The sequence below is a fragment of the Oncorhynchus nerka genome, linkage group LG4, assembly GCF_034236695.1.
Source record: "Oncorhynchus nerka isolate Pitt River linkage group LG4, Oner_Uvic_2.0, whole genome shotgun sequence".
In the NCBI taxonomy this organism is placed as follows: Eukaryota; Metazoa; Chordata; class Actinopteri; order Salmoniformes; family Salmonidae; genus Oncorhynchus; species Oncorhynchus nerka.
This window is the reverse complement of record NC_088399.1, coordinates 62,000,434-62,068,959: the sequence shown is the minus strand read 5'-3', so window position 1 is coordinate 62,068,959 and position 68,526 is coordinate 62,000,434. Positions and strand designations below refer to the sequence as shown.

The following is a 68,526-nucleotide window of genomic DNA, read 5'->3' as shown; positions in this document are numbered from 1 at the left end:
CCGTTCCTCATCGTTGGGACATTGTCAGGTTTTGTGCTTTAGACGTAGAGTAAGAAATGGCAACACCGACACCATAGCCGTGATATACCACGGGCCTATCTGCAACGGATAGACACTGGCTGGCTGCACTGTGGACATGGAAACAGTGACAGAAAAGGCACCGTTAAAACACCAGTTCGGTGAGTCGCCGAGGCAAGAAGCTTGAGTCAGTTATCATTGCAGCCCTCATTTATTTATGACCTGCCGAACTACACAACAGCCGGAAAAAAAACAGAAAAGGAGCATTTCTTTGTTTTGAAAGTTAATTGGAACATTGGACATATCGTCTCCCAGATATATGCTTGTGATAAACGAGAGGGTCGCCTTCTTTGGTCACTGCGCTCTGATACTGAGAACGATAGCCTTTAGGCCTACCTTTAGCCTAGCATATTGTAAGCGATCTGAATAGGCCAGGCGTATTCAACTCTTACCCTAAGAGGTCTGGAGCCTGCTGGTTTTCTGTTATACCTTATAATTAATTGCACACACACCTGGTGTCCCAGGTCTATATCAGTCCCTGATTAGTGGGGAACCCACAAAAAAGTGCGGAACTGGCTTCGAGGTCCAAAGTTGATTTTGAAGGGACTAGGCTATGCAGCAGTCCTAGCTAGGCTAATCAAGACAAGGACGATAGAACACTTGGAATGAAGATATGGCTCAGAAGTTTTAGAGTGGCCTTCAAACAGGGTCTGGGTGTGTCGAAGGCGAGGTTCGGATCACATGATTCTGTCACGTACATTCAGGCGGTCGTCTTTGGATGCAACCTCGCGGCAGGCCTCCCGCCTCCAGCTCACTACTTTAACGTTAAGTTGGATCGAAGGCTTTAGTCCATTTTTTTTCCCAGCCAGGAAAGTTGAGCAAGTTTCAAGGTGGCTCCCCCGGGCGTAGCCAAACCAACCAACACTTTGACCACCGTCGCCATTGAGGAAAGCCAGGGCCACTTGGCTTGTCTCTAAAGAAGATGAAGCTAAAATGGCCTCAGTTCCCCCTCTTAGCAGAACAGGCGATTTTAGTCCAAGGCTGCCAGCGTAACTGATAATGTCACACAGCCAGCAACCATTCGTTCATACACGAACGACTCAATGGAACACCTCAGACTGAGTGCAATTCTCAGGGATGAAGAATAACTTTTCTAAAGGAGCTCGATATGAAAGGAGCATCAGGCATCAAATGGAAGAAAACAGACAAACAGGAAGGAACTACCTGGACTTGTCCATAAAGAAAAAGGTTTTCTGTTGCTTGAAAACGTTTTCTCGTTGTGTGCCCGAATGAACACAACCCACCCTTAACTGGAAGTTGGAAGCACAGAGCTGAATCCCAAGGTGACGCTACAGGTGCAGCCCTTCTCCTCCACCTCCTCTGTCTCCTACTCAGTGGACCTGCACTTCTGAGTGTCACATTAGTCTGATGATTTAATGGGACACGTCCCCACAAGTCCAGAGTTACTCAAGAGCTGAAACAACGGCCTGAAAGAAGCTTCCCCTGAGCAACTTGGGCCTGTCATTGTCAGATTTGTTTCTCTCCATAAAGGAATCCCTCAGAGATTGCTTTGCGGAAGTCATTCGGAGGCCATGATATCAGCCGACGACAAAGTAACACGTGTTTTCAACATCCTTCCAGGATTAACTGGATGAAATGGTGCATTTTGGATTAGGACGGAGTTCCACAATCGGTTTCACTGAAAACGACCTGAATTAGACTGTATGGCCCTGGTACACATTGTGTGTGTGTGGAAACGTATGACACATGAAACTAGGTCCATTATAATCCAATTGCAAATCCCACCCTCCTTCGTGCTCACAGGTCCAGTCCAGAACAACTGACAAAAGAAAACGTGTATGGTACAGTGTCGTCAACTGAACAATGGGTTTTCAGGCAGACAGTCTCGAGATCCCATGCCGTCAAGCACTTGAGAACCCCAAACATGGAGGGTGTCCCTTCAAGGCTATATATTACATAATGATCCTTGAAAAAAAAAACGTGTTTCAACTTGCTCTAGGATAGAATTAAAAGGCCTGCAATATTGGTTTTCAAAAGAATCAGAATATATGCATGGACCGGTTAAGGATGCAAATATGACTTAAACATGCCACCAGCCAATAGATAAGCTATTTACTCAATATACACCCAACAGTGCACGTGGGATAGTTTGCCGAAGCAATTCTGATAAGATCAGAGCAAATCACCTTCTGCACAGTTCAGAATTGCAATTCAACGAGCTGTCTTCCAATAAATTCACACAAAGTCGGGAGCACAGCTGACAGATGGGTGCGTACAGAAAGCTCAAGGATTGATTCAACATCTGAAAGCTGCCTTGGGCAAATACCAAGAGATGTGTCATGAACAAAAAAAGAAGGCTACAACGTGTTCTCCGTGGACAAGAAAACGATCGAAAAGGACAAATGCGCATAAACCGGTTTCAAACGAAGGCAATGTGTATCACTAACGGCGACTGGTAATGTACCCAAATTAAAAACGCCGATTTGAGGGAGATAAGAAAAGGTCCACATTTCTTTCATCACTAATGTAAGTTATGTGTGGTGACTCAGAACGTGTGTGTGTTTGAGTGTGAACAAATGCCCGTGCCAGTGTGTGTATGTACAGTAGGTTATGCCTGTGCAGTGTTCGTCTGGAAATCAGTCAGAGCACTTGGAGTATGCAAGCGCATCAATGACAGAGGGGTCAAAGCCTCGCTCACCGGTCCGGTTGTTGCCTATCCATCAAACTAGCTGCCAATATGAACACATTTAGCCTCGAGAAACACCACGCCACTATTCCGGTCCCCCGTGCATAACATTCAGCACATTTTTGAAGGGCAAATCTTGGAACACTTCTTAAAGGAAACCTAAACATATCACCCTCACAGCAAGGAGTAAAATACTCACTGTTTTTCAGGAGCCCGAGACTCTCTTCTCCCCTCGTCTCTCCATCCACAATACATCCATTCCTCTCCTGGCCATATCCTGCGGGTTATCTCCCGATGTGTAGCCTATGTATTCAAATGTTGCACCTATACACAGTATCGACCTTTTCTTTACTCAGCGAGTCTACATGTTGCTGACTACATCTCTCTCCCTCCCTCTTTCCCCTCTCACCAGTTATTTTGTTAAAATTCAGTATATACGCCTCGTCACCTAGCAACCTCCCTCTTCATCACTCCGGCGACACGTGTTGAATGCTAAACTTGTCGTTGTGGATTTTTTTTGTTACGATGGAGTGGATGGATACACACTCTCAGTGGTGTATCAGTATGCTGTCAAGATATTTATTAGAACTCTCCCTCCCTGTCTCCCTCCCTCCCTTCCCTCTCTCTTTTCCCCTCCCTTCCCTCTCTCTTTTCCCCTCCCCTTAAACCCATAACCCATCTGTAAACCTATATATATTCCTCCTCCTTGCTCCCTTACCCGCATCTCTTCTCTCTCTCTCCAAGCAAAAAAGAAGTCAGTTTATAGATACCTTTATAAAACATTTTTTTTTTTTTAAAACAACACTAAAGAGAATTCAAGCTTTGCACTTTGCGGTTATGTGTGCCTTAGGGGAATACATGATCATTGCTATTGTTTGCTATAATATTGCTATCATTGCTATAATATTCAACTCTGGGCTGAACTTTTTCCACTGTAAGGGAATTTTGGGACTTGAAACTGTTACACACGGATAAATAACTTATTCATGCACATGTTAGAGACACACCTTTGAAGGATAATGTGTTTTTCAATGACTGTAATCCTGTCTGCGTTGATCTGGTCATTATTTGATGTCACAACATTAGGCTTTTGCAATTGTTCTACTTCTGTAAATAGGTGCTATAATTAGCCCTTACGGGGAATAACAGAGGAAAATCCTGTTTTGATATTTTCTGCTGAGCACCAGCCATTTTGTCCTCTATGCTGGACATAAAATGTTTGACTGTAGCAGAGAAGAAGAGAAGACATGCGCCTCTCTACCATGCACGTCCCTTTTATCTTGATGTAATCATTAAGGGAAATGGTGTGTGTGTGTGTGTGTGTGTGTGTGTGTGTGTTGGGGCGCGCGCGTGCGTGAGCCTCTGCCTTCTGTGTCTATGTCTCCAGTTATGTTTCAAGTGAATCCACATTCCCTGTGAAACCACTGGTGTTTTTTCTAGAGGCTTGTTTTCCTGCGTAAATATAGAGCTGCCACGCCGCCGATCGGTTCTGTGAAACATTAAAAAGAGTGCCTAATTAACGGGAAAAGTAGACACTCGTCTTGGTTGGTCACCCTGTTGTTTTGTAATTGGAAGACCAGGGCACTGACCTCTTCGTCGTGAGGTCAGAGCGAGAGTAATAGGAGGAATATTGTGGTGAGGGATAGGGAACCTGAAGGAGCCTTTCATGAATCTATTACAAATCGTGGAACAGCTGAAACAAGCTGCCAAAGGTAAAACAGTACTAAGTGGCTATAAAACCACATGGCTGTTACCCTACAAGCTCTATCATTTCTGTGCAGTCACTGCTTCTGATTGTGTTATTAAATACCTCAAGGAGATCCGAAAGCTGACCAAATCCTCCTAAGCTAACCAATCTATTCATCTTAGAGAATAATTACAGGCAAATTGTATTGGAAAGCCGCCATGAAGAATTCACTGCACTTCTGCACACGTTTGAAGGCGGTGCCTCAGTACTGGAATGGCACAATTAAAGCAGCATATTCATTCTTTGTTAATAATTTAGTTTAAAAGCAAGCGATATTCTCAGAGAAATATGACGGCATACTTTTAATTTAGTCTACGATAAAAATGTAATGTCAGAATTCTCCCTTTCTCTGTTCTGACTGGGAATACAATGGAGTTAATTGCCTTGAGTTTTTCTATTTAAAAAAACACAAGCAATTGACACGTTCATTTTTTTCCCCTCACGGCAGAAAAGGAAAGTTGAGGCAAAAGGCATGAATGAAATGGTAGCTTGGCTGAATACAGTGAAGTGACAATACCATTTTCTATTTAACAAGGCTATAACTCAAAGTTTGTCAGATGCTTTCCGAGCTCAATAGTGGTCTGATGTCAAGACGAGTCGTCAATCCCAAGTAAATAGAGACGATGAAAATAGAGATCGAGGCGCATATAGCTGAATATGGATATAAAGCTGGAGCAGATGGCACCGGGCCGTTAACCCACTGTGGAGCTCTGAAAACATCTGGCAAACCTTGATTTTGGAGCGAACTATCACTTTAAGTCTTGTGACACTCCTTGTTCCTGAAAATAGACCAATTTTAAGCAACAACAACAAAAAAGTCACCTGAAAAACAAATCAAAATCTAATCAAAATGTATTAATAGTGCATTTTCACCAAACATGTCTCTCTCACCACCAAATATCATGTAGATCCAGATCTGCAACTTGGCCAGGTGAAGGAAGCCTCGAAGCTAATTTGACAGGAGACATTGCCAGATCATTGGGAGGATGATTTGTGAACTCCCAGCCTTGGTGAGAGGGAACCTAATAGAGGCGCCCAGACAGCGACATCCACGGCATGTCAGTATCTCTGCAGACGATGGAGACGTGCAATACACTGAACACGTATAGCCTTGATAGGAGCATTCACTGATGACATGTATGTTACTAATGACACAATTAAGCAACAAAAAAAAGAGCAAGATCCCTCCTTCACTCACTCATTCCCTGGCTCATTAACTCGCTCACTGTTCCTATAACAAGCTTTACATTCCGTCCACGGTGAGCTCTGTTGTAAGTGTGCATCTCTTCAGTATAATAAGACCAATGAAGATGTGTGTTTATGTTGCATAACCTTAACCCTACCCACCCATTACTCGTTAATTGTTTTATTTTGTTTACTTCTAGCGTTTGGGGTCCCTGCCTGGTGTGTCAGGTGGGTGGTTGCCCCTTTGGGACAATTCCATTGAATCCATTGCACCAGGCAAGCTCAAACAAGCACAGCTAAAGTATTTCAAAGAAAATGTACACTATTTGAACCCAGGTCTGCTATGTTGACAACTGTAGCGAGATTGCAAGAAGTCCGAGAGTAGTATGTCCAATGACATTCAATTTATTACCTAGAGTTGAACACTTTGAAGTTTAGGGGGAATGGGGAAAATAACAAATCAATTGACAGTCTATCTATCAGCAGGCATTCCAGCCTATAACCACAGCCCAGCAGAGCTGTGAGAAATAGTCTCTCATTAAGAGCTCTATGGAGGCGCTGTCCAAGCTAAAATGACTTTAAGGCTTTAGTGGGTTTTCTCTGTCCATGATGCTGAAATATTTCTAATGTGGCATCACATTTTATGAGTCATTATTGCTCAAGTGTGTTGCTACAAAGTGCATCGTTAATATACATATGAGGACTGGTCCAAGGTGCTGAAACTGTGTTTTAGCACTGGTTTAGCATTGGCTATGCACCGCTTGCTACGCACATTTACAATGCATCATTACTAAAGTTCAATGTAAACCCGTGAGTGTTTCATATAACACAACAGTCTTACAAGCTTGTTAAAATATACTGAATATCTCATATTGGAATAACACATCAGCATTCACCTTGAGACGGTCACTATATATATATAATTTATTTATCAGCTTTAGTGCAACATTGGTTTTTGGCCAACAAAACGGATATTAACGATTAGCTTAACTTTGCAAAAGCTTTAGGAATCTCAGCCTGTCTGCTTTCTGCAGATCACTTTTATACATTCCCTCTCCGTGATTAGGTCACATTATTTTCATTCATCCGGAATTGCTTCTTACCACAACCAATCATTGAAATGCCATTTTTCAGACCTCCCAATCGCAGAATCTCAACATCTCCCTGATAAGGGAGCCTGCAATTTCTTCGGTTCCCGATCTGAAATAGAAATTTCACCAAAAGTCAAATCAGTGTCTCCATCCCTTGAATGTATGTTGAAATAAAAAATAATTCAATATGCATTTACCGTATCAATTCTGTAGCCCTGTTTTTGTTTTTTTCAAGTGCAGGCAGACAGACGGACAGATGGACAGACAGGTAAAAAAGAGGTAGACAGGTCAAAAGAAAGTCAGCCAGTCAGAGAGACAAACAGGTTGAGAGATAGACCGATTGACACCCAGCAACTCTGTAAATACAGCCGATAACCTTTGACCCCCCCCCCCCACACTCAGTTGGCGAAGGGGTCCTAATGTGGCGTGAAACTGTAATCCTCTCCAGTTTTATAGTCTCGGTGAGTCTAATCTTTGTGCCACAAACCCACGACAACCTCCTTTTTATTTGCATGGTTGACTCTATCGTTGGACATCGTTTATCTCCTGGCGGGTTTTCTGCTCATTAATCATAATGAACATCATGTTCGATTGGAACCAATAGAGGATACCTCTGTGCACCTGTGAACCGGAGTACATCTCCATCTATTCCCCAGACCCATATAAATGGCCGTAAATGTAGAGAAGTCAAAGAAAAGAAAAGTCTAATCAGACATCTGGTCAAAACTATCCCAGAGTTCTTTGTCATGAGTCAGAGGACTTTTCCATTTGCCACCAGAGATATTGGACTGTGGCCTGAAATGACCTACAGTCAATGTACCGAACTATGTATGTAGTGTGTTTAGCCTATGGGTGCGTTAGTAGTTTGGGTTAGATTAGCTACTCCCAAACCTGGTCGTGAGATGCCCTGTACATTGCTGGTTTTTACTCACACTAGGCTGGAGGACTCTCATAGGATGACTGTGAGATCATTATCAAGATCCAATGTGAAAATCAGTATCACATCCTGAATGTACACTGAGTATACATAACATAAGACTTCCCAGGTGAATCCAAGAAAAAATATGATCCCTTATTGATGTCACTTGTTAAATCCACTTCAATCTGTGACAATGTGCGTCTAGGTGGCAGGTGTAGGAGTCAGACGCAGGAGAGAAGGGATGTCTGAGAAGCGTGTTTTAATAAGAAAGTCCACCAACACAGGAATGGCATAATCAAAGGGTACAACGCCCTCGACCACAGAGAAGCCGTGCAAACGCACGGAGGAACAGACAAAGTTCCGACACTCATATATTTCAGAACCCGTGAAAACAAATAACGGGGGAACCGAACCGAGCACCTCACAACAAAAGACTAATCCCGTAACAAACTTAGGCAGGCAACAGGTTACCATTATACACACAGAAATTAACGCAAATGAAACCAGATGTGAAAAATAATTTTTTATGAATTTATTTGCAAATTATGGTGGAAAATAAGTATTTGGTCACCTACAAACAAGCAAGATTTCTGGCTCTACTATACTTTTTTGGCCCACTGTCAATACTTTTGTACCGGTTTCCTCCAACATCTTCACAAGGTCCTTTGCTGTTGTTCTGGGATTGATTTGCACTTTTCGCACAAAAGTACGTTTATCTCTAGTCGACAGAACGTGTCTCCTTCCTGAGCGGTATGACGGCTGCGTGATCCCACGATGTTTATACTTGCGTTCTATTGTTTGTACAGATGAACGTGGTACCTTCAGATGTTTGGACATTTCTCCCAAGGATGAACCAGACTTGTGGAGGCCATTTTTTTCTGAGGTCTTGGCTGGTTTCTTTTGATTTTCCCATGATGTCAAGCAAAGAGGCACTGAATTTGAAGGTAGGCCTTGAAACACATCCACAGGTACACCTCCAATTGACAAATGATGTCAATTAGCCTATCAGAAGCTTCTAAAGCCATAACATAACTTTCTGGAATTTTCCAAGCTGTTTAAAGGCACAGTCAACTTAGTGTATGTAATCTTCTGACCCACTGGAATTGTGATAGAGTGAATTATAAGTGAAATAATCTGTCTGTAAACAATTGCTGGAATAATTACTTGTGTCATGCACACAGTAGATGTCCTAACCGACTTGCCAAAACTATATTCTGTCAACAAGTAACTTGTGGAGTGGTTGAAAAACGAGTTTTAATGACTCCAACCTAAGTGTATGTGAACTAGTTTTAATGACTCCAACCTAAGTGTATGTGAACTTCCGACTTCAACTGTATGCGCCTTTGAACGGGGTGGGGGTCGTAGGTGCCAGGTTCACCGGTTTGTGTCAAGAACTGCAAGGCTGCTGGGTTTCTCACGCTCCACAGTTTCCCGTGTGTATCACGAAACCACCGCAAAGGACATCCAGCTTACTTGAAACAACTGTGGGAAGCGTTGGAGTCAACATGAGCCACCTTGTAGAGTCCATGTCCCGACCAGATGAAGGCTGTCCTGAGGGCAAAAGGCAGTTCAACTCCATATGAGGCAGGTGTTCCTAATGTTTTGTATACGCAGTGTATGCTTGCTTCATTGACAGATCAAAGTTAGGATGAATACCAGTGTGCACAGGGGGCTCCCAGAACGTAACTCAGGAGAGACTGAGTGGCAGGGTAGCCTAGTGGTTAGAGCGTTGGACTAGTAACCGGAAGGTTGCAAGTTCAAATCCCTGAGCTGACAAGGTACAGTTAACCCACTGTTCCTAGGCCGTCATATACAAATAAGAATGTGTTCTTAACTGACTTGCCTAGTAAAATAAAGGTAAAATAAAAGATCACGTAGAACCTTAATTGTATCTGTTCCCTGTCTCCTGAATAACATGGTTTTGTGACTAGTGTCATGGTTCCATGAGACTACATTTCTAGGACTATGATGATTTCGGTTTGCTATTGGGAATTTCTCTGCATGTTTGTCGACTTTGCGGTAAAATGATGGGATTCTGTGTTCAAGGACACTCTTTGGTAGGGTCTCAACTCCGGTATAGGTGACCTGCTGTTGTGTTGAATTATATTTCAATCAGACCACTTATTTTCTCACTGGATGGATGAGGATGGGAGGATTTGGCTTCTATAGAACTATTAGAGCTAATATGTCGTAACAAAGTTTTGTGAACCTCAAACTTGATATTTTACTGAGGTCAAAATATTGGGGTCACTGGTCAGCGTATGGAGAGGAAAATCAAAATGGTTCCACATAAACAGCACAATAATGATCTTCAACAATGATTCATTCAACTAATAGTCTTGTCACAGACACAAACCCCAATGAGCAAATTCACAATTTTATTTATTTTACCTTTATTTAACCAGGCAAGTCAGTCTATATACTTTCGGCCCGTCATTGGACACTGTGCTATCTAACCTCCAAACGAGCTTCAATGCCATACAGCACTCCTTCCGTGGCCTCCAACTGCTCTTAAACGCGAGTAAAACCAAATGCATGCTTTTCAACCGATCGCTGCCTGCACCCGCATGCCCGACTAGCATCACCACCCTGGATGGTTCCGACCTTGAATATGTGGACATCTATAAGTACCTAGGTGTCTGGCTAGACTGCAAACTCTCCTTCCAGACTCACATCAAACATCTCCAATCGAAAATCAAATCAAGAGTCGGCTTTCTATTCCGCAACAAAGCCTCCTTCACTCACGCCGCCAAGCTTACCCTAGTAAAACTGACTATCCTACCGATCCTCAATTTCGGCGATGTCATCTACAAAATGGCTTCCAACACTCTACTCAGCAAACTGGATGCAGTCTATCATAGTGCCATCCGTTTTGTCACCAAAGCACCTTATACCACCCACCACTGCGACTTGTATGCTCTAGTCGGCTGGCCCTCGCTACATATTCGTCGCCAGACCCACTGGCTCCAGGTCATCTACAAGTCCATGCTAGGTAAAGCTCCGCCTTATCTCAGTTCACTGGTCACGATGGCAACACCCATCCGTAGCACACGCTCCAGCAGGTGTATCTCACTGATCATCCCTAAAGCCAACACCTCATTTGGCCGCCTTTCGTTCCAGTACTCTGCTGCCTGTGACTGGAACGAACTGCAAAAATCGCTGAAGTTGGAGACTTTTATCTCCCTCACCAACTTCAAACATCAGCTATCCGAGCAGCTAACCGATCGCTGCAGCTGTACATAGTCTATTGGTAAATAGCCCACCCATTTTCACCTACCTCATTCCCATACTGTTTTTATACTGTTTTTTTATTTTATTTATTTATTTACTTTTCTGCTCTTTTGCACACCAATATCTCTACCTGTACATGACCATCTGATCATTTATCACCCCAGTGTTAATCTGCAAAATTGTATTATTCGCCTACCTCCTCATGCCTTTTGCACACATTGTATATAGACTGCCCATTTTTTTTTCTACTGTGTTATTGACTTGTTACATGTTTACTCCATGTGTAACTCTGTGTTGTCTGTTCACACTGCTATGCTTTATCTTGGCCAGGTCGCAGTTGCAAATGAGAACTTGTTCTCAACTAGCCTACCTGGTTAAATAAAGGTGAAATAAAAAAAATTTAAAAAGTTAAGAACAAATTCTTATTTTCAATGACGGCCTGGGAACAGTGGGTTAACTGCCTGTTCAGGGGCAGAACGACAGATTTGTACCTTGTCAGCTCGGGGGTTTGAACTCGCAACCTTCTGGTTACTAGTCCAACACTCTAACCACTAGGCTACCCTGCCGCCCCACAATGTAACTGAAAAATGTAGTATTGGGGAAAAAAGTCCCAAGTTCCAAGAACTATTTGTAGTCCAAAGGTAAAACCCTTTAAAAAAACAAAAGAAGTAACCCCAGAAAATGTAAGGTCCAAGGGATGCGGATGGCTCTGAACCACTCTGTCTATTTTCCGCTAAAAGAGGTGTGGAATCTAGAGAAAAGACCGCTGGGGTTAATTCATTAGTTGGATTCCGTTGCAAAATGTTTGGTCGGCTGTAAAATGTTTTGCAACGGAAACAAGAGTTTCTATTGGACAAATTCAGGTAGGCCCCTCCCCGCTTGATTGTGTTTGCTGTACATGCTTCCATTTGGTTCCTAGAGTATATGGTAAGCAGTTTCCGTTGCAAAACGTTTTGCAACAGAATCCGACTAATGAATACACCCCTGAAATCCCTCTTAATAGCAAACAATGGTGCTGCAGCCTGATCAAATATGGCACCGGAAGCCTTAAAGCCTACTGCATAATAGGCAATTATTAGCACAATACAGTGTGCTAACGTAGTACAGTACATACTTTAGCACATTATTTTTGTGGTTTAATCATTTCTTTCAGGGGCACTGTTTCATTTTCACTTCATGCTTTCATGTGACAACGTTCTTGTTAAATGAGCGCTTACAAAACAATTCAGAAGGTTGACACGTATTACACTCTCAACTATTTCGGGAAATACGTTTTTGGAGCTTACGTTCCTCCCTTAGGATTCCCAGAACCCAGAAATGTGCTGATCTTCATGGTACGTGAATGTGGAATGTGACGGAGGCCGTGTGGCCGATACGTCAGCTTATTAAAGATCGGGGATACTATCAAGAGCAGCGTGCGGTTTCCTTTTCCCTTCAACGTGAATGTGGAGACAAATCAGGAGTCAATTAATTTGCAATGGACATTATCTAGGGATGATGATCTCATTTCTGGACGAAGAGAATCTTCGGCTCTCCTTTCTATCTCCCACCTCACATCTCAGTCAAACCCATCTGCTGTCTGAGTTAAATTGGAATTAAACATTGCTGCTATCACACTGATTTGCATTCCACTGGCTCTGTTGGGTATCTTGGATGAATTAGGCACTGATTATGTGATCATATGGAGTGAATTCCAGCATACAGAGTATTAACTCTTCTGAGATACAACAGCCTGAATATTTTACCCCTTTTTTTCCCACCTGTTTTTGCCTCACTGGAATATCGACCAAATATGGACCTTGTATTTTGACTTCCTCTTCCTCGCTGATACACACTCGCCCTGTTCACCTGACACTCCATTTCTAATCAGGGATAGGACCTCAGGGACAGGATAAAGGAAGGATGCATGTTTAAAGAATTTGAACGGGGCCAGTGGTTGCAGTTCTGTGAGCAGAGCAGAGCAGTGCAGTCCATATCCCGAGGACAGGGTGTACCCTGTCTGCCTCTGGCAGTCTGTTGGCACCAGTGCAGTTGCACTTACTGTATCAGGCCACAGTTACAGCTGGTGAACAGCAGGTGGCAGCACTGTGTTGCAACATATTTTTTTGGGGGCCCTGCAGGCTGTCCTCAGCGTTTGATTAGTGAGTGGAGCTATGTGGCTCCTCATGGGCTTTCATGTAGTCACACAGACACAGTTCCCCTCTCTATCTCCCGGCGTATACTCACCGCATAGACACTCATACACGTATAAATGTCTATGCGCACACGCGATCTCACATGTTGTACAGGCATCCATAAATGCACATACATGCGCACTCACACAGACCACATACACGCTCACACATAAGTTCCCATGGGCATACACACACTAACACAAAGTCCCGAAGACAAATACACAGGTATTTCCATTTACCCTAAAGATCACATGGGTGCACGTGCATTTGCACAGACATGATCGAACGTAAATTCTCATGCACACAGACACATTTACAAATTCCTGTACAAACACACACACACACACACATCCCACATTCACACATGCCCCCCCTCTCTCTTCCCCTCGCTCTCTCACTCAATCAGTCTCTGTCTAACAGATGGGGCGAGGGCACTGCCAGATCCTGGTCCCCTGACAGAGTCCAACAATCTGATATGTGAGAGAGAGAGTAGGAAGAAAGGATGGGATTTGATGGTGACACACAGGGCTCAGAAGACCCCAGACAGACAGACAGACTAGGAAAAGAGAGAGAAAGATGGAGATGAGCGAGAGAGAGAGATATAGGAGAGAGAAAGCAGGGAGAGATATATAGGAGAGAGAGAGCAGGGAGAGATATATAGAAGAGAGAGAGCAGGAAGAGATATATATAGGAGAGAGAGCAGGGAGAGATATATATAGGAGAGAGAGCAGGGAGAGATATATATATAGGAGAGAGAGAGCAGGGAGAGATATATAGAAGAGAGAGAGCAGGAAGAGATATATATATAGGAGAGAGAGCAGGGAGAGATATATATAGGAGAGAGAGAGCAGGGAGAGATATATAGGAGAAAGAGAGCAAGGAAAGATATATATAGGAGAGAGAGAGCAGGGAGAGATATATAGGAGAGAGAGAGCAGGGAGAGATATATATAGGAGAGAGAGAGCAGGGAGAGATATATAGAAGAGAGAGAGCAGGAAGAGATATATATAGGAGAGAGAGCAGGGAGAGATATATATAGGAGAGAGAGCAGGGAGAGATATATATAGGAGAGAGAGAGCAGGGAGAGATATATATAGGAGAGAGAGAGCAGGGAGAGATATATAGGAGAGAGAGAGCAGGGATAGATATATATAGGAGAGAGAGAGCAGGGAGAGATATATATAGGAGAGAGAGCAGGGAGAGATATATATAGGAGAGAGAGCAGGGAGAGATATATATAGGAGAGAGAGAGCAGGGAGAGATATGTATAGGAGAGAGAGAGCAGGGAGAGATATATATAGGAGAGAGAGAGCAGGGAGAGATATATAGGAGAGAGAGAGCAGGGAGAGATATATAGGAGAAAGAGAGCAAGGAAAGATATATAGAAGAGAGAGAGCAGGGAGAGATATATAGAAGAGAGAGAGCAGGGAGAGATATATAGAAGAGAGAGAGCAGGGAGAGATATATAGGAGAGAGAGAGCAGGGAGAGATATATATAGGAGAGAGAGAGCAGGGAGAGATATATATAGGAGAAAGAGAGCAAGGAAAGATATATAGAAGAGAGAGCGCAGGGAGAGATATATATAGGAGAGAGAGCAGGGAGAGATATATATAGGAGAGAGAGCAGGAAGAGATATATAGAAGAGAGGGAGCAGGGAGAGATATATAGGAGAAAGAGAGCAAGGAAAGATATACAGAAGAGAGAGCAGGGAGAGATATATAGGAGAAAGAGAGCAAGGAAAGATATATAGAAGAGAGGGAGCAGGGAGAGATATATAGGAGAGAGAGAGCAGGGAGAGATATATATAGGAGAGAGAGAGCAGGGAGAGATATATAGGAGAGAGAGCAGGAAGAGATATATAGAAGAGAGAGAGCAGGGAGAGATATATATAGGAGAGAGAGAGCAGGGAGAGATATATATAGGAGAGAGAGCAGGAAGAGATATATAGAAGAGAGAGAGCAGGGAGATATATATAGGAGAGAGAGAGCAGGGAGAGATATATATAGGAGAGAGAGAGCAGGGAGAGATATATATATAGGAGAAAGAGAGCAAGGAAAGATATATAGAAGAGAGAGAGCAGGGAGAGATATATATAGGAGAGAGAGCAGGGAGAGATATATATAGGAGAGAGAGCAGGAAGAGATATATAGAAGAGAGGGAGCAGGGAGAGATATATATATATAGGAGAGAGAGCAGGGAGAGATATATAGGAGAGAGAGCAGGAAGAGATATATAGAAGAGAGAGAGCAGGGAGAGATATATATATAGGAGAGAGAGAGCAGGGAGAGATATATAGGAGAGAGAGCAAGGAAATATATATAGAAGAGAGAGAGCAAGGAAATATATATAGAAGAGAGAGAGCAGGGAGAGATATATAGGAGAAAGAGAGCAAGGGAAGATATACAGAAGAGAGAGCAGGGAGAGATATATAGGAGAAAGAGAGCAAGGAAAGATATATAGAAGAGAGGGAGCAGGGAGAGATATATAGGAGAGAGAGAGCAGGGAGAGATATATAGGAGAGAGAGAGCAGGGAGAGATATATATAGGAGAGAGAGAGCAGGGAGAGATATATAGGAGAGAGAGCAGGAAGAGATATATAGAAGAGAGAGAGCAGGGAGAGAGATATATAGAAGAGAGAGAGCAGGGAGAGAGATATATAGGAGAGAGAGAGCAGGGAGAGATATATATAGGAGAGAGAGAGCAGGGAGAGATATATAGGAGAGAGAGCAGGAAGAGATATATAGAAGAGAGAGAGCAGGGAGAGATATATATAGGAGAGAGAGAGCAGGGAGAGATATATAGAAGAGAGAGAGCAAGCAGGGAGAGATATATAGGAGAGAGAGAGCAGGGAGAGATATAGAGAGAGAGCAGGGAGAGATATAGAAGAGAGAGCAGGTAAAGATATATAGGAGAGAGAGCAGGGAGAGATATATAGGAGAAAGAGAGCAGGGAGAGATATATAGGAGAGAGAGAGCAGGGAGAGATATATAGGAGAGAGAGAGCAGGGAGAGATATATAGAAGAGAGAGAGCAGGGAGAGATATATAGAAGAGAGAGAGCAGGGAGAGATATATAGGAGAGAGAGAGCAGGGAGAGATATATAGGAGAGAGAGAGCAGGGAGAGATATATAGAAGAGAGAGAGCAGGTAAAGATATATAGGAGAGAGAGCAGGGAGAGATATATAGGAGAAAGAGAGCAGGGAGAGATATATAGGAGAGAGAGAGCAGGGAGAGATATATAGAAGAGAGAGAGCAGGGAGAGATATATAGGAGAGAGAGAGCAGGGAGAGATATATAGAAGAGAGAGAGCAGGGAGAGATATATAGAAGAGAGAGAGCAGGGAGAGATATATAGGAGAGAGAGAGCAGGGAGAGATATATAGAAGAGAGAGAGCAGGGAGAGATATATAGAAGAGAGAGAGCAGGTAAAGATATATAGTAGAGAGAGAGCAGGGAGAGATATATAGGAGAGAGAGAGCAGGTAGAGATATATAGGAGAGAAAGAGCAAGGAAAGATATATAGAAGAGAGAGAGCAGGAAGAGAGGGGGGATCAAGAGGTGTTTAGCGATTGGCTAATGGCTTTGAAATGACAACCTTGGTGACATATTCATGAGATGTTTATTTTGCACAGTTAGCAATGCAAATCAGTGGGCGACGAGGAGCGATAATTTACATGCTAATACGTTCTCGTTTATGTGTTGAATGTTTTACATGCAAATATGCATTTTGAGAGCTCTTCTGCATGACAAAGGCTGTCTGGGTCTGAAAAAAGCAAAACGGTCATAATACACAAGCTTCTAGTCAGCATTAGTCCCAATTTTATGTCAAAGGCTTGTCGCAGCAAATTATTTCAAAAAAAGTAAATGTGTGTCCCTGTTGAGATGCAGAGGAACTGTAAAAAAAAAATATATATATATATTTTTAAAAGTATTTAATTTGTCAACTTTGATTCATTGTATGGTTATCGAAAGTCATACTTCTATGAAAATACATACTGCCTGTAAAGTATATCCCAGGGACCAACCAGTTTAGCCTGCTACAGCTTGATATTAGACTGTCCTATAGTCCTATTGTCCTGTTGTGTTCAGATTAGTCATGTAAATCACATTTCTTCATTTTTTCCCCATTCATTTGAATTGAAAAAAAAATAATTTGGGAAATTGTGTGTGTGCGTGTGTGTGTGTGTGTGTTTAGGCGGAAAGGAGTCTCTGTTTCTCCTTCTCTGTCAATATCAGGATTTCCTTTTTCTTCTAAAACCTTAATGAACCACATTAAGACCAATCTACAGTATTGTCAATGTTTTCAGTGTGATTCCAATCCTTTTGGGTGTGTGGATCAGGTATGAAGCTGTGAGATTTGGCATTACTCATGATAGGATTGGAGAATAGCATGAAAGACATTTAAAGGATTAGTGTAATGATGAGTGAAGGTAAACAAATCACATTGAATCAGATCTGGCTGGCTCTCTATCTCTGACGCATACACACATGCATGTGCACACGCACGCACGCACGCACACACACACACGCCGATATGAGAGAAATCTGTCTAAGCCCTCTGCCTGAGGGAAGGAGATAATTTTAGAGTGTGTGTGCGTGTACATGTACGTACATGCAGGCGGGCATGTGTCTGTACGTGTGTGTGTGCGTGTTTGTGTGTGTATGTGTGTGTACATGTGCGTGCAGGGCGTGTGTTTAAATGTCCGAAAGCATTGTGAGCAATCACGGCACAGCTGTGCGAGAGGGTTAGAGACACATCTGGAGACATTGGGCAATACCCTCCACACGGCATCTTCATTTGGCAATAGCGGGGCACACTCACAGCCTTACTGACGAATCTTCTCGGCACTCACACAGAAACAGACATATAGAGGGTGGGAGAAAGAGAGAGAGAAAGAGACGGGGACAGGAAATGAGTGTGCAGGAGAGAATGAGGAAGAGGGAGAGAGAACGAAGGAAAGGAAAGGAGAGATACAAGAGTTGTGAAGTAATCTAAAAGGAAACGAATGCACTTTGAAGATAAGTGCTGTTCGAAAGATTCAAGGAGAGGCCCCACCGCCCACAGCCCACCATCACTCAACAACAAAATGTTGATGTTGTTCGCTTAAGCAGGTCTGAGTATAAAACCCAGCAAGCCAGCCACATGAACAGGCACAAGGCAGTCACACGAGGCTAACGTAGCATAGCGTAGCATAGCCCAATTAAAAAGCAGTGAGCAGGAATGCGGTCGATGCTACATGCCGTACCAAAGAGATATCAAAGAGGAGCTAACGACTACATGGTTGAAATAATACTTTGATACTCCGAGAGGGGGGGGGTTAAGGGGGGGGTTGAAAGGGTTCCCTCTGGCTTATTTCAAATATGCAACATTACAGGAATCTAAATATAGCACTTAGTCTGCTATTTAACAGATTAAAATGAACTAAGCTTGCTTTTCCTGGCTCCAAAAACAGAAATGAAAAACTGTAACAGGGTCATGTTTGTTCTCAGATGTTTTTTATGTACAGTCGAGAGAAGAGAAGGTTTGTGAAATATCTTTTCCTTTTCAGACATTTTCTGTATCGCCTACAACCACTGTTTTTGTTTATACCTCACTAAAATGGGCAAAACGGTGTTTCGGTAGATTTTAGATAAGCAGGTCAATGTTCTACATGCTGTTAAAAATATTAGGTGATTTAGGCCATAACTGGAATACAAAGGCCAGAATTTTATGATATGCAATCTGAACGGATTTCAAATGCTTCTCATTTCACAGTATGTGGCTTACTGGTCATCTGGCTATAGCTAGTTATAGCTGGTTATAGCTAGCATGGCAACAAACTGCTAAGCCGCTCAAAGCAAGCTGCTTTCAAATAGCCCCTTACAAAACGTGTTTGAGCCCAGATCGGATTCGGACTCTGTGCCATTTAAAAACTCAACAAACCACCACAGTCCGTAAAGACCTACCAACTAGGGGTGATACAGTGGCTCTTCCTTTAAAAGTATATTCGATCGCCAGCAAGCATTTTGGGAAATTCTGTGGCCGTTAGCTATCCGACTGTGGTAGCAAACAGTACAGTTCTATTACAGCACTACTCCTTTGATGCAACACACTGAATACACACATCAACACTTCTGTGTCAGGATTTTCCAGCTGCAGTACTGCGAGCGAGACGAGACAGTGCAACTGCAAAAGGAAGATATTGGAGTCTTCTTCGTGTGCAAAACTGTTCTCTTTTTCCTTTGATGTAGCAAAAAGACATCATGACCTGGAGCCAACTACTGTACAATCATTTACTGGGATATGCATGCAACTCCCAATGACTGTAATGACTGGTACTGCTCTAAATGGGGGTATTAGACCAGTACAGAGAGATATCCGCAGCTATACAAATAATTGATATTTTTGTAGAATTTGGAACGGTGTACTGCAATGCACTGCAATACAGTGTGCACTTATATAATAGGCCCTATTGATTTAAGATATAGGCCCTACGTGATCACATCTACAGTGTCCATTTTCAGCCGTCTGTCTCCAACAGACCTCTGCCCCTCGATTTGGGTCATATGCCTCTCTCTCTCTCTCTCTCTCTCTCTCGGCGCGATAATAGATCATAAACAATTAAAATTAACAGTAAACATTACACTCACAGAAGTTCCAAAAATAATAAAGACATTTCAAATGTCCTTATGTCTATATACAGTTGTTACAATGTGCAAATAGTTAAAGTACAAAAGGGAAATTAAATATGGGTTGTATTTACAATGGTGTTTGTTCTTCACTGGTTGCCCTTTTCTTGTGGCAACAGGTCACAAATATGATGGCAGACTCTGCGGTCATATCTGTGATGGCAGACTCGGTGGCAGGTAGCCTAGTAGTTAGAGCATTGGGCCAGTAACCGAAAAGTTGTAGGATGGAATCACGAAGCTGACAAGGTAAAAATATGTTGTTCTGCCCCTGAACAAGGCAGTTGTTCCCCGGTAGGCAGGCATTGTAAATAAGAATTGATTCTTAACTGACTTGCCAGGTTAAATAAAAACGGTGGTATTTCACACAAAATTGGATTTGTTTTTGAATTCTTTGTGGATCTGTGTAATCTGAGGGAAATATGTGTCTCTAATATGGTCATACATTTGGCAGGAGGTTAGGAAGTGCAACTCAGTTTCCACCTCCTTTTGTGGGCAGTGTGCACATAGCCTGTCTTCTCTTGAGAGCCAAGTCTGCCTACGGCGGCCTTTCTCAATAGCAAGACTATGCTCACTGAGTCTGTACATAGTCAAAGTTTTCCTTAAGTTTGGGTCAGTCACTGTGGTCAAGTACTCTGCCACTGTGTACTCTCTGTTTAGGGCCAAATATCATTCTAGTTTGCTCTGTTTTTTGTTAATTCTTTGCAATGTGTCAAGTAATTATATTTTTGTTTTCTCATGATTTGGTTGGGTCTAATTGTGCTGCTGTCCTGGGGCTCTGTGGGGTGTGTTTGTGTTTGTGAACAGAGCCCCAGGACCAGCTTGCTTAGGGGACTCTTCTCCCGGTTCATCTCTCTGTAGGTGATGTCTTTGTAATGGAAGGTTTGGGAATCTCTTCCTTTTAGGTGGTTGTAGAATTTAACGGCTCTTTTCTGGATTTTGATCATTTGCGGGTACCGGCCTAATTCTGATCTGCATGCATTATTTGGTGCTTTACGTTGTACACAGAGGATATTTTTTGCAGAATTCTGCATGCAGTCTCAATTTGGTGTTTGTCCCTTTTTGTGACTTCTTGGTTGGTGAGCGGACCCCAGACCTCACAACCATAAAGGGCAATGGGTCCTATAAGTATTTTTAGCCAGATTCTAATTGGTACGTCGAATTTTATGTTCCATTTGATGGCATAGAAGGCCCTTCTTGCCCTGTCTCTCAGATCATTCACAGCTTTGTGGAAGTTACCTGTGGCGCTGATGTTTAGGCCGAGGTACGTATAGTTTTTTGTGTGCTCTAGGGCAACGGCGTCTTGATAGAACTTGTATTTGTGGTCCTGGCAACTGGACCTTTTTTGGAACACCATTATTACTGTCAGGGCCCTGGTCTGACAGATTCTGTGCAGATTCTCTCTCTCTCTCTCTCTCTCTCTCTCTCTCTCCCTCCCTCCCTCCCTCCTCCCTAGTCCTGTGCCTGTTGACTTTGAGCCGTTCTCCAGGAGAGGAGCCAAATCCAGGGTGCTGGGGTGCACTCCCCCTGCAAGCAGCCAGGAGCCAGGGCTCCAGATGAGCTGAGCTGCTCTCCAGTGTGTAAAAGGAGCAGTCACACAAGAAGCTTCGCCTCCACTGCAGCTGCCACCCACACAGCGCAGAAACACATTGACGCACACACACACACACACACACACACACACACTCCGCCACTTCACTTCACTGTAGCCTGCCTGCAGACATATGATTAGAGTTAAACAAAAGGCATGTGTACAGTGGGCTGAATACAGAAATATAACTGTAACACACACTCAACGGATAGTACACATTGCTGGGTAACTAGGAGTGTGGAGAATGCCCTCCAGAACAGGCAGCTAGACCAGCTGACAAGCAAGAACCTCATTACCGCCTCTACTTCACTCACTCACTCACTCACTCACTCTCTCTCTCTCTCTCTCTCTCTCTCTCTCTCTCATACAAACATATTGTACACAGCATGCATGCACACACACACACACACACTTCACACTTCACACACATTCTCACACATGAGCGAGTTTCACATCACTAGCCCTCCCCACAGCACTCCAGCACCAGTCTCCATAGCGACAGCCAATCCAGAGCTGGGGGGGAGTCTGTCATCTTCGAAGCAGAACTGGCAGAGGAAGTCCAGGAAAGGAGAGGTGCAGGAGAATATGGAGCAGGAGAACGAGGAAGCAGGGGGGAGAAGGTGGGGAAAAAGGCTCTAGGGCAGGGGCCAGAAAGAAAGAGGTCAAATTTAACCCGAACAGAAGAGCGGGAGAAGAGAGGGAGAAGAGAGGCGAGAAGAGGAGCTCTTGGGGTGTAGAAGTGAGAGGTTGCCGTGAAGCTTTGCAGGATAGGTAGAACAGTTTTCACTTCCACACCCCACACCACTGAATAACTGTCAAATCTCCACATGTGCCTACACTGTACGTAACTGTCAGCATGTTGTGAAGGCCTCTGTAGTGTAGACAGCCTATACCTCCTTCAGGGTAAACATTACAGAGATTATAGTCAGAACCTAAAGCACATGACCTTAGGAAAGAGTTGGTTTCCACCACTTAGTCAAATTGCCTGTTGCCAGGAATCAATTAAAGCGCAGTGTGACAAGCGTACTGCAATTGACTTTTAAAGGTAATTTAATTTACTTCACCGTGAATGCAATCTCCGTGAATGCAATCTCCGTGAATGCAATGCGGTTTGCTTGTGGACAACGCATCTGATTGAATCCTGGCCTGTGTGTAGGCGAAGTAAAATGGTGATGTCATCCTGAGAGTATGGAAAGTGTCTCTGACCCAGCAGGCCTATGGAGGGATGGTTATAGAGATTGTACAGTTGTAGCTAGCAACACGTCCTTTCAACAATGTTCCAGCAGAATCTGGAAATGTCCTGGTGTTCCTGGAAACTTGGCCTCCTTTGACGCTTCAGTGTTTCAGGGACCAAACTGAGAGTCGCTCCCTCGTGTTAGGGGTTGGGTTAAATGCGGAAGACACATTTCAGTTGAATGCATTCAGTTGTACAACTGGCTAGGAATCTCCCCTTTCCCCTTCCATTCGTTTTCCACCATCCCATTGAGAAGCTGCAATAGGACAATAGATTTTAGTCACAGTGCATTCAGAAAGTATTCACACCCCTTTACTTGTTTAATTCTAAAAATTGATTACAAAAAAATGTATCTGAATAAATCTACACACAATACCCCATGATGACAAAGTGAAAACAGTTTTTTAGACATTTTTACACATGTATTTAAAAAAATATATATAAAAAACTTATTTACATACTTTTCAGACTCTTTGCTATGAGACTCGAAACTGAGCTCAGGTGCATCCTGTTTCCATTGATCCTCCTTGAGATGTTTCTACAACTTGATTGGAGTCCACCTGTGCTAAATTCAATTGATTGGACATGATTTGGAAAGGCACACACCTGTCTATATAAGACGCCATGGGGTCGAAGGAATTATCCGTAGAGCTCAGAGACAGGATTGTATCAAGGCACAGATCTCTGGGAGGGTACCAAAAAATGTCTGCAGCATTGAAGGTCCCCAAGAACACAATGGCCTCCATCATTCTTAAATGGAAGAAGTTTGGAACCACCAAGATGCTGCCTAGAGGTGCTGCCTGGAGGTGGCCGCCAGGCCAAACTTAGCAATCGGGGGAGAAGGGCTTTGGTCAGGGAGGTGACCAAGAACCCGATGGTCACTCTGACAGAGCTCCAGAGTCCCTATGTGAGATGGGAGAAACTTCCAGAAGGATAACCATCTCTGCAGCACCACCAATCAGGCCTTCATGGTAGAGTTGCAAGACAGAAGCCACTCCTCAGTAAAAGGCACATGACAGCTCGCTTGGAGTTTGCCAAAAGACACCTAAAGGACTCTGACCAGGAGAAATAAGATTATCTGGTTTGATGAAACCAAGATTGAACCATTTGGCCTGAATGCCAAGTGTCACGTGTGGAATAAACCTGGCACCATCCCTACAGTCAAGCATGATGGTGGCAGCATCATGCTGTGGGGATGTTTTTCAGCAACAGGGGCAGGGAGACTAGTCAGGATCAAGGGAAATGATGAACGGAGCAAAGTACAGAGAGACCCTTGATGAAAACCTGCTCCAGATCATTCAGGACCTCAAACTACGGCAAAGGTTCACATTCCAACAGGACAACAACCCTAAGCACAATGCCTAGACAACGCAGGAGTGGCTTTGGGACAAGTCTCAAAATGTCCTTGAGTGGCCCAGCCAGATCCCGGACTTGAACCTGATATAACATCTCTGGAGAAACCTGAAAATAGCTGTGCTGCAACGTTACCAATCCAACCTGACAGAGCTTGAGAGGATCTGCAGAGAAGAATGGGAGAAACTCCCCAAATACAGGTGTGCCAAGCTTGTAACGTCATACCGAGGAAGACTTGAGGCTGTAATCGCTGCCAAAGGTGCTTCAATAAAGTACTGAGTTAAAGGTCTGAATACTTATGTAAATGTGGCATTTCAGTTCTTTATTTTTAATACATTGGTAAACATGTCTAAAAACCTATTTTGCTTTGTTATTATGGGGTATTGTGTGTAGATTGATGATTAGTAAATTTTAGAATAAGGCTGTAACGTAACAAAATGTGGAAAAAGTCAAGGGGTCTCAATACTTTCCAAAGGTACTGTACACTACCGTTCAAAAGTTTGGGGTCACTTAGAAATGTCCTTGTTTTTAAAAGAAAAGCACATTTCTTTGTCCATTAAAATAACATCAAATTGATCAGAAATACAGTGTAGAGGGCCTCCCGGGTGGTGCAGTGCGCGCTAACCAAGGTTGCCAGGTGCACGGTGTTTCCTCCGACACATTGGTGCAGCTGGCTTCCGGGTTGGATGCGCACTGTGTTAAGAAGCAGCGTTGTTTATTGGAGGACGCATAACTTTCAACCTTCGTCTCTCCCGAGCCCGTATGGGAGTTGTAGCGATGAGACAAGATAGTAGCTACTAAAAAAACAATTGGATACCACAAAATTGGGGAGAAAAAGGGGTAAAATTCAACAACAAAAAAACGAAACAAAAATAAATACAGTGTAGACATTGTTCATGTTGTAAATGACTATTGGAGCTGGAAACAGCTGATTTTTAATGGAATATCTGCATAGCCGTACAGAGGCCCATTATCAGCAACCATCACTCCTGTGTTCCAATGACACGTTGTGTTAGCTAATCCAAGTTTATCCTTTTAAAAGGCTAATTGATCATTAGAAAACCCTTTTGCAATTATGTTAGCACAGCTGAAAACTGTAGTACTGATTAAAGAAGCAATAAATATGGCCTTCTTTAGACTAGTTGAGTATCTGGATTAGTGTGTTCGATTACAGGCTCAAAATGGTCAGAAACAAATAACTTTCTTCTGAAACTCGTCAGTCTATTCTTGTTCTGAGAAATGAAGGCTATTCCATGCGAGAAATTGCCAAGAAACTGAAGATCTCGTACAACGCTGTACACAGAACAGCGCACACTGGCTCTAACCAGAATAGAAAGAGGAGTGGGAGGCTCCGGTGCAAAACTGAGCCAGAGGACAAGTACATTAGATTGTCTAGTTTGAGAAACAGATGCCTCACAAGTCCTCAACTGACAGCTTCATTAAATAGTACCAACAAAACACCAAATCTCAACGTCAACAGTGAAGAGGCGACTCCGGGATGCTGGCATTCTAGGCAGAGTTGCAAAGAAAAGCCATATCTCAGACTGTCCAATAAAAATAATAGATTAAGTTGGGCAACAGAACACAGACACTGGACAGAGGAACTCTGCCTAGATGCCTGTAATCGAACCCTGAAATGCTGATGCTCCAGATACTCAACTAGTCTAAAGAAGGCCAGTTTTATTGCTTCTTTAATCAGGAACAGTTTTCAGCTGTGCTACCATAATTCCAAAAGGGTTTTCTAATGATCAATTAGCCTTTTAAAATGATAAACTTGGATTAGCTAACACAACGTGCCATTGTAACACAGGAGTGATGGTTGCTGATAATGGGCCTCTGTACGCCTATGTAGATATTCCATAAAAAATCTGCCATTTCCAGCTACAAAATCTGCCATTTCATTTACAACATTAACAATGTCTACACTGTATTTCTGATCAATTTTATGTTATTTTAATGGACAAAAAAATGTGCTTTTGCTTTCAAAAACAAGGAAATGTCTAAGTGACCCCAATCTTTTGAACGGTGGTGTGCATTGGCATGTGACGCATCCTCTATATTGTCCCACTATTTTTTGTTATGTATAGCCAGGGGTGCAACTTTGGTTTTAGATGTGGGGGGGGCATAACTTATTATTAGATGTTTTTTTGTCTAGTTGCATTGTCACGTTCTGACATTAGTTCCTTTGTTTTGTCTTTGTTTTAGTATGGTCAGGGCCTGAGTTGGGGTGGGCAGTCTGTTTGTTTTTCTGTGTTGGTATCTGTGTTCGGCCTAGTATGGTTCTCAATCAGAGGCAGCTGTCAATTGTTGTCCCTGATTGAGAATCATACTTAGGTAGCCTTTTTCCACCTGTGTTTCGTGGGTGTTTATTTTCTGTCTTCCGTGTCAGTGCTTGTTGCCACACGGGACTGTTTTGTTTATTCATGTTTATTGTTTTGTTCCAGTGCTCTGTTGTGTTTTGATTAAAAATTATGGACACTTACCACACTGCGCATTGGTCCTCCGATCCTTCTCGCTACTCCTCCTCAGAAGAGGAGGACGAGATCCGTTACATGCATAGACACTCCAAACAGCCTACCCGACCGCTCGGAAGCGTCCGCATGGTCCTAAAGCACACCGTTGCCTCGTTTTGTATCACATTCCAATGATATAACTGGGGGGGGGCAAAAATGCTATTTCAGAATGTGGGTTCCCCCCCGACCCAGTGAAAGTTGCACTCCTGTATACAGCAATAGAGTAATGATACTTATACATTGATGTGTTCCACACCAGTGCATTGATATGCTGTGCCTGAGCTTGAAACTGAACTGTACAGTCAAGGTGAACTTGAGAACACATTCAAGTCCTATTTCATCACTCGTGTCTCTCCATAGATATCGCAACGCAACCTCCAAAGCAAATGGAGACATTTGCCGTAACTGCAGGCAACAGAGATTATGGCGTGTGTTGCCCTTTTTTTATTTACTGCAGTATAGATGTACTTAATCGTGTTGATACTTACAGGAGAAAGGGATTCGCAATGATTTACAAACAGTTTACTAATGGTTAATAAACTTATAGCAGTTAATAAGTAGCGTATGACCTTCCTGTCCGTGTCACTTGGTTATTCACCAGTGTCTTCTATATCCCACCCCTCATTACTCATCGCTCACTTTGCTGTCAACTCTGCACTGGAACCTAAACTACAAAGGTCAGGGGTCATATATCTTGACAACCCTGCACGTCAGACAGGCTTACACCATGTATATCCAGCACACTGGTGATCACTCACACTGCCTTAATTACATTACAGCCTGGATTGAATAGGCACACATCATCAGTGGGATTTATGTCTCCAACTACAACCGTCGCTCATTAATGCTGGGCGGCCTTCGAATCTGATTGCGCACGGAACTCGATACCACCCGGAAACAATTAGAAGGATGATTCGGTAATCAGTATGCCCGTGACATTTGGCTCGCTCATTATCGAGACAGCTTTTCCAGACCTGTCAGATATGCCAACCTCCCGTGCCACCGCCGCAGAATCGCTCTTCAGGCCATCGGCACGCTCAGCTACAGTGGATGAGAAAGTAGGAGGAGGGGGTAGGAGGTGTCTGTGTGCGAGGCCATGCCGAGACAATTTGGAGTGACATTCTCGTGCGGCGGCTCTGAGTCTCTGGGCTATGATGTGACAGGATACCCAGCTTGACCCCCCACCCCCAACACAAACACAAACACACACCCAATCCTATAGCGTTACAGGTTGGTTTGCCAGGGAGATGGAAAAGTCCGAAGAAGGGAGGGGAGGAGGTAAGGAGAGTACAATCCGTCTTCCTTGGCTGTCAAAATGGTTATTGAAGAAAACTGTAGGGTGAAAGAGAGAGGGGGGGGGGGGTGTCCAGTAGGCTAGGGGTAAAGTGAAAAAGAAGGGGAGAGAAAGAGAAAGGGAGAGAGGGGTGTTTGTGGGGTTTTGACTATGGGAGAAAAAGAGAGAAGGAGAAAGAGGATTGGGGAAAAGTGAGAGGGAGGAAAATAGGGGGAAGGAGATGGGGGTACATAGAGACATAGCGAGGTGGGGCCAGTAGCCGAAAGGTCGCTGGTTCAAGTCCCTGAGCCGGCTAGGTGAGCAAGGCACTTAACCCTATTTGCAGCTGTATGTTGCTCTGGGATAAGAGCATCTGCTAAGTGACTTAAATGTAAAAGTGAGAGGGTGGAGAAGAGATGGGCACCGCTGGGAGGGACCTTACATTGAGGCATGGCACATAACACAGCCATAATGAAGGGAACCTCTCCTCCAGTTCCGTAGGGAGCTGAGCGAGGCTTTGAAGAGCGCAGAGATAGACATTCAACAAGTAGAGACATTACACTGCCACACTCTCAAGCAAGAGCTCTTTGTCTCCCTCTTCAACTCTCTCCGGCTCAAACTCTTGCACTTGCACACGCACATTCTCTCTTTGTAAGCTACTAGACTAATTGTCTTCTCAAAGGTTCCCCCACAAACAGTTTCCACCCATCCCTCCTTGCAGTAAAACAATAAGTACAATTATTTCCCTCGAGTAATCTTCCTGTTCTCTACCATCGATGATTTCTTTCACACAGCGCTCAGTGACAACATCTGAATAACACTCCGTACTGGTTTAATCAGTAGCAGGCCGAGGCCTTGATACCGCGGTCAAAACACTGGAAGAGTCTTAAATGGCACACTATTCCCTTTATAGTCCCCTCCTTTTGACCAGAGCCCTGGATAAGAGGGTCTTGCTGAAAAGTAGTGCACTAAAAAGGGAATAGGGTGCCATATGGGACACACTCACAGTCATCTCCCTCCTCTCAATGGAAGGAAACCCGTTTGCCCCCCCCCCCCCCCCTCAGCAGTGTTGTCAAGGACACTATGAGGCCTTGGTAATGAAAGGGTTGCAGTGTGTCCGCCACTTAATCACCGCTCAATGATCACTGCTCTGAGGGACAAACCTGCCTTTGGCTTTGCTCCTATCGAATAGCCTCATATGTTTGCATTCCTACCTTGCGATAGTGATACTGTGACACATGCTCTGCTAGATGATCAATGACTTAGTCTAGACTGTTTTCCTACTCAGAGATTGTCTGCATTGCCATCACATCATTGTAATGTAATGGCATCCAGTGGTTGTGGACGGTTCCTTGTCGTCACACGTGAAGTCAACCTGCGCTAGTGTCTTTCAGGAACTACAAACATCCGAAATGGTTATGTACAACCTAATATTTACTTCACCTGGGAAATCAGATGGAGGTTTATCATCTTTTCATCAGGTTGAGCCCCGAAAGTCTAGCAAAGTCTAGCAAACCTTCCGTGGTGAAATGGATACTGTGGTCAGAAAAACAGATGCTCTGGGAGTCCGTGTGGATCTATCATTTGAACCCATGTTAGTTAACACCTGTGTGGTGGTATGTTGTTGCTGCTGCTACTGATTGGACAGATGGCAGATGGAGTTACGTGGGGGACTGCTTGACGCAATCCATGTCGACGAACAGCTGAACCAGCCCACTGGTCACAGGTGGCACTGGGAGCGTCGGGCCGCCATTTTATGATGTCTAATATGGTCTGGAGAATAGCGCCATGATAAATGGGCCTTAGTGCCCCCCATTGGAGCTCTGATGTACTTTCTGATGCTGTGTGACTTCGATTCACTGCAGTTTCACACAGAGAGAAGATATAAAATCACGACAACATACAAGACACCACAAAAGCTTTCTCAATGAGTAAGGATGAGTCTTTATTGGTGTTTTCGGGAAAAGCCAGATCACATTCCTCCGCATCCTTATAGGCAGGATAAGTAGACATTACTGGGGCAAATGGGTAGTGGTGTGCTCATGTGACTTGTAGTTTATTTATAACAGTCACAACAGGGAGTAGTTTGTAATCCACATGGGGAAGGGAAAATATCCTGTGCACATTACCCGCAATGCCGTTTAGTAGCATACCATCACTGTGAGAATGGGCTACAAATGCCCACAAAAAGTTGCAGTATGCATATACAGACACATAGAAAAATATCACTGTCAAAAGTTTGTTTCTGCAACTAGTTCCAGGTATCAAAAAGTTGCTTCTTTGTCCATCAAAAGATGGACTGTGTTAGAAGCCTGCTGCTGGGAGATGTAGTTCAAATTCTTCCAGGGTTTCAAGTCCATAGTTTGTGGTTGTTTCAGCTTTTGTTCAAATACAAAACACACGGACAAGCCTACAGTCCCCACAGTGCACCTGGAGCTTTGTACAGTCTCATTGGATGGTGCCGATAGTGAACAGGCTCATAGAAAATAAAGTAGAGTGAAGATGGTCTTTGAAAAATACAAGGGAGATTAAATGAGAACTGCATTCTCCCTTAAAAGTTGTAGCAAGGAAAATAAATATAAGAGTAATAATAACAACAACAACAACAACGATAATACTAGCAATCAGAACTGTAATAATAAGAATCATTTAAAAAAATAACATTGAATGCTATGTCTGAAATCAACAAAGACCTTCAAATCCAGAACTGGTTGAACTAGAACATCCCTCCCAAGGTGAGTTGGTCGTACGCAGTAGATTTCCATCGAACTCTACATAATTCTACTGCCAAAATGTATCCGGACGACCCGGAGAAAAAAAAAAAAAAAGTAAGAATCACATCAATTAAGATTTATCGTAAGAGTTTGTTGGTTGTTTTTTTGTCCCCCAGAACGCCTGAGAAATTGACAATGATTCCAATCATCTTTTACTGCATTTATATATTCAAGCTATGTGTATTATTACATCTATAGTCACGGATATATCATATTATATGTTCAAGGATATATTATATACACACACATATCTAGTGAGAGAATAGCTGTAGTATTTTATTGTACATGTGTATGGTGCATAAGGGTGCATCGTCTCACTGGGTTAAGTTGTTTATGGTGCATAAGGGTGCATTGTTTGACTGGGTTAAGTTGTTTATGGTGCATTGTTTCACTGGGTTAAGTTGTTTATGGTGCATAAGGGAGCATCATCTCACTGGGTTAAGTTGTTTAGGAGAGGTATAGACATACTATTTTGTGTGTCACTCTATACGGGACTTACTCTTACAATACGACACGCAGAATAAAGAATAAATACAAAATAAATAAAAGGCTATAGGCAGTTCAGTACTGTGTTGGGTTGTGTATGTTCAGATGGAGGAACAGGTTGAGCACCATATATAGTCCACAGTAATAATCATCATTATAATCAAACTCGGGGTGTGTTAAGTGGCAGCATGCTCCGGTTCATGCTGTACACCGTCAACTTAACCTGGGCAATCCATTCTCAACCAGTTTCACACTTCACAATGGATCAAGGATGAGGGAGAGAGAGAGAGAGACAAATTCCCAGCATATGCTGTGGAAAGTGATGAAGTGTTATTTGCCTTGACTGGTTGTGCGCTATCGTACACCAGCCCTGTGTTGAGGTCCAGCTTGCTTTCAGGATCAAATAGAGGACTGGTCACCCCTCATAGCCTGGTTCCTCTCTAGGTTTCTTCCTAGGTTCTGGCCTTTCTAGGGAGTTTCTCCTAGCCACCGTACTTCTACACCTACATTGCTTGCTTTTGGGGGTTTTAAGCTGGGTTTCTGTACAGCACTTCGAGACATCAGCTGATGTAAAGAAGGGTTTTATACTTGATTTGAAATAAGAGTGTGTGTGTGCGCGCACGTACTTGCAGGCGTGCATGTGTGTGTGTAATGTGAAAATGCATACCTAGTCACTGGTCCAGGTTATTGCACCGTTTGTCTAGTCATGTTTGTTTGTGGTGTGTGTCTGTCTGTGTTTGCGCCGGAGCCAAACATATTCACCCATCGACATGAATACCTGGCAACACATTTGACCAATATTTATTCACAAACATCAGTGCGTATGCAGCTGTTCTCATGATGGATCACTGAGTGTAGCGTTTCAATACATTATCTCTCTCTCTCTCTCTCACTGCCAGACACACAATTAAATAGATTTAATTCAAGAAAGGAATCAAAGAGAAGATAACAACTCCGCCACTTTTCATATTCATCCTCTCCGGCACCACCCCAACATCAACATATGTGAAAATTGCGTGTTTCTAAGAGAAGTGTCTCCTCCAATGACATCTTCAGGTGTGCATCGTGTGATTTTGAACCAATTATGAGCAGGCATTGCTAATTTCCTACTAACTGGTTTATGATCTAATTGGAAACACTTACCTTCCACTATTTATTTTACTACAAAACATAGAAACACGCCATTTTCACATATGTTGATGTCGAGGTGGTGCTGGGAGTGAAAAGAATGAATGAATTAAAAACTTCCTTTAAGTGCTTGAACAAACCCACAAGAACACTATTTAAACTATACAATGTTTATTTAACCTTCGACCTGTTCATGTCCACAATCATTTACTAAGATGCATCTCCTCTCTCGCCGCCATGTTATCCCTGGATACAACCATTATACATTCTCTATTACGACCTCAGAAGGGTCAATCTTAAAAACCTCTTCAGGATCAATGTCCCTCAACCGGGATGGTTGTGAACTGCTTCTAAATTCAAAATATATAATTTATCAATCTACCCGGTTGTTAAAACATCTTCATATAGACCCCCCATCTCTCTACTAAACTCACCCATATATAAAATATACAAAAGATTATTTCCAAAATCTCCTCTGAGCGGTCTTTGCAAATATAAAAATATACAGTTTTCCTATGTTGAAATCTCTTTGCTTTCCTCTCTTCTGCCTCTCCTCATCCTCCTCTAGATTATAGCTCATCCTCTGTTTTCTAGTTGGCCCATGCCTCCCTCCCTGCTCAGTACAGTTAAGATACACATGTTTAGTCATAGAAAAAAAGTACACATCTGTCCTCCCCTGGCTTGTCTCCTTGCCTTTAGCTTAAAAACATTAGTTGTCTGTGATCTGTATGATTTGAACACATGCGCGTATGGCCTGAGCATTACCCCGAAGGAAAAAAAACACTGCAACGCACCTGATAAACACTGAATGACATCACGACGCAACCTGTCAAAGAGACACGGGAAGTGAAACCAGCATAGCACAGATACACAAGATGAAGGCTGCACTCACTACAACACTCCGGGTTACTCACAACACGGATGCTTACGCCAGGTGTCATACAATGCTTACGTCACGTCTACGTAGGCCGTACGCGCACCCCCTCAACTAAAGTGCTGGCAATGTTGTGGCTGCCTTCTAACCCTCTCCCTCCTCCGCCCTTCCCCTCATCTTCTTCTTCCTCACAAGTCTCCGTGTCGGCTCTCGAACTTGTTGAGGATGTTGCGGCAGCGGCCCAGCTCCTTGTGCATGTCGGCCATTTCCTGTCTGAGAGCAGCGTTCTCTCGCTCCAGGAAGGCGGCGCGCACCGTGATCTGGTTCTCCTTGAGGCGCCGGGCGTCACGTGAGCGCTTGGCCGCCTCGTTGTTCTTGTAGCGCCGGCTCCAGTACTTGTCGTCCTGCGGGAGTCACGGCAAAGTAGTGGCGTGTTGTGGGGGGGGGGGGGGGAGAGAGGCAAGAAGGGTCAGTTTTGTGATGGGAAGGGGGAGGTGTCAAAGCTGAGCATTGTAGTTGCACACTTGAAGCATGTACAGTTGAAGTCTGAAGTTTACATACACCTTAGCCAAATGCCTTTAAATTCAGTATAACAGTTGAGAGAATGATTTATTTCAGCTTTTATTTCTTTCATCACATTCCCAGTGGGTCAGAAGTTTACATGCACTCGATTAGTATTTGGTAGCATTGCCTTTAAGTTGTTTAACTTGGGTCAAACGTTTCAGGTAGCCTTCCACAAGCTTCCCAGAATAAGTTGGGTGAATTTTGGCCCATTCCTCCTGACAGAGCTGGTGTAACTGAGTCAGGTTTGTAGGCCTCCTTGCTCGCACACACTTTTTCAGTTCTGCCCACATATTTTCTATAGTATTGAGGTCAGGGCTTTGTGATGGCCACTCCAATACCTTGACTCTGTTGTACTTAAGCCATAGCTTCGGAAGTATGCTTGGGATCATAGATACTTTTGTACCCGTTTCCTCCAGCATCTTCACAAGGTCCTTTGCTGTTGTTCTGGGATTGATTTGCACTTTTCACACAAAAGTACATTCATCTCTAGGAGACAGAACGCCTCTCCTTCCTGAGCGGTATGACGGCTGTGTGCTCCCATGGTGTTTATACTTGCATACTATTGTTTGTACAGATGAACGTGGTACCTTCCGGCGTTTGGAAATTGCTCCCAATGATTAACCATTTATTTTCTGATGTCTTGGCTGATTTATTTATTAGATTTTCTCATGGTGTCAAGCAAAGAGGCACTGAGTTTGAAGGTAGGCATTGAAATACATCCACAGGTACACATCCAATTGACTCAAATGATGTCAATTAGCCTATCAGAAGTTTCTAAAGCCATGACATAATTTTCTGGAATTTTCCAAGCTGTTTAAAGGCACAGTCAACTTAGTGTACTTAAACTTCTGACCCACTGGAATTGCGATACGGTGAATTATAAGTGAAATAATCTGCCTGTAAACAATTGTTAGACAAATGACTTGTGTCACGCACAAAATAGAGGTCCTAACCGACTATAGTTTGTTCACAAGAAATGTGTGGAGGGGTTGAAAAACGAGTTTGAATGACTCCAACCTAAGTGTATGTAAACTTCCCACTTCAGTATTGTTATTAAAGTGTGTTCCTTAATAACAATGCCGTCACAATTAGCTACTCCACAGATAGCAATATGAGTTTCTTACCTCGTTATTTATTGCGTGCATATCTACACGCCAATTCAAACGTTCCACTTTTGCCCCTCCCCAATGTGTGCCCTTCCTTGAGGCATGCCCCCCATTGTCATTCACTTGAGTAAGCAGGAAGTTGCCCCCGCTACGTATGACGACATCATATTGCTAACTTTACCTTGAAGCTTCTTAGGGGAAAACTACGTTTAAAGCCAAGAATCGCAAGAAATGTAGTACCTTCTGCTCATCTGGGACCAGCATCTTGCGGGCTTTCTTGATCATGGGCTGTGGCTTGAGCTCCTCGTCTGAGAAGCGGTGCCTCCGGGGGTCGAAGGCCTCCTGGCCCGGCACGCTGGACAGCGCCACGTCCGCCGGGTCCGGGTCAAAGTTCACCATGACGTCAGCGGTGCCGTTGGCGACCAGTGAGCCTCCTGGCGGCCCGGGGAGGCAGGAGGAGGAGGTGGTGGAGGAGGGCGAGAGGTCTGGAGACATGACCTGGCCACCTATAATGAGAGAGGCCAACAAAAGCTAAACTTTTGGTTGGTCACATGCTTCACACCGTAGCGAGGGTGAAGGGTCAAAGCCTCCAGCATGCCGAGAACAAGGTAAAGGGGATTTGTTATTTCTGTGTATATGGCAACATCACTCGTTTATAAACTGGCTGCTGCATGGTGGCTGCAGTGATACAGATCGTCCACCAGGTGGAAGCATAGGCTACATCAATCAGTCAGTCATGTGGTTGAGCTGGCTGATCCAGGATAAGACGACACCAAAGCCCAATCCTAATAACAACCATTTTGGGCAAAAAAAGTTGAAACTGATCCAAGAACAGTGCTGCTGTGTAAACAACCTTCTACACACAGCAATGAGCTTGCGTATGGCCATTGCTCTCGCTCTCCCCTCTTTAACCTTTGATCAATGTCATACTATATTTCCCTCAGTTAGTAAAATATGTGTTATCTTTAAAGGAGTAGTTCAATATTTTACCTGAAAGTAGTCCATGTAATCCAAGGTTTGGTTTTCTTTAGAACAGCCACTAAACCCTTCAACTATCCTTAGTCCACAAACTAAGAGTGACTGGAAGTGATGGGGGGGGCATGTTTACAAAAACTAATGTCCAAATCCCCTGAAATCATTTTAAAATCCACTCCATATTTAGTTTGCTGTTGCTTAAAGGGGATTTTGCCATAATAAAAAATAATTTAAAAAACACACACATGCTCCCATTACTTCCATTGATTGTTAGCTTGTGTTGTCTAAAGTTAGCTGAAGTTTGTAAGTGGCTGTTTAAAGAAACCTGATTACAGTTTCTCCTGGCCCATAGACTACTTTCAGGGTGAGGAACCATCTTACATCAAGTAAAATATTGAACTACTCCTTTAATATACATTTGATAGCAACACATGTTCATTTTCCAGGTAACACTTCTCAGCAGGATTTTAAAGCGTTCATAATCCAAAACACACTATTATTTATTAGTATTTTTTCACACTACTTTAACCAGTGAAATTAGACAGCAATTTATTAGGCCTTCACTACATTGTTTTATTTCCCTGAGGTGTAATATGAGCTATAGCTATGGCCACAGCTGCTTTTTGTCAAGGTTATGGCCTAATCAAGACCAGCTGCTCTGGAAGTCAACCAATACATTCCCTATACATCCATTAATTAGCTATGACATAGCCATTTCATTTGACATTTCAATTAAATATTGGTCTTGGTGTTATTGATTATTGCATTCTCTGGGGAAATCAGTCTTGTTGGCAACAATTGTTTGATTGTGCTCTGTCTTTCAAAAACACTTGAGGAAATGCAATGCTGAAATGGAATGTAGGAAGTGTGTTACATCAAATCCATTCCCCAGTCCCCTTGCTCCATAGCCACCACAAAGACAGTTCCCTGCAATATCCCTCCAACCCCTACCCCACCCAACATACCACCACCTCCCTCTACCTTATATTTAAAATATACACAGAATTCTTCCTTCCTAAGTATCCATAGGACAAACTACCCCCCCCCCCCCCCCCCATCACACACAAACAATACACCTCACCTTTCATTTCACAGCAGTCTTTCCCTCAGTCCTTGTCAACAACATGAAATTCTGAAATGTTATGTCACAATGTTGCTCAGTGTGTAAAGACACTGGTATGGCGACATGGTGGCGTTATCTCTGCAATGTAAATACTCTGCTTCTTTATGCTAGGCTAGTCTTATGCAATGCTATCTATCGCTCTCTCTCTCTCTGCTTTACTCCCCCTCTATGCCTCCCTCCAACCCCTCCCTCTTCATACGCCCCACCCTTCCAGTCTCTCACTCCATTGCTCTCTGCATCGGCACGTGACGTGATGCCTGCACATGGCCCAAGCGTGTGAGAGAGGGAGGGGAGAGAGTGAGGGAGAGAAAAATGACAGCTCTCTTGCGCTCTCTCTCTCTGTTGACTGTACTGCAGAGTCTTCCTTAAATAACCCTTTCATCTCCACATTTCATTCAAATGAATCAATGTGGTAAAAGAGGGGAGTTCTTACGTTAACCTCACCATTTCTACGATTGATGCATTTGTTTATTTCTCTAAGCTACGGTGTAACTCTGATGGTCTTTCCTGTTCTGTAACTAATCCGTGTAGGTTCTCTTTATAAATGTAGTGTGTTTGTGTTACACTGATTCAGCAGATCTGTACTTGTAAACTCTGAGCGGTTGTTGTGGACCCAGTACCAAGATCGGGCAAGAATGTTTTGTCAGAACATAGAAAGTAGCATAACTATTTGAGGGCTACAGTCCTTGTCTTTTTGGAAAATCGAACTAAAATCTTACTGCTGGCAATGTCATAAGAATCTGCCCCCGCAACCCATGGAGTCTGCAATATAGGTCAAAGTGCAAACATGTAGTATGCATGGAAAGGGTACACCTTGATGGTTAATTGTAGCATGTGCTTGTAGTTTTGAAAACTAAATGTACTTTATGAAGGTAGTATACAATATTATGCGTCGTTTAGAAAATGCCACCAGAAGGCGCTAGAGTGTCAAAATGAAAGGGCAGTGAAAAGTCTATTGGACTAGCTTGAGACGATACCCTGTCTTTTTATATAGCTTCTGCTAATATAACATCTTCCGCCAGCATCATGCCACCAATTTCACACTAGACAAATGAAACACAAAGCCGTTCCACTGGCTCTCCTACATACTTGCTTTTGCCTTTGAGCTCCACAAACTGCTGTGTTTTCCCCCACCAACCAATGCCGACCTAGGTCATGTTGAGGAGGGTGCAACTACCGCAATGACGGTTCCAGTCATCTTGCAACATTGTCGATCTTCCACACACAAGATTTGCTCAGTTTTGTGTGTGCGTTTATTGTTGTGAAATTGTTAGATATTACTTATTAGATATTACTGCACTGCTGGAGCTAGAAACACAAGCATTTCGCTACACCCGCAAAAACATCTGCTAAACACGTGTATGTGACAAAATAAAATGTGATTTGATTTGACACACCAACGCAAAACATGCAAACATGTGGTCAAAAAGAAACAAAACACACTCGCATGGAGACAATCAAACACACACATACCCCCTCCCCACAACCTCCCCTCTTTAACCACACACCCTACTAACCACGTAGGCACTCGGGCCCTCCCATCATGCCTGGCAGTCCGTTTGGTGGTGGCGGCCCGTTGTCCAGGCCCAGCAGCGAGGAGGAGGAAGATGAGGAGGACATGGAGGATGATGAAGAAGAACATAGCGGAGGGGAGGACGGCGGGCACTGGGAGCTCTGGTTGGGCACGGCCGACTGCAGGGAGCTCTGCGAGGGCACCTGGGCGCTGGCGCTGGAGCCATTGCCACCTTTGCTGTGCATGGCCATGCCGTTCTCAGTCAGGAACTCTTCCAGGTCCATGTACTGCAGCTGGAAGAGGCCCCCGTCGCTGCAGGGTAGCGTGCGCTCCCACAGATGGGGCCCCAGGAAAGCCGACTGGGAAGGCCGACCACCTGGGCCCCCACCCATGGTGTCCGAGTCCTGGGGCTTGTCTTTGTCTGTTAGCGGGAGATTGGGAGGAAATTTTTTAAAAAAGATGGAGAGAAGAGAGATGGAGAGAGCGAGCATGAAAGAAAGAGAGAAAAAGAGGGAATAAAAGAGAGAGAACAATGAGAAGAAGAGATAGCGAGAGAGAGAGAGAGCGAGAGAAGGGCCATTGAGTGCAACAATCCAGCCTCTTCAGTGTTCATCACTGATGTCTCTTATCATCACATAATCTGCCTGCGAGCCTCGTGCCCTTATCAGTTTTGCAGGCAACCAAACGCCATTACATGGATGCATCAGCAACAGTGGCAGCAGTCTTCCTATTCACACACAGGCTGGCTGAATAATGTGTGGAAGGGAGTGAGATGCTATGCAGATATCATGAAGGTGGACTGAAATGCTACTCTGACATCATGAAGAAGTGAGATGCTAAGCTAACATGATGAGGAAACAGTGAGATGCTACGCTAACATAATGAAGGAAGAGTGAGATGATATGCTACCATAATGAGGCAAGAGTGAGATGGTAGGCTAACATTATGAAGAAAGAATGAGATGCTATACTAAAACTATTAGCAGAAGTGGCATCGTCTGGCGTCTCAGCCCTCAACCCCTTGAGTTGGAGGGGGTAATAAGGGGAGGCGAGAGCAATCAGATTAATGAGCAAGGAGAGGGGGCACAAAAATGGAGGATGACCATCAGTGTGACCCCGCTGAGAGCTAGGTAGAGGATTTCACAGAGACAAGGTAGAAGCGGTCGGGGAAAGGGGTGACAGGCCTGACGATCACACCCGGGACTGTACTGGTGGCTCTGGACAGCACAGCACATTATTGTCCGCACACACACCACACACACATGGAGAGGGACATGTAGGATGCAAGAGAGAGAGGAAGTGGAGAAAAAAAAGGGAATGCAAAATAAGAAAGACTGACAAGAGAGAGGATAGAAAAGACAGGAGAAATGAGAGGGGAGAAAGGGAAGGGAAAGCAACGTCAAATCAGAGAGGGGGAGAAGGAACAGAGGAGTAATGACAGGGAATGGAGACAGAGGGAATGAATATAAAAGGAGATGGGTTGATAAGGGAGAGGAAAGGGAAGGGAAAGCAACGTCAAATCAGAGAGGGGGAGAAGGAACAGAGGAGTAATGACAGGGAATGGAGACAGAGGGAATGAATATAAAAGGAGATGGGTTGATAAGGGAGAGGAAAGGGAAGAGGAGTGGAGATTAAAGAGATTCAAATAGGAGGAGAGATGGCTGATAGGGCGATATTGGGGGATGAGAGGAGATACAGCAGATGATAATGAAGGGTGAGGAGAGAAATAAGAGGGAGTGCAACTTGGAGGAGGGGTGATAATGGGAGAGGAGAGAGAACAGAGAGAGAGATGTGGAATGCAAAGAAAAAAAATATGGATGAGAAGAGACAGACGTGAAGGGGGAGTGAGGGAGATGTGAGAAGTGCAAGAGGAGTGAATGAGGAGATATGGTAAACGTGCTAGAGGATGGCGAGGAGAATAGACGAGGGAGAGAGAGGAGAGATGCGTGTGGGTGTATACGAGGGCGAAGAACAATGCATGCCAGGGAGAGGAATATGAGTTTTTGTTTTTGTTTTAAGGCATATGTATCATGCATTGAAGCCAAAGGGAACTAACTCTCTCGGATGCAAAAAAGACTCAAGACTCCATCTCATGTAATAAGACCCTTCTCCATCCCTTAACAGTAGTGATGCACCACGACTATGCATGTTCTGATGGTGAACTTGATGCTGGTAGGCCTTTTGTGCTCGGACTCCATCGGAGGAGCTGTCAGTCTTGATCAGCATCATCTCTCACACAAAGACCATCCATGTAAATGGTCGAAGGACGTTGTTCAACTATATAGCCACCAGGGGGAGGATGTTAGCCAGACAAGCTGACTGAGGTTGTGACATCCATTCAACTGAAACGGTTTTGCGTGGTTCTGGACCGGTTCCGCCCGTCATTGTTGTGGACAGAGCACTCTGTGAACGGCGTAACATCAATGGCTGTGCACTCCATGAAAGCTCTGGTTGTCCCGCTCCGCATGCTTCTCTCCACTCTCATCTGAGATGCAGTATGTGAAAACCGAACACCATCATTTGCATTAGGGAACGACACGTCACATGTTCTGGCCTATCCAGACAAAGGATCAATATCCTCTGGCTGTGAGCCTTGTAGAGCTCCACTTCCAATGAACACGACATACGAAACGGGAAAGCCTTAGCGATTGCAGTAAAAGCAGTAGCGTCTCACAAAATAATTTTGTAGAACTTAAAAACAGGGCCACTTTCAATTGCTCAAAGAGCAACTTTGTGCTTATAGCTTGAAGTTTGTAACGAGTTAGCTGGCGTTTAAATGGCGTCTCTGCTTTGCTGGGCAGAAACTTGTACGTAGTCATTTATATGAAATGGTGCCAATTTTGTACTGTCACTAAGTGTGATCATATTTATTTCACAGTTAAAGGAAAGGTGGAATATTATAGGGTCAGGAATGTTCTCAAGCCGTCCTCTATCAGCGGCGCAATAGTGGGGCCCTAAAATCGTGATAAACCCAGTCATTCTGGACAGAGGCTAACGACTGTTTAGTGTCAATTACAATATAGTGCCTGGAAATACGATGGCATTGGTAAGGTAGTGAAATGTTTAGTAGGAAACAACTTTGCCAGCATTATCATGTCGCCAACTGTATTTTAGACAGATAGCAATGTTGTCATTAGCTAGCAAAGTTCATCCCCAAAAAATAGCTAGCAAATCTAACGTTAGGTAGCTCAAATCAGGTGACCTCCCCTCAATTTTAGCTAACGTTGTACTGCCTCTAAAGTCAATCTGGCGACATCAAAATGACAAAAGGTTTTCCTAGAAATGAATTGCCTCCCTTTGAATGGCATTGTATTTGCAAGCCAATGTAATGCACTTTTGATTCAATCTTCATCAGCGCTCATTGACGATGCACTGAGTAGAATGCTCAATTGGGCACCAGTACAAAGCGAACGTTCAAAACAATATCGTCACGAAACATGCAACCCGTGAATTGTAAAAAAATTATACATGATTTTTTATATTTCCATCATAAATGTACTGCAAATTTGAGTTTGTGTCCTCAAAAGTAACTACACCTCAGCAATTTATAAAAAAGAATTACCAGAAAAGGGAGACTTTAATCTTTCTGGCAGTATAAGAATTACTAGGTATTGCTTATGGCACTTGTGATAAATAATACTTTTGGGTATGTCTATTTAGGCGGAAATCTCAAATGTGTATTTTACATTTAACAACAGCAGCGCTTAGTTAACATTTGACTACTTAAAATGGCTCTAGTGTGAAAATCAATGTTTGTTGGATTGAGAACTGGTGTTAGACATCTTTATACACTGAATGTACAAAACATTAAAGACACCTGCTCTTTCCCTGACATAGACTGACCAGGTGAATCCAGGTGAAAGTGATAATCCCTTATTGACGTCACTTCAATCAGTGTAGATTAAGGGGAGGAGTCAGGTTTAAAAAATAATAATGTTTCAGTTTTGAGATTGTGTGTGTGTGTGCCATACAGCAGGTGATTGGGCAAGACAAATGTAATTGCCTTTGAACGGGGTATGGTAGTAGGTGCCAGGTACACCGGTTTGAGTGGGTCAAGAACTGCAACGCTGCTGGGTTGTTCACGCTCAACAGTTTCCTGTGTGTATAAAGAATGGTCCACAACCCAAAGGACATCCAGCCAACATGACACAACTGTAGGAAGCATTTGAGTCAACATGGGCCAGCATCCCTGTGGAACACTTGACACCTTGTAGAGTCCATGCCCTGACGAATTGAGACTGTTCTGAGGGCAAAAGGGGGTACAACTGAATATTAGGAAGGTGTTCCTAATGTTTTGTATGCTCAGTGTACATCAATATCATGAGCTATGACGTTATTGAATCTATTTGTTGAAGGATAAAAGCACTAATGTTCAACGCTGTGTGTGTGTGTGGTCTTGTTGCTGTGTGGTCTTAATATGAACCTATTTCCATAAGTAATGCATGATACAAGTCAAAGCAAGAATTGTCAAGCCTATACACGTTATATTTATAAACATGAATTCAAGCCAACAGAATGAAATCAACGATTGCAGGCCAGCCTGTGTGTGTGTGTATTTATTAATTTTAACATTTGATATGCATGAACTTTCCGCTTCCTTCCCTCCCTGCCCCCACCACACCACACACACACACACAAACAAACTTCACCTTTCATTGCACAGCAGTCTTTCGCTCGCTGGTCAGCCTTGATGGGCAGTTGTAGGAGAGTCTTGAGGCTGGCCATGGAGTTCAAGTGTCCGCCGGTCGGGACACTGCCCGCGAGGTTACCCGTACTGAACTGTGGGCTCGCTCCGGCCGGGAGGTCAGGCGGTAGGAGCTGTGTGAGCGGCCTAGACATTGGTACGCCGTTGATTCCCACCGTGGAATGAACGCGGAATTTATCCGATTAATCCACAAACGATTGACTGGCCGTCAGCGGGTTCACAACACAGTGACGTGACGATTAAAAAGGTGGACGGCTGGATACACACTGCTACACCAACTGTTATTTACCTCATTCGAACAGCGAATGATAGTTTATCTAAATATGAATTAAGAACGTGCTAGAGAATAATAGTGACATTCGACATATCAAATATAACTTGACATCAACAATAAACCATTGCGCTTCCAAATGTCCATGAAGAAATCAAAAGTGAAAATGATGTCCTCAAAGAAATGTCCATGGTCAAATAAGTGTTCGATTCAATAATCTTGCCAGATGCAATTGGGCCCTTTAATAAATCTCTTATCCCAGCCTCTATTTTTTGAGATAAACAAAGTTGGACAGCGCTCAGATTGCGCGAAAAATACCTTGCTTTGATGATGTCCGTTTATTTGAGGATAATAGGCATCGCACGGAGTTGATTTTCTTCTTGACCTGAACAAAAATATTCCGCGAAAAATGATAATTGAAATGGATTTTGGAGAAATGCCTATAATATAACGGACAGCATTGGATGTGTAGTCTCAAAACTCAAAGAAAACTCAAAGAAATCCAATAATAGAGAAAGTTGAAAAGAAGTGTATGTTTGGGGGGGGGGGGGTGATAAGGGGGAAAAAGGCTTCGTCAAATAATATCCAACAACATGAGTAGTATAGATGTTGATGTCCCTTGTTTTCCTCTCCCCACTTAGTCGCGCTCTCTCTCTCTCCCTCCCTCTTTCTCTGTCGTTGTTTTTGTCGTTCACCTTCACCCACTCCCTCCCTTTCTGTAAACTGCCAGCAAGGAAGCAACCAAGCGCGGCGCGGCTAGAGTCAGCTGGGATGAACACGGGCCGCTCCCATGACATCACCGCTCACCGTGGATTGGCGCTGGGGGAGAAACTGATCAATATTCATGATCCACACCTACTAAAACGCCCCAAACAGCATTAATGAGCCCCTCCCCTTCATACGCAAAACAGTCACAGAAGGAGTTGTTGATTACTCTTCTCAAACCCCAACCACCACAGCAAGTCGCCTCCTGCATAACTTGCCATGGCCGTTCTGGTGATGGAACCGATGGAACACGTGGTTGACTTTACTGTCAGTCAAAAAGCTAAACCAGATTAGTGGACCAACATACATATCTGTTTAATTGATTATGATCACAGGTCCTGTAGCCAATCCTAAATCAACACAAGAATGGAATTGCTCTGCAATGTTCAGTAGCTTAATTTATTTTCAAAGATTTCACCAATAAATTCCTTGTATTGCTACTTGGTGTGTGGGCTATCTCTGTCATTTAAAGGATTCGGATCCCTGTCGTGATTTTGTGTGACAGTTACAAATCATTCAAAAATCATCATTATCAATATTATCACATTTACTTCGGTCCAAAAAGTCAGTGTTATGGCTGCAACAAAACATCTCCCTACCACTTTAAGAACGATTCCTGCTCTCCAAAGCGAGCACATGGCCATGGCACGCTCGAGTGGTGCCTACCCGCAGCCTTGCCTCGCTGCGATTGGTCCAAATTAGGTCAGTCTCTTCCCTTTGCCGAACGCTATTGGACAGAAATAGGTCATTGGCTCCGCCCAAAGACTTCCCCATGGTAGGGCCGCGTGAGACAGAAGTAAAAGCGGCAAGTGAGGCCAGAGAGATTGGACGGATTACTGTTGCATTTAGCAAGATCCAGATACTGAATTTGCTTTGACATGTATTAAAGTATTTAGTTGGTGACCACCCCACAGTGTAATAGTTTGGCTTGATAATTTTCCTTATAGCTTTCCAATAATGACAATAGGCTATTAATACCTGGCCCTACTAATAATACAATGTAGCCTAATAAGCATCAATACCTCAAATATATATATTTTTAAAAAATGTACTTCTCCATACTACCCCTCCAGCTAATATTTTCTTTGAAAGTTAAAGTTAAATTATCTTCATAATCATAATTTACCGTTTATGAGTCACACTTCAGAAGTACAACAGCTTATTTGATGTGCCACCTTAAAAAGTGATAAAAAACACTCATGTATGCATTAGACCTACAAGCCACTAGATGGAGGCAATAGTTTCGGTTTTTAAGAGCAAACATATCCAATGACACAATCAACACATTTAAAACACGGACAAATATTCACACAGATGAATCAACCCTTGATTTGTGAATATGGTGCAAATATGTTATAGCACGGATACTTTTAATGTGCATGCATAACTTGTAAAAAATGTCAACTGCAATGTTTCTCTCACACAAAATATTCCCCTCCCTCTCTGGTTAGGTTTCTGTAAGCATTCATAAAAAGGGCCTCACATGGCCATCTAGAGGACACTGAATAATATTACCCCAGTTATTTTCCAACCACATCTGCATGCCTGCCCATCCTCTCAACAGAAATCAAATGTTACTAAGAGTTTGATGTGTATCACACCACTGACCCTATGATAATCTGACTGAAGTGTTAAATGCAGGCCCTGCCAAACTGGTGACCAAATACAGTATATTATAAAATAAAGGACTTTCTGAAAAGTGAATTCAAGCAAATGCACCAATATATAATCTTCCGGATACAGAGGAAAACTCTCAGAGCAGCCGGTTGTGAGCCTTTGGCACTAAACAGCCGTACTCATCTACTGGGCTTTTTATCCTCCATTTCTAATTGAGTGTGGCACTGCACAGGGCATGTGAGCTGTAAACATCTCTGCAGTGTAAGGTAAGTACAGTGCTCTGTGTGGAACACCTTGCAGCCATTTATTTGAACCTACTTAAATGATCAACATATAGGAAAGTAAATATAAACAGTGAAATGTGTAGGAGCGATCATTTGTGCATTGGCAAAAAGAAAAGTTCAGAATTGCTCTAGATTTAAATCAGTGGTATTCAAAACTTTTTCAGCGGGGACCCCATTTTCTTCGCCAGAATTTGACGACCCCCATCCTAAATCTGATTACAACCTTAAAATGTTTAACTTTTTTTTTTTAATAAATCGGTACATTTTGATTGTCACATCAACAAATTGCCTGCAATTAATTTATTTCTATCAAAATTAAGAGAATCAAGTAATACACATTTATTCATTCAAATGTTATTTTTCTAATTATCTTTCTCATTAACATGAGTATATGTATTTTTTAAATGATCTTTCTCAATAACATTTGCATATTGTCCCAAAAATAATCTGTAATTTTTGCCCACTGCATTTCCTCCGCAACCCCACTAGGGGGAGACTTTGAATACCATCCATTTAAATAATAGGAAGGGAAAGCATGATGACATTTTTACAAATTTTTATTTAATTTTTTAGGGATTCAACAATTCACTTTAGGCAAAGAAAACAATAGTTATTTTGTAATAATATTTCATGTTTTAGTTTACTGAAAGGAAAACACTGGGAGACAGGACCTAAGTAATGAACAATGTGTCCGTACACGTGTTACGGGATAGGGCTTAACTAAAGCATAGGGTTGGTAAATGGGGTAGGGAAGGAAAAAAAAATTGTCACACCGATACATATATTCATCATCCTCCCATTGTTTTACAAAGATAGTCCCAAAACATATTCCCACCCACCCATACAATAGCAACAATGACAAAATAAATGATACTTGGAGTAAAAAAAAACAGCAAATAATCAATATATAATAAAATATAATACGAATTGTACAGTACACTCCGGTTGTTCCCATTATCCATTCCTGACACCAAAGTCCCATTGTTTTCCCCTATATATGATGGAAGTGTACAGAAAAATGGTCTCTTTCATTCCATTCTGATCCATTCTAACCTGTTCAGCTAGCCAGTTTTGCACAATTTTACAGATTGTTTGACAAGATACGTCTAGTTACACTAAGTGATTATTCAATTCAGTGAGTCAAGTTTCATAACAGGAGTGACTAATTGACAACTATCTTTTATCTGTTCAAATAGCTTCTTAGACTGGCTTGCTTACCAGACATTTTTTTTTGCTTCAGGCCAAACATCTGTACGAGAAAAAAAATCTCTACAGGGAACAAAAGAAAAACACATAGTACAGAACAAAAGACAAATACTATTACTGTTTAACTGTGAATAATGACAGAAAACATAAAACATCAGTACTTTTGGTACTTCACTCTTACTAGTATGCATTCATAATCCCAGACCAAACACAGCTAACAAAAATGATACTGTGGTTGAATGCATTTTAGAAGAAAAGAGATGCTACTGAAACACTCACATGATCTAGAATCCTCTCTCCGCTTTGGGGAAGCAAAGACAGATGGATGGTGCTTTTGATGTTGACCTTTAAAAAGTCCATGTTATCTTACAAACATCTCTGCTATAGTAAGGATTGTATGAATGGGATATATGGTAATTCTACTAAGCCTGTTGCCCACATCTTTAAAACTTGCTAGTTCTTGCTTGCTTTTTAGTTTAAAAATCCTAGACTATAAAATAATTAGTGGCTGTATTCAGTCACCACTGTTGTTCTCCCAGGCTGGCCCTCCTGAACCGCTTCTTCCGCTGTCTTCTCAACAACCTCTCTTGGGGGCAAGTTCACGTTCAAGCCCCAGCTTCCACTGCCTAAGAGAGATTGACCCCGGCAAGCAACCCTGTGCCTCTCTAGGAGAGATCCATTCCAGAAGCGGGAGCGGCATTTGGGACATGAGAACCGCCCTTGGGAAAGGTGACGTCCACGATGAATGAGGGCTTTCCGTAACGTCCGAGAACGCTTTCCGCAGACCGAGCACTTCAGACGGGCACGGTGGCCGTTATTTCTTGAAGGGTGCCTCACACAACGATGGATCAAAAGTTTGGCCTGACTGGCGAATGTGGTGCTGGGGCAGTACTGGCATGGAAAACGTTTTATGGGGACTTCCATAGATGACAACCCACTGACCTTAACCACACCTCCGCACCATTGTCTAACTCGATACCCTCCTCTCATTCTCAGGAGCTGGGCGAGCAGTTTCTTTTGCTTAAGCTTCTCATGCATTATTCCTTTTTTCCGCTTCATCAGTTTGAGTCTCCTGCTCGTGGCCTTATTCAAGGCAACCCCTACTAGTTGCCCCCCTCTCATTATACTTTGATATTCAACCCTCCTTTTTTTCTCTCTTTTTCTCTTGCCACCAACCCATCCTTCTTGGGACTGGAACTGAAAAGGGCGGGTTTGACCTTGGGTGGATTGGTTTGGCATGTAGGAGCCAGACGGATAAGTTGAGGGGTGGCCTGATTCAAAAAGAGGGATGTACTCAGCTGCTTGGGAAGGATGTTGGGTTCCACCAGCTGGTGGGTTTGCCGAACCAGTGCGGCCCAATCCATGCTGCGATTGCCTGTGCCTGGACAAGCTGTTAGAATAGGCGAAAGCCTTCCCGCATACCTCACAGCAGAAATTCTTTTCACCTCTTATTCCACCACCATGGACAGTTTGTTGATGGGCTGTCAGGTGGAACTGATGGTGGAAGGATTTCCAGCATGTTGTGCATGTATAGAGCTTCTGAGAGGGCTGAGTGGACGAGCTGGATCCCTGAGACTTATCTTGAGGGTACGGATAATAAGATTGAGAGTTTGCTTGATTTCCATCTATATTATTAACCCCTCCATGGCCCTTAGCAATTTTCCCTCCTGGTGTACCATCCAATTCTCCTTTTGTGTGTAATTTTCCATGTCTCACCAAGCTCTGAGCATAAGCAAACTCTTTACCACATAGGTCACATTTGTAGTTCTTCTGCCCAGAATGCACAGTGGAATGTTTAGTAAGATGGAAGTACTCCCGGAACTCTTTCCCACAAACATCACACCGGTGTGGCTTTTCACCTGTGTGAACACGGTCATGCCGACGTAGGGTCTCACGTCTCCTGAACCCTTTACCACATACTCCACATGAATATGGCCGTTCTCCCTCTCCACGACTTCTTCTTTGTCTAACTATGATTCCATCAGGTCCTGGTTCTCTCTTCTGCCGAGGCTTGCGAGGCTTTTTCGGTTTAGCATTCATCATCTGCTGGCTTGGATGGGTTAAAGGCATGGTAGAGCCACTACCTGCTCTGTAGGTCTTGTCGATTTCAGATGTAGATGATGGACCACCTGGTGAGACTCCCATATTCCCAAAGCCAAGTCCTCCAAGCAAACCTCCAATGATGTCTCTTCGCTCCTCTCCTCGACTCTCGCCAGTACTTATGTCGCAGGAGGCAGCGGCAGCTGCTGCAATTGCAGACATGGCACTGCTAGTGACCTCATCCTCAGAGTCATCCAATAGAGATGAAAGAGGAAGGTGAGGCTGCTGTTGATGGAGATGTTGTTGTTGACTTTGAGGGTGTGGGTGTAAGGTAGGAGCCAAGGGTGCTTTTCTAAGTGTCTGGCTTGACATCTCACTGCTATGGGAGCTCTCTCCAGAATAACAAGATTGGTTAGCCTGCTGTCGTCGGTAGTCATCCACACTGTAGGATGGTTGGTAGGATGGCCGGTTCCTTGAATAATCCGTGCCATATTTGCTCGCTCCATCTCGTTGGTAATCACCTGTACCACTGCCTCCAGCCACCATTTCAGTTTTGCTGCTACTTGCACTTGATGAGCTTTGATTTTCACCACTACCGCTTGGTCTGGGCCGGGAATTCCTTCCAGGCTTTCCACAGGTGCCAGACGCAGCATGATTTAGCAAAGAGGTGCTCTCTCGGAAGCAGCGGCCACAAGCAGGGCATCGGAAAGGCTTATCATCATGGATCTTCTCATGCCTAGTGAGGGACTCACGGCGGTTGAAAGACCGTTGACAGACACCACATGCAAATGGACGAGCCCCTGAATGGATAACACCATGCTGGAGGAGGTGCCCTCTTTTCTTGAATCCCTTTCCACATTCGGTGCAACAGAACGTTTTGTCTTCGCTTGAAGTGTCTGGCTTGGCATCTTCAGAAGTCAAACCATGACTACGGAGATGTCTTCGAAGGCTTGTAAGATGACTGAAGGTCTTTCCACATTCACCACAGTGGTAGATGGCTTCAGGGTCAGGTTGACAAGGCATGGAGGCCATGGGATTTGCAGGTTTAGGTAGCTGTGAATCATTAGCTACCAGCACCGAGGCTGTGGATGAGGAAGGGGCTGAGGAGGAAGAGGAGACCGTTGCGGAAGACTGTGTTGATGAAGAGAGGACTGATGAATGGTTATTACCAAGGCTGGTTATGGCTCCTCCTACAAGGCCCGGTTGAATGATTGTATTTTGACTGTGTTCAGTGGAGCTGCTGTGGCAGTTACTACCACTGCTACTGCTGTGACTAGTGCCATCTGCTTTTCTCTGAGGAAGGTAGCCAGCCATAGCCTTCTTTCTCCTGCTACCACCACTTCCACCAGACCCAGATCCACTGTCTCCTTTCCCTTCATCTTTCGAAAGTGATAAATGGAGTGGTAGAGGGAGAGGCATACCACTAGCTTCTTGTTGCATCAACGAAGCCAGCTGATTGGAGGAGAGAACTGGAATACCTTGGAAATCAAAGCCACCCAGAGACGACGGCTGAGGTGTTGGGTGAAGAGGATGGTGTGGGTGGGTATGGCTGTGAGGGTGAGATAAAGCATGGGGTGCCAATGGTTGCTGCTGCTGTTGAGGTTGGGGAGTGGAGTGACTATGACTGTGAGAGGAGTGAAGAGCTGGAGGTGGGGCAAGGGCTGAGTTTGAGTCACTAGCTCCTTGGCCCAAACCCAGGCCAAGATGGTTATGACCCCCTTGTTGAACCAGAAACTGCTCCAGACTGCTGTTAGTCGGGACCCCAGAAAGAAAGTACTGATTGGCGGCAAGCATGCAACTGAACTGCTGATGTAAGCTACGTGGATCAGACTGCCCAACGAGTGGTTGCCCTAGGGAGGACACTGCACTGCCAGGGTTGTTACTGGTGGACGATGAAGATGACGGGGAGGGCGAGGAGGATGGTCCAGGTGAGGCTTGGGGAACAGAGAGGCCAGGGTGTAAAGGTGGCGGTGGGGGAGCCGATGTTACCACTCCTCCAATAACACCAGACCCTCCACTACTACTACCACCAAAGTCAAAACGTCCCATTCCCGAGTGTAGCTGCTCTTGGGCTAGAGCTGCTTCTGCAGGGTGAAACGGACGTAAGAATTGTGGGTATCCTGCAGCAGAACTCCCACTACTACTCATCTTACTGGATTTCCGTGAACTATGCGAGGATGAGGACTGGCTCTGGTGTGATATTGGTGGAGGTGGGGCACTCATTTTGGCAAATATTGATGAAGAATCAGCAAAAGCATTACTTCTAGACCCCTGAAGAGACCCCAGACCAAGCCCAGATAGAAGAGCCCCTGACGACTCCCCCTGCTGTTGGTGCTGCTGCTGAAGCTGCTGCTGATGCTGAAGTTGGACTTGCTGTTGGTGCTGCAACTGTCTTTCCAATCCAAGGCCTTTAAACTGGTGGGCTTGGTGTCCACTTAGCATATCTAGAATGTCCAAGGGGTACTTACTGAACTGGAACATCTCCCACTCACTAATGGGAGGTTTTTCCTGGGTCACTCGCCCTACTGTTGAAGTACAACAATATCGCACCAATAATCATCAATAGCCACAGCTACTGGAAGTAATGCTTCTTGAACAACTTAGAATGACTCTCACCTCTACCAATGTCTATCCCTTATCCCCTCTTATACAGATGAATGCCTAGTGCTTGCACTTTAAACCAAGAAGAGCAGGTAAAGGTCCTTTTAAATAAATGCTGTTCCTAATTTGAAATACAACGTATAAATAGTATGCAGTCTATGTAGTGTTTGTAGAGTCCTTCTTGTACAGTGGTAGTCTTTTGTTTTTCACCAAAAATGTGAAGCTGTCAGCATCCAGCTGGGGTGGAGGAGGATGAACAGGCGTTCCACTGCTTTGTCTGCCCGTTGATGCCACACTCTTGAAGACTGGGGAAAAACAGAAACATTGGTTAAGTCTCTTGGTTAAATAGGCCTAGAGCTTGATTGCGCCTCGGGACAAAGTGGAGTCGGAAATTCAACGGCTCCGACACGAGACGTATATGGCAGGATCTACAGGAAATCACAGACTACAAAAAGAAAACCAGCCACGTTACAGAAACCGACGTCTCGCTTCCAGACAAACTAAATCACCTTCTTTGAGGATAATACAGTGACACCATCATGGCCCGCTAACAAGTACTGCAGCCCCCACTCCTCTCCCTCTCTGTGGCCGACGTGAGTCAGACATTTAAACATGTTAACCCTCGCAAGGTTACTGGCACAGACGGCATCCCTAGCTGCGTCCTCAGAGCATGCGCAGACCAGCTGGCTGGTGTGTTTACAGACATATTCAATCGCTCCCTATCCCAGTCCGCTGTCTCCACATGCTTCAAGATGGCCACCATTGTACCCAAGGCGGCAAAGATAACTAAATGACTACCGTCCCGTAGTAGTCACTTCTGTCATCATGAAGCGCTTTGAGAGACTAGTCAAGGATCATATCACCTCCACCCTACCTGCCACCCTAGACCCACTTCAGTTTGCATACCGCCCCAACAGGTCCACAGACGATGCAATTGCCATCACACTGCCCTATCCCATCTGGACAAGAGGAATACCTATGTAAGAATGCTGTTCATTGAATACAGCTCAGCATTCAACACCATAGTAAGGCTACAAGGTCATCGTTAAGCTGGAGGCCCTGGGTCTCAACCTCGCCCTGTGCAATTGGGTCCTGGACTTTGACGGGCCGATCACTTCGCTGACCCTCAACACTGGGGCCCCATAAGGGTGTGTGCTCAGCCCCCTCCTGTACTCCCTGTTCACCCATGAATGCGTGGCCATGCACGCCTCCAACTCAATAATCAAGTTTGCAGATGACACAACAGTAGTAGGCTTGATTACCAACAACAATGAGACAGCCTACAGGGAGGATGTGAGGTCACTTGGAGTGTGGTGTCAGGAAAACAACATCTCTCTCAACATCAACTAAACAAAGGCGCAGATCGTGGACTTCAGGAAACAGCAGAGGGAGCAACACCCATCCACATCGAAGGGACAGTAGTGGAGGTGGAAAGTTAAGTTCCTCGGCGTACACATCACAGACAAACTGAAATGGTCCACCCACACAGACAGTGTGGTGAAGCAGGAGCAACAGCACCTCCATCCTCAAGCGGCTGAAGAAATGTGGCTTGTCACCTAAACCCCCCCCAAAAACTTTTACAATCGATGTACAATCGAGATCATTCTGTCAGTCTGTATCACCGCCTGGTTCGGCAACTGCACCGCCCTCAACCGCAAGGCTCTCCAGAGGGTGGTGCGGTCTGCACAACGCATCACCGGGGGCAAACTACCTGCCCTCCAACACCCGATGTCACAAGAAGGCCAAAAAGATCATGAAGGACAACAACGACCCGAGCCACTGCCTGTTCAAACCGCTACCATCCAGAAGGCGAGGTCAGTACAGGTGCTTCAAAGCAGGAACCGAGAAACTGAAAAACAGCTTCTATCTCAAGGCCATCAGACTGCTAAACAGCGATAACTAACTCAGAGAGGCTGCTGCCTACATAGATACTCATATCACTGGCCACTTTAATAAATGGATCACTAGTCCTTTTAAACAAGGCCACTTTAATAATGTTTACATATCTTACATTACTCACCTCATATGTATATACTGTACCTTATACCACCTATTGCACCATGCCTATGCCGCTCATCCATATATTTATATGTACATATTCTTATTCCTCCCTTTAGATTTGTGTGTATTAGGTAGTTGTTGGGAAAACTGTTAGATTACCTGTTAGATATTACTGCACTGTCGGAACTAGAAGCACAAGCATTTCACTACACTCACATTAGCATTGGCTAATCATGTGTATGTGACCAATAAAATTAGATTTGATCCCGAGAATTGACAAAGCATCATATCAAATTATTTTAAGCTCCCAGTATAGGCATACATAACCACTTACCACTAGACCCAACTCAGGAGATCTTCATAGTCTAACTTAAGATTTGTCAAAACATAAACAAGCATTTGTGCCTTTAAAATTGTGATTATTTACAATAATTGTATTGCCTAGACCAATACAACTCTTAACGGTGCATTCTGTAACATAGCCTCATGCAATTACTAAGGATGGACAATTATTTAACAAAAATAGTTATTGAAACACAAAAGGACCCACATTTCCAGGTCAGAATTCAGAATCAGTAACTGACTTGAAAGAGAAAGAAAAAAAAAGGACTCTGGCCCGAAAACCAAACTTGCTTATTAACCCAAGGGTCGTTCCACTTGATTTCAATCACTTTTTGACCGCACCTCTTGACTTGAACAAACATTTCTAAACATGTTTGGCCATGGCAGAAGCAGGGGTCGCATTAGCTTTTAGAAATCTGCACTTTCAAAACGCAGACCATAAAATCTGGATTTTAAACCATTTCACCTGCATTTTATATTGAAATAAGTGTTTTCTTGCTTCAGTAGTGATCAAGGGCGTGCAGCAAGTTTTTTCAATGCTATTTGGCTTGCATTATGTCAAACAGAATAGGTTAGACCCCAATTGCACTCGGACTAATTGGTCAAGTAGAAATTAAAGTTGGGTCGTTCCATATAATTTCAATCACTTTCAAACTGCACCGCTTTTAACAAAATCTTCATACAAGTTTGCCCATGGTGGAAGTGGTCAGAAAGTTACTTTTTGGACCTGAATGCCAAATCAGGTGCTCGAAGTTTACCCACTTTGCATACCCCACCCTACCATGCGATGTCATCACTAGTTGTCAAACTATATTTTTTACGTCAAAAAAAAAAAATATATATATATATATATATATATATATAAAAAAACTAAACCCAGATTCTCATTTTCACAAATGTACCCTGGATAAGGAATGTGACAAACGGACAATTTTTCTTAACATGTAAACGTAAAACATTTTAAGTTTACGGTTTCCCATAAAAAAAAAAAGAGTAGACAATTCACAAAATTCCATGTGAATTTACAATGCAGCTGTGCTGCCAGCAACGGTTTGGGTCTCACCGTGCATCCCTTTCAGATAGTTAAAGTAAAGATACAACCATTTTGAATGTTATAGTTTTTGTGCATCTCTGAGCAATTTCCTGATTCTCTGGGTCAATTCATGTTTTAATGTGTATCTGAGATATTGCCATTCAAGCAGGCAGAAATTCAGTTGGTATGACGTAGCCTTAAGATAAAGCCGCTCTCACCACACTGGAAGTTAAACAGGAATACAACTTTTAGATCTGAGAAACATGTCAGATTGTCTTCTGAGCCATTGATCATATTTCCATGATTTAAATACCTAGAGAAATGTGTAATTTAACAAAAGGGTTTAACACATTTCTCCCATTTGTCTGCCTCTTCAGTCCAGGGTGAATTGCATGGTGCCGTTGTGAATGTCAGACTGCATCGATCTGCAGGTTGAACATGGTGAGATTGTAGACTGGTAAATCGATAGTTAGTGCAGTTTGTTTAGGTGATTTTACAGCTCTCTTCTTCACAGGCTGATATTGACTTTGGTATTATTGTGTGTAGCTACATTTTTGCTAGCTAGCTACCTAGCCAGCCAGCCCAGAGACAGCATTGCGGGTTTTGTAGTTGACTTGAGCAGCAACAGATTTCCACATGTTGCTACCAACCTTATAAACAAAATGAAATATTTGTTCACCCCCAAACATTATTCTCACATATTAGTGTTATGCAAATGAGTGGTTTGGTGGAATTTTATTTTTAAAGCATTGCACCTGTACTACCATTACTGTACCTCAACTCAAGTTAGATTTTCTTTCTCATTTAATTTCTCAATGTATTGCCACACAAGACTTCGCTGCGGTCACTTACCTTTCTCTGTCATTTTTCCAACTGTTAACAACAATGACGTAGTGGAGAGTCGACTCCAAAATAATTGTTTCCTCGAATCCTTGCACGTCGAGTGTGAAGACTCCTAAGATTCTGTATTTTTGGAACGCAGGAGACTGACTAGTTGCCGTACCTCCAAGAACACAAACGCTCACAATTTTCCGTGAGCTAGAGAGGGACGGAGGGAGACAGTATAGGGAGGTCAGCCGCCAGACACACAGAACCGTGCACTAGGCCTATCAGACGGCAATCAAAAGCTGTATCTCACAATGGAATCCTGTATATCACAATTTCTTGGCTTGCAATGTCTCACAACTTCAGTAACGCAGGGCCTAACATCAATGAATAGGCTAGGATATTGAGATGAGCTAGACGCAACACTTCAATCTCGTAGTATCTGCGCATGAGCACGGGTTCGCTTTACGCTTTTCACAGCGTGGTAGCCAGGGCACCAAAACAAAGAAGAAGTTGAGCCTTAGTTGATGCGGAAATTGACCCACTATGTTGTTGTTCTTTCTGCATCTACGCAAAAACAAACAAAACATTTTCAGTTATGTATCTATCTTAACTTTAAGATCCTAATTTTCGTTTAAATGGTTTAATGTTTACAACCCTACCTTAAACTAAGTCTGGGTGATATGGCTAAAATATATTTTTGTTTCACGTTTTTGAATAATAAAAGTTATAAACTTGCTTTATGAGTAGTGTGGCCCTAGGGTGGCAACACAAACATTCTAAGTGATTTCATTGGGTCTTTCTGCATTGTTTCATACTCTTCAATTCAACTAAAAATTATTTCTCAGCATTATCATACATTTCTGCTTTTCCTGCACTCATTTGAGATCATTTCCACGTAGTGCTGCACGATATGGGCAAACAATCTGGGCCTTATTTTTAACCAAATGTTGCAATTGCGATTTAGAGGAAAACACTTGGGTGAACTGTTAGAATCATGGAAATATAATTATTATTCTAATTCTATAGTTAGAATATAATAGTGGGCACTTTAAATAAAGTGTTTGACATGACTATGAATGAAAATACCAAGGAGGCGTTATTGTGACAGGGTAGGAACCAAAGTGTTGACAAGTGTTTCCTAGGGGAACCTTAAGCTTTGGCGGACCAACTGGCAAGCGTCTTCACTGACATGTTCAACCTCTCCCTGACCGAGTCTGTAATACCTACATGTTTCAAGCAGACCACCATAGTCCCTGAGCCCAAGAAAGCAAAGGTAACCTGCCTAAATGACTACCGCCCCGTAGCACTCACGTCGGTAGCCCTGAAGTCCTTTGAAAGGCTGGTCATGGCTCACATCAACACCATCATCCCGGATACCCTAGACCCACTCCAATTCTCATACATCCCCAACAGATCCACAGATGACACCCTTTCAAATCACACTCCACACTGTCCTTTCCCACCTTGACAAAAGGAACACCTGTGTGAGAATGCTGTTCATTGACTACAATGAAGCGTTCAACACCATAGTGTCCAGAAAAATCCTCACTAAGCTAAGGACCCTGGGACTAGATACCTCTCTCTGCAACTGGATCCTGGACTGCTTGACAGGCAGGTATTTAGTCCCAGGGTCCAGGTGGTAAGGGTAGGTAACACCACATCTGCCAAGCTGATTCTCAACACGGGGGCCCCTCAGGTGTGCGTGCTTAGTCCCGTCCACAACTCCCCGTTCACCCACGACTGCGTGGCGAAGCACGACTCCAACACCATCATTAAGTTTGCTGAAAACACAACAGTGGTAGGCCTGATCACCGACAACAATGAGACAGCCTATAGGGAGGTGGTCAGACACCTGGCAGTGTTGTGCCAAGACAAACTCTCCCTCAAAGTGAGCAAGACAAAGGAGCTGATCGTGGACTACAGGAAAAGAGGGCCGAACATGCCCACATTCACATCGATGGGGCAGTAGTGGTGGGTGGAGAGTCAAGTTCCTTGGTGTCCACATTACCAACAAACTACCATTGTCCAAACACACCAAGACAGTCGACAACCCCTTTTCCCCCTCACGAGACTGAAAAGATTTGGCATGGGTCCCCAGATCCTCAAAAAGTTAGTTGCACTATTGAGAGCGTCCTGACCGGTTGCATCACCGCCTGGTATGGCAACTGCTCGGCATCCGACCTTAAGGCGCTACAGAGGGCAGTGCGTACGGCCCAATAGATCACTGGGGCCAAGCTTCCTGCCACCCAGGACCTAGTCACTTTAATAATGTTCACATACTGCTTTACTCATTTTCAATGCCATTCTGACATTGCTCATCCTAATATTTATATTATATATTTCTTAATTCCAATCTTTTACTATTAGATGTGCGAATTGTTGTGAAATTTTAAGACACTACTGCAGTGATGAGCTAGGAACACAAGCATTTCGCTACACCCACAATAACATCTGCTAAATATGTGTATGTGACCAAAAATATTAGATTTCAAATTTAGCCAACTTGGATGTAGGTAAAATTTCACAAGCTCTGAATTTATCTAACAAGACAAAACAGTTGAATTGTTATGAACACAACCTGTCCGTCTCCAACTGTTTGAAAAGCATGCTAGCCTGTCCACTTTGTTCAGATGTTGAAATCAAGTGGCCTACTTTATTTCTCAGAATGAGAATGAGTTGCCAATTCCTTATATAATTGTTTTATGCTTATTGCACACAGACTAAACAGCTAGTATAACGATCTTTAACTGAATAAAATGCTGCTAGCAATACGTGGTACCGTAATGCACGCGTGACAATTAGATTTCATTTTCCAGAATTAATGTTAATTTGGTACCTACGTTTTAGTAGTGTCTGCTCAGCTCAAAATTTGAGGAGTTGAAACATAAACAGGGTATGGTTCGAAAGTGAACTTCTCTACTACAGTAAAAGTATGTCTCCATGTGTTTCGGTGTCCATATGACTGATTCTGTTGGACCAAACCTCAAATGCAAGTTGAAACCGTTTGTCAGAGAAAGAAGTGATCTCTCATCTTGGGAGAAAGAGGAAAAGCATGAGGTTTCCCTCTCGCCAAAATCTGTCCAAAAAAAAAAGACCAATGTATTTCTATGCGCTTATCTTGAACCTAAGCTTGTCGCCTGCCTTCTCACCTTTGGGACAATGACTCCCATTGTTAGGGTGGAGAAGTGAGCATCTCCTCATTATATACAACTCCCTGATATAAATGGGAAGGAGCACAGGAGCGAACAAGACGAGACCAAAAAGACAACATGAGAACAAGCGGACATAAACTTTCATAAAAACAAAAATGAATTTGATATATATTGGCCAGTCCTACACTACGCATGCCGCATCACATAAACATTATTACATTCAAATACCATTATAGAAGGTAAAGTAAAAACCCAAACCGGTCTGTGCATCAATACCGGTATATTGTAAAATACGGTATATCACCCAGCCCTACCTTAGACCTTATTTTACATTGGAAGCATTTGTGTTGTGCCAGTCATCGGTTGAGACAGCATACTCGAATACAGGGTGGGTATCATTTCAATCATAGAAATAGAATTCATAGAATGGACCTATCCCTTCAGACACCTGCAATTTATCTGGTACACCATTGACATTTCAATTTAATTGAAACTAACTTCCAATTACTACCAGTAAGATAGCAGCTGGTCCACCCACTGTCGAATGTCAACTTGAATGGAAATATATTATCTATATAATTTCAATAGGTTTCCAATGGATGATTGACAGTTTAAAAAAGGTCCAATGCAACCTTTTAATCTCAAAACAAAATAATTTCTAGGTAACAATGAAGTACCTTCCTGTGATTGTTTTCAATTACAAGGACCAAAAAGAAACAAAAACAGCTTCTTAGCAAACACCAATTGGTGTGAGTGGGGAGGGAAAACTGAAAACTAGCCATTATTGGCAGAGAGATTTGGAGCAGGGATACAAGTTTCAGTCAATTTTGCTGCCGACTAACCAACCCCCAAGAACAGGTTAACAAACGGTTAAATTCGTTCCAAACAGTAAAATGACCTGATCAAGAGAAAATATTATGCATGGGTAAAATGTACAGATATTTTTCATTAACTTCTTTGGGACTGGGGGGCAGTATTGAGTAGCTTGGATGAATAAGGTGCCCAGAGTAAACTGCCTGCTACTCAGGCCCAGTTGCTAATATATGCATATTATTAGTATATTTGGATAGAAAACACTCTGAAGTTTATAAAACGGTTTGAATGATGTCTGTGAGTATAACAGAAATCATATGGCAGGCAAAAAACTGAGAAGAAATCCAACCAGGAAGTGGGAAATCTTAGGTTTGTAAGTTTTTCAACTCATTCCCTTTCAAAAACAGTGTCTATGGGGTCATATTGCACTTCCTACGGCTTCCACTAGATGTCAACAGTCTTTAGAACCTTGTTTGATGCTTCTACTGTGAGGTGGGGGCTCATAAGGGCTGTTTGCGCCAGGTGTCTGGCAGAGTGCCATGAGCTCGTGACGTGCGTTCACGTGCGAGTTAGCTTGCGTTCCATTGCATTTCTACAGACAAAGGAATTCTCCGGTTGGAACATTATTGAAGATTTATGATAAAAACATCCTAAAGATTGATTCTATACTTCGTTTGACATGTTTCTACGAACTGTAATATAACGTTTCGTCTGAACTTTCGCATGGACTTGGATAGTGTACTAAACGCGCCAACAAAAATGAGGTATTTGGACATATATGTGGGAGTTTATTGAATAAATCAAACATTTATTGTGGAACTGGGATTCCTGGGAGTGCATTCTGATGAAGATCATCAAAGGTAAGTGAATATTTATAATGCTAATTCTGACTTCTGTTGACTGCACAACATGGCGGATATCTGTTTGGCTGTTTTGTTGTCTGAGCACTGTACTCAGAATATTATATGGTGTGCTTTTTCGGTAAAGCTTTTTTGAAATCTAACACAGCGGTTGCATTAACCTCTTGCCTCTAGTTGGGACGCTTGCGTCCCAACTAGAGCTCTGGAAATGCAAATGTGCTACGCTAAATGCTAATAGTATTAGTTAAAACTCAAAAGTTCATTAAAATACACATGCAGGGTATCAAATTAAAGCTACACTCGTTGTGAATCCAGGCAACAAGTCAGATTTTTAAAATGCTTTTCGGCGACAGCATGAGAAGCTATTATCTGATAGCATGCACCAATACACTACAACAGAAAAGCACAGCAGGGGACGTAAACAAAATAATTAGCATTTCGGCGTTACACAAACCGCACAATAAAATAGAAAACAGTCATTACCTTTCACCATCTTCTTTGTTGGCACTCCTAGATGTCCCATAAACACTATTGGGTCTTTATTTCGATTAAATCGGGCCATATAAAGCCAAGATATCGTTATATGTAGACTGTGTGATAAACGAAAAAAACAGCGATTTCACAACGTAACGTCATTTTTTAAAATTCAAAAGTAGACGATAAACTTTCACAAAACACTTCGAAATACGTTTGTAATGCTACTTTAGGTATTAGTAAACGTTAATAAGCGATAAAAATCATCCGTAGGCGATGTAAATATCATTAGCTGTCGTCTTGGAAAAAATTTCAGGAGAGAGCTCTTCCGGAATGATCTGGGCGGAGACCGGAGGTAAGTCGTGCCCCTCTTTCGGTTCAACCAAGAATCAAAGAGGATTCAATTCACAAGACTCTAGACAACATGGGGATGCTGTGGGAGTTGAATGCTCGGTCTTATCTAATTCGGCTCACTGTTAACAATTGCTTGAAGTGGCGCAAGGATATTTATTTCCATTTTCTGTGATCAGGTTTTCCTGCGCTTTCCGATGTAACGCACGTTATGTAATAGCCACAGTCGTGATTTAACCAGTTTTAAAAACGTCCGAGGGTTTCCTATCCACACATTCTAACCATATGAACGTACTATATTCCTGGCATGAGTAGCAGGGCGCTGAAATGTTGCGCGATTTTTAACAAAATGTTCAAAAAAGTAGAGGGTAGGAGCAACAGGTTAAGAGCTTAAAAAACATGCAACAATACATAGCAAGCCTGTGGTCTCATTATTTAACATGAAACTACTGTGATGAAGCAGACAATGTAATACGTCATTTGCCAAAAAGCAATTTGCGGGAAAACGCTGTTCTAAAAGCCGCCCCTGACGCAAGCCGTTTAATTGTGACTGAAATGAAAACCTCCATTAGAAACGTAGAAAGAGGTAAACTGTAAATATGCAACAACTAGGAACAACATTGATATGAAAACCAATAGAACAGAAGATAAATGCTGTGAAACTTTTTTTGGTAGCTACTTAGTGCTGCTACTCTGTCTCCCACAGCTCCCTGCAGTCTGAGTAGCCTAGCAACGAGTCTCCACTCGTTTGCTCATGGCTCTCTGACTAAAGACAACCATTAGTTGACGTAAGAAAGCTACTTTCTAACTCTATAAACTCACTGTACATTACTATTTTCTGCAAAATAATAATTCTGGTCGACTCCGACACTGTTCCCGTTTTATGACTTGACGAGTTTTGTTCAAATTCTGACACTAATTGAATTACGCAAATTAACCTAGACTCATAAGCAAGACCGGTACAATGCATTTTCAGTGGCTAATGGTTATGTACGTAAGGTCACAACGTCGTCAAAGCACTCAGGAGAATCCCGGAACATATTCCAGTCTGTGCTAGCAAAATAGTCCTGTAGCTTAGCATCTGCTTCATCTGGTCACTTTCTTATTGACCGAGTCACTGGTGCTTCCTGCTTTAGTTTTTGATTGTAAGCAGGAATCAGGAGGATAGAATTGTGGCCAGATTTGCCAAATGGGGGGCAAGCTTTGAACTAATCTCTGTGTGTGGAGTAAAGGTGACCTAGAGTTTTTTCCCTCTGGTTGCACATTTAACATGCTAGTAGAAATTAGGTCAAACGGATTTCAGTTTCCCTGCATTAAAGTCCCAGGCCGCTAGGAGCGGCGCCTCTGGATGAGCGTTTTCCTGTTTGCTTAAGGCCGTATATAGCTCATTGAGTGAGGTCTTAGTGCCAGCATCGGTTTGTGGTGGTATATAGACAGCTACGAAAAAGACAGATGAAAACTCTCTTGGTAAATAGTGTGGTCTACAGCTTATCATGAGATACTCTACCTCATGCACCAGCTGTTGTTCACAAATACACATAGACCGCCACCCCTTGTCTTACCAGAGGCCGCTGTGCTATCCTTGCCGAAAAATATTCAAACCCGCCAGCTGTATGTTATCCATGTCGTCGTTCAGCCACGACTTGGTGAAACATAAGATATTAGAGTTTTATATCCCGTTGGTAATCTCCCCCGCATCCGTCGATATCGCCATTCCGCATCTGCGGTAAAAGGTGGCTAAATTATCCTCAGTATGGTCATCTTAAAACAATTCCATGTTAGTTTAGAACCTAGAGGGTTAACCCGTCTCATCCCCTTCATCTAGACTGATTGAAGTGGATTTAACAATAAGGGATCATAGCATTCACCTGGTACATCTATGTCATGGAAAGAGCAGGTGTTCTTAATGTTTTTTACACACAGTGTATATGAACAAAATCAGAGTTTACATGTTTTTCGATAATTGATGTCAAAATGTAATGTTTTATTAAAAAAAAAATGTATTTCAACAAATCATAAAAGATTTGAACAACCCTGTTAGTAAGCTTTCAAATTATATCAAACTCAACCAGTCTCATGGTAGGGTGGGCTTTGCAAATTGGGTCAAAATTGAGCAATCTCAATTTTTACCTTGTCAGCTCAGGGATTCGATCTTGCACCCTTTTGGTTACACGCTGAATTCATGTCTCTCCTATTTTCAAATGCCAAAACATTCAGATCCAAAATGTCACTTTCTGACCACTTCCACCATGGGAAAACATGGAAGATTTCATTCAAATCAAAAGGGGTTCAGTAAAAAAAGTTATTGAAATCATATGGAACAACTCAGCTGTTAGTTCAGCCAATCATACTTCCACATGCACCTCAGGTTTGCTTTAAAAACAGGAGAGACGTGAATTCAGTGTGTTAATTGTGTGCAATCCTGGTCCTAGGGGACCACATCTTTGTTCTAGCTCAGCACTATGTCAATTAACCAACAAGTCCTTTATTAGTCTAGTTGAGCTGTGCAGATGTGTAAGGGCAAAACCGCCTATAAATATATTCGGTGGAAGCGTGGGCGGCAGGTAGCCTAGTGGTTAGAGCTTTGGACTAGTAACCAAAAGGGTGCAAGATAAAAATCAGAGCTGACAAGGTAAAAAAATCAGTCGTTCTGCCCCCGAACAAGGCAGTTAACCCACTGTTCCTAGGCCGTCATTGAAAATAAGAACTTGTTCTTAACTGACTTGCCTAGTTAAATAAAGGTCAAATAAAAAACACTGGTGTGGTTTAAATAATCTTTCACCTTTACTTTTTTCCAGGTGACTTTTCTGACTTGGTTAGACATGGGAGGCCTGCCACAGCTACACAACCACCTCACCTAGACTAATTATAGGCTACATTTCAAAATGGTAACACCAGCACCACATTCAGCAGGACGTAACGTAACGTTCAGATATAAATATGCTATGTAGAACAGACATGTGAAATAAGGAATCTATTCATGGAATTTCTATCTGCAACATTCAAGAACGTTTTGCAACTGAACGTGGCCCTGGGCTACACCCAACCTTCAGTCTTGTAAGGTAAATATCACAGGAACCCCAGTGTGAAACTTCTGCTAGAGAACAACAGTGAATTCACTGTGTCCTTCCCCATAACAATAGACACACAAAAACAGTTCTGTCTTGTGGGCAACTTTCCAATTACATTTCTTGTAGGGCGATAAGGTCACCCAACCTATTGTTACCAAACAAGGAAGGTATTATAATAGCCAAGAAAATAAATAGATGACCCATATAACCTTGTGGAGTTTGGTACAATTGTCTTATGTTATAATAAACAAACAAGTAGCCTACTCCATAGATTATTTTTGTTGTCATGAAACTTTGTAAACAAATGATTTAGGCCATTTACGCCAAATCAAGTCCAAATGATTAATTGAGTTTCTCTCGTTTAATGAGTCTTTGAGCGCTATAGTTAATTTCTATGAGATGAGGCTAGACCTAAGTACTACCAGTAAAGGTATTTACATGGGACGCGTGTTCTGTTTTCTCCATCCTTTGCTTTTTTCGGGGGCCCACTCTTTGATATAATGCACAATTTGCTGATTGAAGCCTACGGGGCAATGCAAATTAAATGTATGTAGTTAGTTATGAAATTATATACCATGAACTTGAAGCCATTAGTCTAAAGTACCAAGAAGGCAATCAAATAGGCCTAAATAGAATGTAGCCTGGGCCTCAGTAAAATCAATTCAAAGTTTATTGGACATGTACACATATTTGCTGGTGTTATAGCAGGTGTAACGAAATGCTTATGTTACTAGCTCCAACAGTGAAGTAGAATGTTTCGCAAATGTAATACAAATAAAAAATATATATAAAATCAAGGAATTACAATCAAAGTGGATATATTAGAGTGAGCATATGAGAATCCAGAATATAAATATGTGACAGAAATTGGCAAACTGATTGGCATGCAGTGTTTCATTTTTATGATAACATGCTGTGCATCATTATGTCAAATAAATCGACAAAACTATGGATGATAGCCAACATGGCCATGTCTAGACCTGTACCTGATAGGTGCCAATAGCCTACTGTTGAGATATTTGCAACCATAACAAAGAATGTGTTTTTATATAACTTACAAAAGACTACTACTGTGCTAAAAGGTTTCCCAGTGACGTTCCCAGTATTTCCTGCTGTGGTCTGTGAAGACCTTGCCTAACTACAAGGTTATAACGTACCATTTAACAATAAACTAATTTTAAAACATCTTACCAACAGGTTTGGTGGGATGTATATGGGCTGGAGACTGGTGTAGCACTTTCTGCTTGATTGAAGACCAAAACGTGTTTACAAGTAGAAACGAATGGGTCTGCTTCCATTGATCTTCTGGTGGGTAGCTAAGTTAGCTAGACTAACTTGAAAACCCACCAAAATTGCAGGTGGTGGCAAAATTCCAAAATTAGCAGCGCGGCATTCGTCATTAGCTAACTAACGTTAGCAGGCTAACATTACTTTGTTTTTATAGGTGGTTGAGTATAGTTGTCAACCAAAGCAGCAATACAAATTAAATTGGATCTGAATAAAGGAGTCTTTCAATCATTTCGTTGTTAGCTAATAAATGTAAATGTCGTTTGAAAACCTGGTTGCATAGGTAGCCGATGCTAAGCTAACCTAGCTACCAAGCTAACAGATAGCTTGATAGCTGTCTTTTTTTTTAGCTAGCTAACCTTATAATTACCATTAAAATCGCCTGTCAAAACGGTAAAAGAAAAAAAACATAGGATAAAAATGGCGCGGGGTATGCCGTGAAAACTTATTTATGTCAGATAGCCATTTTTCTTCATCCAGGGGCAAATATTTTCAAAGGCCTGCCTCTCCATCGGCCCAGGAGGGCTGTTTTCGACTCGTTAACAAAAACTTCCGCTGGGTTGGCCTGCTAATTCACATATGTCCCTTGTTTGAAGCGGTAGTTTCGATGCTTGAATCGTTAAGTCTTCGAATTTACCAAAATTAGCCCTTTCTTGAGTGTTTGTCGTATTTTCATTATTTTTCTTCGGTCAAATATTTTCCGCCCCGTGTCAATTTTAGATGTCCCCGTCTATGGACTATGCCTACGGCTGCTAATGTTCTTCGAGTTAAAATGGTAGCTTCCGGTCTGTATTCTATTTCCGGGTAGTGTTACAGGCTAAGAAGTCCAACTAACCGTGAGTGTGTGCGCGCGCGTGTTAGAGTGTGCAGAGCCATGTATTTGGAAAGCATACATGGCTGTGTGCTCGTGTTGTTTCTGAATTTCTGCATAACCCAACCAATTGCATGACCATTGCCAAATGCATTATTAAATGCATGTATTTAGTTGAATTATGCATTTTACACACAATTGAGATTGCTTATTGCTTATATTAAAATAAAAAAGTTTTTTTTAAGGACATTTTGTCAGATTAGTTTCCATATACTGACATCATTCATACTGAATCCACAAGGGTGACAAAGGGGAATAAAGGGACAAACGACTACATGTTTTGGTATAAGAAAGGTTGAAAGAACAATATCAAAGTGACTCCCATATTACTAGACACTTAACAGCTGCTCATCACATATGTGAGGTAAAGCAATTAGAAATAATTAGTTCAGAGCGTGTGGCCCGGAGAGTTTTATATTCCTGGAATTTTAAGTAAACGAGTACAGTGTAATTATAGGGCCATTTATAGAACTTACAACCAGTTTGAATACTTTATGTATTGTGTTTATTTATTTAGGATCCCCATTGACTTCCTGGCGTCCAGCAACATTAAGGCAGTTACATACAATTTAAAATATGACATTACATTTCATAACACTTTTCCCAACACATGAAGTGTGTTCCCTCAGGCCACTACTCTACTATCACATATCTATAATACAAAATCCATGTGTGGGTGATTCTGAAACTTCAGGGACTTTGGTCCTGCATTTTTCAGAAATTTAAAATTATTCAAACACCATTTTACAAGTATTTTGATTGTCTTTGATTTGTCTAGAAACAATATCTGATAACCGCTGTATCTATAACACATGTCTTATATACAGTGGCTTACAAAAGTATTCACCCCCCCTGGCATTTTTCCTATTTTGTTGCCTTACAACCTGGAATTAAAATTGATTTTTGGGGGGTTTGAATCATTTGATTTACACAACATGCCCACCACTTTGAAGATGCTAAATCTTTTTTATTGGGGAAACAAACAAGCAATAAGACAAAAAAACTGAAAACTTCAGCGTGCACAACTATTCACCCCCCAAAGTCAATACTTTGTAGATCCAACCTTCGCAGCAATTACAGCTGCAAGTCTCTTGGGGCATGTCTCTATAAGCTTGGCACATCTAGCCACTGCAATTTTTTTCCATTCTTCAAGACAAAATTGCTCCAGCTCCTTTAAATTGGATAGGTTCCGCTGGTGTACAGCAATCTAAGTCATGCCACATATTCTCTATTGGATTGAGGTCTGGGCTTTGACTAGGCCATTCCAAGACATTTAAATGTTTCCCCTTAAACCACTTGAGTGTTGCTTTAGCAGTATGCTTAATAAGCTTTAACTTCCTGACTGATGTCTTGAGATGTTGCTTCAATATATCCACATACTTTTCTTGCCTCATGATGCCATCTATTTTGTGAAGTGCACCAGTCCCCCCTGCAGCAATGCACCCCCACAACATGATGCTGCCACCTCTGTGCTTCACGGTTTGGATGATGTTCTTCGGGCTTGCAAGCCTCCCCATTTTTCTTCCAAACATAACAATGGTCATTATGGCCAAACAGTTCTATTTTTGTTTCATCAGAGCAGAGGACATTTCTCCAAAACATACAATCTTTGTCCCCATGTGCAGTTGCAAACCGTAGTCTGGCTTTTTTATGGCGATTTTGGAACAGTGGCTTCTTCCTTGCTGAGCGGCCTTTCAGGTTATGTCGATAT

General features: G+C 42.9%; 2 protein-coding genes across 2 annotated transcripts; both read right to left on the bottom strand.

Annotated features, from left to right (window-relative positions):
* Nucleotides 1-31,736: 31,736 nt before the first annotated feature.
* On the bottom strand, nt 31,737-43,955 carry LOC115128342 (hepatic leukemia factor-like). Its single transcript, XM_029658109.2, has 4 exons — nt 42,893-43,955; nt 38,249-38,665; nt 34,874-35,139; nt 31,737-33,367 (listed from the first exon to the last, which is right to left on the bottom strand). Exons 1-4 carry the CDS (start codon nt 43,080-43,082, stop codon nt 33,152-33,154), a joined length of 1,089 nt encoding a protein of 362 aa, XP_029513969.1. The 5' UTR covers nt 43,083-43,955; the 3' UTR covers nt 31,737-33,151.
* Nucleotides 43,956-46,424: 2,469 nt separating this feature from the next.
* On the bottom strand, nt 46,425-66,725 carry LOC115128341 (uncharacterized). Its single transcript, XM_029658108.1, has 2 exons — nt 65,849-66,725; nt 46,425-52,037 (listed from the first exon to the last, which is right to left on the bottom strand). Exon 2 carries the CDS (start codon nt 51,610-51,612, stop codon nt 47,593-47,595), a length of 4,020 nt encoding a protein of 1,339 aa, XP_029513968.1. The 5' UTR covers nt 51,613-52,037; nt 65,849-66,725; the 3' UTR covers nt 46,425-47,592.
* Between the last annotated feature and the right edge of the window lie 1,801 nt (nt 66,726-68,526).

Bases quoted from the DNA above. Each gene is read 5' to 3' on its own strand.
- LOC115128342 (XM_029658109.2), bottom strand. From the start codon at position 43,082: ATGTCTAGGCCGCTCACACAGCTCCTACCGCCTGACCTCCCGGCCGGA. The intron at 38,666-42,892 runs GTGAAGTTTGTT...TCCCGCTAACAG, and splicing joins AGACTGCTGTGCAATGAAAG to ACAAAGACAAGCCCCAGGAC. The intron at 35,140-38,248 runs GTTAGTAGGGTG...CTCTCATTATAG, and splicing joins AGGGCCCGAGTGCCTACGTG to GTGGCCAGGTCATGTCTCCA.
- LOC115128341 (XM_029658108.1), bottom strand. From the start codon at position 51,612: ATGTTCCAGTTCAGTAAGTACCCCTTGGACATTCTAGATATGCTAAGT.